The sequence below is a fragment of the Corvus hawaiiensis genome, chromosome 11 (assembly GCF_020740725.1).
Source record: "Corvus hawaiiensis isolate bCorHaw1 chromosome 11, bCorHaw1.pri.cur, whole genome shotgun sequence".
In the NCBI taxonomy this organism is placed as follows: domain Eukaryota; kingdom Metazoa; phylum Chordata; class Aves; order Passeriformes; family Corvidae; genus Corvus; species Corvus hawaiiensis.
In genome coordinates this window covers 3,269,776-3,339,791 of record NC_063223.1, presented here as the reverse complement: position 1 = coordinate 3,339,791, position 70,016 = coordinate 3,269,776, and the positions used below count along the sequence as shown (strand labels likewise).

Below are 70,016 nucleotides of genomic sequence, written 5' to 3'. Positions count from 1 at the left end.
ATATGTGTACATCTAATTAAGGACAATCTCAGTTCCCCCCCAGTGCAGGAAGGCGGGTGCCGCTCTGAAGAGGCTGCTGCCCGTGCTCTGGCAGAGGCAGGAGCATCCCGACGGCAGCGGTGCAGCGCGGATTAGCAGCAGTTAACAACTGATTCATTGAGGCTCTTCAAGCCATCATTAGCCCCAGTGGATTCATGCTTTAGAGTGACTGCCACGGTTACGCGATACCATCTCTGTTATTCCAAACTTAATGGAGCCGCATAAACAAAGCAATTTTAGAACAGTCCCTTCTTCCTTTTTTTTTTTTTTTTTTTTTTTTTTCTTTCCCCTCCCTTAAAGATCACTGTTTGGATAAAACAGAGGGTGGCAATAATTCTCCAGGCTGGCCGTAGCACCTCCAAGAGCAGCCGGGTGCTGCAGAGCCGGCCCGAGGAGCAGCTCCGGTGGCTCCAGCTGCGATCCCGACGGATCCTCCAGCCCGGCCTCAGCACCCCCTGTCCGGGCAGCTCCGTCCAGCCCCATCCCACCACGCCCTTCCCGAAAGGGCTCTGGACCAGTTGCTGCGCTTCCTGCCCGAGATCTGGCCTCATTCCCACCCGTGCAGAAGAAAGTTCTCCTGTTCCTCTCACCACCATAACCTGTGGTGCTGACAGCACACGGGGTAAGACATTTTTGCTACCTGGGCCGGACTTGGCACATCCCTGTTCCGCGTCTCTGCGGGACCCAGGAGCATCGGCCGGGAACCGGAGAGAGCACGAGGGGGTTTGAGATGCGGGGTAAGGGGGACCCGGGCGGCACCTGCACACAGCTGCCCAACCCCCGTAACAAGGGCAGCTGAACCCCAAAGTTAGAGGAGGAGGAAGGCACAGGCTGCCCAGCTCCTCCCCGACCTGCCCCGTGGCACTTCCCGCCCCGGGACTGGCCGGGGCTGTGTCACAGCTGTGACGCTCCTGACAGCAGGAGATTATTCCTGCACGGAGCTGCCCGGCGATTTGGGATATCTTGCATTATGCACACACACACTTCCTGCATCTAAATTCAGTGATAAAATCCTGCTCCTAACGGGACACAATCCAAAGCCATAAAATTGTGCTGCACAACTATTAAAGCAGTCATAAATAATAATTATTTCACAAAGGCAAATGTCTCTGTAGAGCTGGCAAAAGAAAGCAATTTTTTTCTTTATTAATTATTTCACTTAAAAAGTAAAATAAATTGACCAGCTACCGAGCTTGTCAAAAGCTAAATGGGAACTGTCACACAAACAAATGTTCTGCTAATGTCGGAAAAGGAATTTCCTTTATAAGAGGAAAGATTATCCAGCACTGCTTCTGGATAAGGCTGTGGCAAGAGTTTGCCTCAAACTTACAGAGGAAAAAAAGCAACAGGAAGAAGAGATCTCTGGCTATTTTACCTGGCACGTAATGAGGAAAAAGCCAGAAAATGAGAACTGCGGTGAGGTGCCTGTCACCATCCCAAGGAGCAGGGGGTCCCATCAGCCTGGGGGCTGAAGCCAGGGCTCAGCCGGGTGTGCTGAGCTGCCTGCGAGGGCTGTGCCTGGAACACCGGCTCCAGGGCTCCTCACCTGTGCCACACGAAGGCGTCCTGGCTCACCCCCGTACCCAGAGGGAGTGGCAGGAGTTCTGCTCCTCTGGGAAAGGACGGCCGAGGGCTGGAAGCGAGGGTAAATCGCAAGCAGAGGCTGCTCACAGCTGCAGGAAGGTTTGGCTGCAGCAGCTCAAGCCATCCCCAGGTGAGCAGAGGGCTGAACTCGAACACCCCCACACCCCAGCCAGCACCTGCTGCCGATCCAGCTCATCCCAGGGGCATTCCAGCAAAGCCCTGGGACAGCCCCCAGCTGAGTGGGCCGGTGCCCAGGGCTGTGCCCGCAGCAGGGACCAGCAGCTCACCCATATTCCAACAAAACACCAGTGACCAAGGAAGCCCCGAGGCAGGACTGTGCCTGCAGAGACCAAACGGATGCCTCAGGCCCCCATCCAGACAGAGGATTGGGTTCGCTGTCCCTTCCCAGCCCTGCTTTCCCGGAGCCCGGTTCCTGTGCTGGAGTGGAGCAACACTGACCCCCTGTGTAGGTGGCAAAGCCTTGCAGGGCCCCAGCTCCCTCCGGGGCCCGGCAGAGCCCTGGACCGGTCACCACAAGCCCTGGAGGTCAGAAGGCGACCAGGGACATCAGCTCTCATCCTGCGGCATCTGCACACGGAGCAGTGCTGGCAGATGGGCAGACAGAGAGCCCCAGCCCAGACTGGGCTGAGCAGCCAGGCAGGAAAAAGGCTCCAGGAGCTTTCCAAAGCCCCAGGCTCTTTGTCTGGAAGCTGGCGAGGAGCTGTAGCTGCAGAGCTCAGAACTGCACACACACCTGTAAGGCAGGGGACTGCGGAGGTGAGGGGCAGGGCCCTGACTCTGTTGGCCTTTCCCTTAAAGTTTCAAGCTTATTTTCATTCTGCTCATGGGGCATGGGCTGTTTGTTTCCTTAGGTATCACTCTAAAAATAACCACTGGGAACAATCAGTTCTCCTGATGTCCAAACTCCTTGATGTTATTCAGCCCATGAAAGTGACCTTCATATTGCAGCAGATTTAAAAAATTCCATCTAGGCAAGAAAAGAGCACACAGATGAGCCAGAAAATGCCAGCCTGGCCACAACACCCGATCTGACAGCACAGGGAGAGACTCGGGGTGTCATCCACCTACTGATTTATTGGAGTTTTCTTCTGAGAGCATGGGCAGCAAAATTAATCGCTCCATTATTTCTTCCTATGAAAACAAAAACCCACATGCTTAATTGGAAATGTCACATCCCTCGTGCAGGAGAGGCTGTTCTTGAGCAGTAGGAGCACAGGTTCCCAAGGGATGGTGAGCAAGAAGCTCTGCAGGAACTTCCTAGTGAAAAGGAAATCAGTAAGATGGCTTCAGCATCTCAGTCATGTCCAGACCAAACAGGAGCATCATCTTCAAGTAGTGGGGACAGTGTCTCAGGCCGTTTGAGAATTAGTTCACAGACAATGGGAATCTGGTCTGGGTTGGAAGGCATTAAGCCCACTGGGATCACTGGGCTTTGCAATGTGTAACACCTTCAGGTCACAGACCTGGCACAGCCCTGTGCCAGCCCTTTCCTCCCCTTCCACAAACACCGACTGCACCGGCCCGTGCACTGATACTTGGTGAGAGAGAGTTCGGTTCTGGAAACAGTTATTTTTAGCATATCACTTGGAAACACAGTTTAAGAATAGCTTTAAGAAGTACAACCGCACAAAAATAGTAGAGACTCGTCAGCGTGGCATCCGTGTGGCAGTGCCAGGGGCTCGCTGCTGCCGCTCTTGTTTTGCTGGAGACACTCTTGGAAAGCGCTTCTTTTCTATTTTTGTGCTCTGAAATGTGTGAACAGTTAAAAACTGACGAGAACGACGCTAAAGAGCTCGAAACCGTGAGTGTTTAGGAGTGTTCACACCCTTAAGTGCATGTGAATAGCGCGATACAAAGAAAAGCAAAGCTGTAAAAAAAGGACCTGTTGGATCCTGATAACAGTGTTGCCGAATTTTTCCCTTTCACTGGAAAAAGCCACCAAAACCGCCCAATCCGACAGCAAAGGAAAATCTCGATTCTGTGGAATAGGATAATTTGCTATGCTTAACAGCATTAAACAGTGGGATTTGGGGATTAGCACAGGCGGTCAGAAGCTGCTGCGGCTGTCTGCGAGCAAAGCAAGAGCTGCTCCTGCTCAAACCGAGTGCCTGCCCCATCGTAACCAACAGGGGCAATTTCTCGTGTATCCTTTACCCAGGCAGTCGGGTCCCTCTGGCATTGCAGCCAGGAGCTGGATTTGGGCGAGCTCGGACCGCTCTCCCGCGGGTCACCCTGTGACAGGATGAACCTGTCCATTATGACACCCGACACCTGAAATCCATTCTGGTTTGGAATAAAAATACAGGATTTGTGATCAAATAGCTAAAATAAGACTCTGGGGTTTCCAGGTCGACATCGTTCCAGCCGTGTTGGCTGGATGAGCATTCCAGTGTTTGCTGACCCCACGGCCATCAGAGCAGGCAGCTCTCCCAGGCAGGAGCCACACATAGCCAGCAGGACAAGGTGCTGTCACCCTCTCCCTGACCCTTCTGCCTCTGAGATGAGCCCTTTCCTTCACCAGATGTCACCTCCCCACTGGCTCTAACACCCACCCCTGCGAACAGCTGAAAAACACCTTTTCATCTGAACACAGCACTAAAAACACACCTGACGTGACCATTCTGGATGCTTAAAACCCACACTGAGCTGACTACAGATGGACAGTTCAATAAAATAATATTTACAGATACAGGAGAAGCACTTTCAGCATGAAACTGGCTGATACTAGCCCTTATCAACACCTCAGCGCCCCCTCACATGACAGACCTTCAGGCACGTCCTGGCAATCTGCTCCAGCCGTCAGCACTAAAATCTGCCCAGTGACATGGTTGTTTTATCTTTCCATCTCAGTGCATCCCCATCCCATCCAAAGGGACACGGGCCTGGCCACCAGCCTGTCCAGACCTGCAGGAGAGCCCAGCTGCACTCCTGACTTCTCTGAGGTGCCTTTACCATGCAATCACAGACTGGGAATAATTTCTCTCTAATGTCTAATCTAAATTTCTCCTCTTTCAGTTTGAACCCCTTACTTCTTGTCCTATCACAACACTTCCTGATGACTTATCCCAGGAGTACAAATAGTTGAGGTTTGGTCCTTTGGGTGGGTACAAATAATTTTTAATGGCACTTGCCCATATAAAATGCACAGTCCAGACTATTTCAAGCAGTAAAAGCAGCTCTTTGCCAAAACCAAGTGCTAATCCTTTATCTGGAGCCATTAAAATACAATTATTAGTCCAAGCAGAACAGCAGTGCTTCAAGCCAGGGCCAGAGTTATCTTTTGTTATCATTAAGCCACGAAGGAAAGAAGCAATAAGCATAAAAGTGCACCAATAACTGCTTGTTCTAATGAGTAAAAATAACTCTGGCAGAACAGGCACATGTAGCAGAAACTTTCCCCAGAAATACAGAGCTGCAAATAACAGTGCAGTGAGTTTAAAACAAATGTGTGCTCTGGCATTTGCAGCTGGAATATCAGGATATTGCCAAGCTCTGGTGCCACAGAGAGTCAGGTGCTGGTGGGAGAGATGGGTTCAGCAGGAGAAACCCCAGGAGACACTCCCAAAGCACAAACTGCCCCTGGTGTGCCAGGAGCAGCACGAGTGGCACCCGGCAGGGCAGGTAAGAGATAAGGGGATCCCTGCCAGGGCTCCTGCAGCCCTGAGGGACCCACCCGAGGGGGCACAGGAGCCCAGCAGGACACTCTGCCCTGGGCAGCTCTGATCCCACACACAGCCAGATGCACTTTTCCCAAAGGATAAATTCTTGCCTATTAAAGTCTTTCCTGATGAATCTCACGTTCTCCATCACTGGTCGGGGCCAGAGCAGCCACTGCTCGGGGTCAGTGCCTGGGGCTGGACACCCCCTGCCAGCGCTGGAACTTGTGTTGGCTCCTACGATTTCAGATCCATAAAACTTCTTTACATCTTGCCGCAGGGAGAGGGGACAAAAGGAGATATTTACAAACAGTGTCTGCAGGATATTTGAGCTCTGAAAGGATCATCCCCACCCGAGTCAGGCACGTGCTCTCCTCCGCTTCAGCACAAACACCTGCAGAAGGGACAGCAGCCTGGAGCTCTTGCAGTGCCGGGAATTGCTTTCTCCCCTTTTACTGACTGCACACGCACACATCCAGCCCTCTGTCCTAAGGGGCAGGTGCAGCGCATTCCCTGGGGCCACTGTCAGCTTTGCACCGTTCCATCCCCTCCTGCTGAGCCCAAAGCTCCCTGGGCAGGCAGAAGGCTCCGCTGCCTGCTCTTGGGAAAAACCACCCGTGCCAGGCCAGAGGAAACCACAGCAAACTTCGGCTGCTTCCTTTAGGGGACAAATCCACCAGATTCAACTTTCCCCGAGGAAAACGGGAGCCAGGCAAAGGAGGAGGCTGCTCTCGGGGCCGAGGTGGTGGTTCAGGAGGAGGAGGAGGAGGAGGAGGAGGATGCTCTTTGTCGGGCAGCCCTCACTAGATGGTGCTGTGAGACAGCAGAGCAGCACCGGCAGCATCTCCCTCCGCTGCCTATTTCAGTAGCGCCACAATCCCGCGCGTCCTGCTCCTGCAGTCCTCCGTACTCTATTGATCCAAATCCAAATTCCAGATAAATAATTCCAGTTTGATAAAACATTCAAGGCTGGCATATTGATTGCGACATCTATTTTTCACTCAAAGCTCCTAGGAGCAAATCTCCAGTCACCTCTATGAATCATTCCTTTCACCTCCTTTAAAGATTCTATAAAAAAGCTTTTTAAAAATACAGACAGTTTCACAGGAGAAAGTTTAAACTCCCAGCCCTTACTCTGCACACGTGAAAAGAGATTTTCTAGACTCCAGCTCCAGCCACCACTGCATTTACACTGTCTAAAACAAAGCCAGAAGTGCTTACATCTGTCTTTACTCCACCTCTGTGTTCTACACCAAGTAGAAAATGCCCGATCATTTGTTTAAGGAGGGATACAACACTGCAGGAAGCACCGGTCCTTTGGGATATTAAGTTCATTCAGGACATTTTAAAGGAAGAGGAGCCATATCCACGTAACAGCCACAAGGAAGGTGAAATTGCTCCAGACCCTGAGCATTTGTGGTGCCACAGCCCAGCTCCAAAAGGTGCCAAGCATCATCCCTTCTCCCTCCTCTGGTCAGGATTTGAGGGCTCAGAGCTCTGGAAATCACACCAGCAATGCAGATTGACAAAAAAAGTGGCATTTGGCCCCAAGCCCCTCCAATATTTGCTTTTACTATAAAAGGAGCCTTGGCCTGTTGATGGACACAGACTCAATTTGGTTCCATGGAGACTGGGAAAGCTGAGGGTTGTGTTTTCAAACACCCTGTTCTGCTTTTGACAGCTCAAATTCCTTTTAAGCCTCACCTCAGGCCCCACGAGCTGTCCCATCTCCAGACCTGAGCGATGCTATTTTAGGCACTGAGCAGTCTCAGTGACAGCCACTGCTCATCCCAGCAGCCACATCCCAGGAGCACCTGGAAGAGCCCAGCAGTAACCCCAGCTCTCTGGTCTTCTGCACATCCCAAGACATTCTTCCTGAGGGAATAAAGCCATATTGTGGCAACCCAGGCCTGGAGAGGAAACCCGAGGTCCTGTTGAGCTGTGGATGCCCCATCCCTGGAAGTGCTCAGGACTGGGTGGGATTTTGAGCAATGTGTTCCACTGGAAGGTGTCCCTGCCCATGGCAGGGCATTGGAACTTGATGATCCTTAGGGTCTCTTCCAACCCAAACCATTCTGTGATTTCCATCACCTTCTCATGCTGTGATCATACCACCAACCCCAGAGGCCCAGGTGAGCACCTTTACCCTCCTCTTCTCCTGGATTTTCCAAGGTAAATTCTTTGCCATAAGTTTCTGCAGGCAAAACCCAGCAGAACAAACCAGGACCTATTGCAGCAGCTGCCAGCTCCACCTCCAGCAGGTGTTGGGCTCAAAGGCTCAGAGGGTCACTGCTGTTTTCATTTTACAGCCATTTAACAGACAGCAAACAATGACAATACGGTCTCCAAAGCAAGGGCAGTAAGAGGTTGAATCCAAAGCAGCACAGAGCAGCCTGGGAGCTCTGCCTTGGCTCCAGCTGCTGGAACTGCAGACTGGAGCCAAACCGCAAAACATGTAAGGTGGATTCCCAAAGCAGAGACCTGAAACTGCCCAGAGCTCCAGGGCTGAGACCTTCCCCAGCAGCAGGGTGGTCACAAATAGCCTTGTTTTAGTCAAAGAGATGGGATGGCAGGGTGGAAGCACACAGAGTAAAAACGCAGGGAGCAAAGGACTCTCAGCAGACACCTGGCCCTGGGGCACAGCCCCCCCTCAAGCTGCCCATGAGCTACAGCAAACCTGGAACTCCTAACAGATGTGCAAACAAAGCCATCCCTTCTCCCTGCATGCATCCTCAAAGCACTCACACACTATCACTGGGGAAAATTGAGTGGAAAATGTCAGTCTGGGGTTTTTGATTGCTCAGGTTCAGCAGGGGAAGGGCATTTGCAGCCAAGAACGTGGCAAACCAGGCACGAGCACACAAAATATTCACGTGTATTTATATTTCTCTGGGAAAAGAATGTTGGAAAATGTTGCCCTTCTGCTTATAACCACCATGTCCCGAGGACAAATAATTTTGGCTTTTTCCAGGAAAGAGCTCCAAATCAACAATCACAGTAGGGCTTCAGGCTACTCCTCCTCACCGGGGACAGGGTTGGTTGAACATACGTTCCCCCCTGCTGGCACTTCCTCAGGAGGGGCAGGTCAGGGAGGATGTGACCCTGCACACCCCTGGGTCCCTCAGCTCTCCACCTGCACTGCTGAGATGAACTGTTGAACCCCAGCTCACGGAGCTGGCTTTTGCCAGAGCAGGGGCACATCAGCATCTCCCCCCAGGACAGGTGAGCCCAGGCACAGAGCCCAGCTCAGCCTCCAGGCTCTCCCCTGCTCCCTCACTCCACTCTTTGCTTTTTTTCAGGGAGGTGCAGTTTGCCCTCTCCATATCTAAGCAGTAGGGCTTAAACGATGGAAGAGGTCAGTCTTCAAAGTGATGAAGCTTTCTTGCCAAATGCTTTTTCTCAGTATAAAACCAGGGGAAAGAATAACATTTGTTCAAGCACATGGCTCTTGCAGTGTCTATTTTTCTGGACTCTGGCACTGCTTGGCCTGAAGGCTGAGCAGGTTCTTCATGAAATACCAACGAGTCTTGGGCCATGACTTTAGAGAGCACCAGAAATAGTGTGTGGAAGGAGAAAAGCAGCATTGTTTTCCTTCCACGTATGGAATCCAGTTCCAGAGGGGGATTTACACACACAAACATAATCTTTTTGAATTCTGACATAGCTGGGATCTTGTTGACCTTCGTCTATTTTTTCCTCCCATCTATTATATCATTAACAATTAATTTTCTTACTCCTTTTTTGGCCATCTTTTTCCTCAACTTCAGTGTGGCTCAGCCACAGTTTCTCCACCAGCCCCCACAGCCACTCCTTCCTCTCCCGGTGCAGTCGGGGCCATCAGGGCACTGCTGACACCCCAGGTCTCCAGCCCCAGAACAAGGTGGACACATCTCCATGTCCCTGCAGGCCACAGCTTGTCTTGGACATCCCCAAGAAGCCACAGCTCTTCTGCTGTGGGACGCACTCGGGTCCTGCTTAGGCCACCCCAAGCAGTGCGGTGAAGGCTCTTACACCACCCTTTGCCTTCCCTGGCACCTCACAGGGGGTCGGCCCTGTCGTGGCTCAGGCAGGGGTTTGGTGGCAATTTCCAGCTGCCCCAGTCCTCGGCAGGGCTGTGCTCCCATGCTGGGCTGCTGCAGTGCCACCTCCACTTGTGCAGTGTTCCAACATGTGTGTCCATCCCACAATGTCCTTCAGATCTGAGATCAGTCTGCAGAGCTCCTCTGTGGTGCCTGAAGGCCATGTAGATCCAAGTCTGGACTGGACAGCCCAGAAATCTCCTGTCCATAGATACCTGCCCACGGGATGAGGCTCACCTTCCTCACGAGGTGTATCACTGCCACGACACAGACTGGCTTGGCAGTGCTGAAGGCAGAGGCCTTTCAAAAAGCTTTAATTTGTGCACCAAGACTGTCCAGCTACATCTGAGCTGCTGCCACACTGTGGCTGGAACAAGGGCCCACTGTCACAGCCCCTCCTGATTTATATGGCACAGTCAGGGGAAGTTATGAATATTAATTCCTTTAGTTCTGTCGTAAATAGTCCCAGTCGGCAACACCCATAAAAATACAAATAGTTCAGTGTTAACTCCTGGAAAGCCCCAGCACAGACCTGGAACAGGCTCACAGATCCCAGCATGGCCAAGCCCCACAGGGGTCACAGAGCAGCTTTACCCACAGCGGAAGGACCAGCACCTCACAAGGTTTGGCTCTTGGGTACTCAAAGGTGGACCAAAACCTGTTGTTTTTTCCAGCCCTCAACAGCTTGCCTTGCACTTAAAACATTTCTTCTCCTAGAGCACAGCTTGCCATACAGAGCAGTTCTATCCATCCCAGAGACCCCGGGAAGCTCTGAGCCAAAATTACACCTCAGGCACAGATGCGAGTCACAGAAGGAGCTGTGCCAGGCCTGGGCACAGACGCTCCGTGACCTGACCCCAGAGAGGCACCGATGCAAGGAGAGCACTCCCAGGAGAGCCGTGCCCAGACAGGCATCTCCCCTGGAAGCAGTGGGATGAGGGGGAAGCACAGTGGGGACGGGATTGTCACTGTCACTGCACCTAGGCAAGCTCCATGTGCACCCTCCTGTGCCTGACACCCTCTGCTGCAGGTGTTCATCGTAGGAACATGGGCAGCTGGAGCTGAAATCCCCAAAGGCTGTCTTCAAGATAAAGGCAATGGAACAAAATAAAGAGTATTTATTCTAGTTCTCCCTTTTATCCTAAGCAGAGCAATCAATAATTTTATGCACTAAATAAATGTTTATTTTAAATGGAATTTCCCTTCTCCGTCTAACGAGCCAATATGCACCTTCCACTACTCAGATCTTCTTAGACACTGCTGAAATCACCTGGTTCCTACAACATTACAAATGGGTTTGTGTGCCCTGTTTGCATTAAAACACCACAAATTAGGTACCGGGTACTGGCTATGCTCCAGGAGACATGAGAGCATCCACATTCCTACAGAGTTACAGTGCTTCCTCCATAGACTGGATTTATATCCACATCCAAACTAAATAAATCATGAACCACAGCCCCTAAACCAGCTCACTTATCACACCAAGTGTGAATAATGAAATGTCATAATATTTGCCCAAGACACGTGGTTTGTTTTGCTTTCAATAAATAAGGTCTAGAAGGGGAAAAACAAATAAAAGCAGAGGTAACATTTCCTTTTGGTGTTGGTCATTGTTGGGAGTGAGAATGGCCTCTGGGCTGCTGGAGCCAAGGCAGAAAGGGGGAAAGAGCCCAGCTTGACCCATAAGACACCACCCTCTGCTCAGCATCCCTAGGCTGGGGCAGCTCCCCAGGGAATGCTGCAAACCCAGGACAAGTCTTGGCCGGGGCAGCCAGGCACAGACCTGGCTCAGGGCAGCTGGAGAGGCACCGCTCACACCAGCCAGCCAGGGGCCACAGTTCTGGGACAGCCCTGCAATGATGGGCAGGGACACGTCCTGAAGCAGCATCCCACTGCCTCTGACAGCCCAGGGGAAGAGGAAACTGCCAGTGGGGTTTGGGCAGCCTGCTGGGGCTTCTATTCTTCACCAGAGCAGTTTTTCCAGTCGCACATCATCACATGCACTGCTACATGAGACTTTCCTCTGATGGAGAGGGAGACAGGAAGCTCTTTCCATGTTGCTATATTTGCCCTCTCCAGCCCTGGTTCCAGCAGCTGTCATCATGCTAAGCTGGGATATTAGGTGCTCACAAACTTGTCAGCTTTTGCTTCTGGCTCAAAGTAACCCCCCCTGCCACGTTAGGGCTAATGCTGTCCTCAGGGACCCCCGAGCCCAGCCAGCCCACCCATCAGTGCCACAGAAACACAGCCTGGCCATCTGCCTTAGCTCCACAGTTGCCACTTTGGAAAGGGAAGGTATTCAGCAGCCACACTGGAGCCTGAGTCCAGCCCAGTATTCAGCTTCTAGACAGGCACTGCCAGAGAGAAGAGAACCACAATAGGTCAGAACAAGAGCAGGATGGGGAAGAGCAGCTGAAACCTCCACATGTAAAGCTCACAGTGCTAGAAATAGCATCTAGATTCTGTGCTGAGTTCTTATGAGACTCATCCTGCTCCAGGGCTTGAAAGGATTTTATTTGCAGGCATTAGGAGCCTCCTGGCTGTGCCACAGCCAAGTAATGTCAAACCCCTCTGCACGTCTCAGCCACAGGGCAGCCCCCACCGGGGCAGCTCCCACCGGGGCAGCCCCTTCCCCTCCTCCTGAGCACTCAGGCACCGCTGCCTCACACACCCCTCACCCAGGGCTGGCTCACACAAAGCCCAGCTCTGCTTCCACAGAGAAATTGGACACTGCCATGGGGGAATCTGGTCCTGAAGAGGAGATTTGGAGCTGGGGTTAGACCAGGCCAGGAGAGCAGCCAGCCCCACCCTGAGGGTGCTCGTCACAGAGCACACACAGACACGCTCACTCTCTTCTTACCTTAAACCTGTGCTACAAAGCCCCTATTTGGGCTCGTTTTCTTGCCAGTGAGACAGTTTGAACCACCTGGTTTCCCACTGCATTCACTGTAGCTGGCTAAGAACCCTTCCCTGAGCCATGACTGGGTTCCTGCCTGCTGGCAGTGCCCCTGGTGCCTGGCTGCTCATCCTCCATGCTGAACAGGAAAGCATCACTCTCTTGCTGCCTGCTCTGGATTCCAGAGAGAAACACCACCGGGACAAATGACAGCCCAAGGCAGGTTGGGACCCCTGCTCTAACCAGCAGCACAACTGGTTAACTCTGATTATCTCAGAATACCCCACTGGTTATGTCACAAGTGATAAATCAAGACAAGACTGTCTCTTGATAAGGAAAAGCCAAGTGAGGCTATTTTAAAATGAAAATCCGAAGGAATTCAGAGTGCTGGTGTGAGAGAGAAGAGCTGAGATTAGGAGGCGACATAAACACGAGCTGAAAGAGGCCACTCCAGAGCTGTCCTGTGCCTTCAGCAGGGGAGCAGCAACATCCCGTGAGTTACCCAGAGTAGTTTTCAATCACAGCAGCCTTGGCACTATCCACAGCAGCGCTCTGAAGCCCCTGGCTTGGCTGGGGCTGGTGAGACCCCACTGCTGGACACACCTCCAGCCCTGCTCAGCCTCAGCACCATCAGCCAGGGTGCTCCTCCAGCACCAACACTCCTCCATCCCCCATACCCAGCAGGGACAGTCTCTGGTTCAACGTCTGAAACCCAGCTTTGTCCACAGCTGTAAGGACCTGCTGGAGAGGGAATGGGCTCAACCAGTGCCTGATGGGCTGCATAACAGGAGAAGCAGTGGCAGATGGGGCCTGAGACACCCAGAGCACTGGTGTCATTAAACAGCACTTGGGTGTCTTAATGGGGTTTCATCTCCTCCCAGCTCACCCTGAGGGACCCACAGTCCAGACCCAAGGGTGCTGACAGCAGCTGATGCACCCCTGGCATCCCTATGACTCAGAAGAAAGATGTCCAGAGCAAAAAGAAGCTCATAGCTCAAATTAAGGAAAAGGAAGAACTGTTGATCACAGACCATGGGATGAAATGCAGCCTCACGTGGTGTCACAGCTGAGCTCTCCCAGCCTGATCTACACTGAGGGGCTCCATGGCAAATGAAGAACTCATTAAAAAGGAAAGAACTTACAAAGAACAAATAAAGAAGTATTTCCACAAGGACAGCCCAGACTGCTCCATGTGGCCCCACACTTGCCCCCCTTGGGCTCATGACTGCAGAGAGGCAGCACACACCAGCCCCCAGCAGAGCACCCACAGCATCCCCCAGCTCCTCTCCCAGCACTTACAGCAGAGACCAGGATGCAGAGGGATTGGTGGTTGTGTATCACAAGGACATGAATCTGATATTCATAGACTTTCTCTCTCTTTTAAAGGGCAAGACTCCTGGTATAGAAACAAACTAAGACAACAACTTGAATGATAAATTACTGTTCTTCTGTACTTCCTCTCTGAAATTTAATTTTAATTGATATTAAACATGACAGAGCTTCTGCTCAAACTTGTATTTGCCAGCCACAATTTCCGCTGCCTCTGCAGAGGTAACACCAGCACATCCCTGCCCTGAGCATCCTCTGTTGTTGGTCCTGGAGGACTGAGGGGTCACCGAAGCATAAGAGCCCCATGCAGGAGCCAGGACACCAATGCCCAAGGCAGGACTTTCACCGAAGGGCTCTGACACAAACAGCTCCAGTAAGACTGGAGTCCTCTGTGATGCTAACAGAGAGCAGAACCAGGCAGGAAAAGGGCAAAGTGCTGGCTAGGATTGAGGGGAGTCATGGCCTGAAATCCCTGTGAGAGAGGTGGGAGAACAGGAAAAGAGAGGGGGAATTTGAGGGAGATGAAGAAGATCCATCCCACTCACTTGGAAGCACACAATCCTCAGGTGTTCTCAAGTTCACCAGCAAAATTGCATTAAACACCCTCACCTGGGGCTTTTGCTCCTCCCCTGCATTTGATCCAACTTGTTTGCTGCAATAATAAATTATTTCTGAGCAAACCCCTCAGCAAAAGCCACAGAACTAGAGGTGCTGCCCAGCACAAACTTCCCATGACACGATGTCACCACCCACCTTCGTGCCAAGGCTCTCTAAAGCCAGCACAGGACACAGGCACTCGGTTGCAGATCCATTGGCCAGGTTGGCAGATTTGTACCCAAAACAACAGCAATTGCTCCCCAGCACCACCAAGGCCAGCCGTGGGTTCTCCTGGCACTGAGGGCAGGCTGCAGCCTCTGACTGCACAGGGAGATACCCAAGGAACCCCAGGCAGGACCACCCCACACCACTGCAGCGAGAGGTAACAGATCATTAAAACCAAGCTTTAGCCTATAGCAGGTTATCACAGGAGCTGAAAGATGCTCATGCAAAGAAGGCAGGGAGGCAGATTTGTGCTGTTTTAAAATAAAAGATGAAAGGAGAGCTCTGCTCCCAGCACTGCAGACAGAGCTGCTCCCTCACCCTCACTCCCATCCAGCAGCACATGGCACTCACCTGGAACACTCCCTCATTTGCTGCCCCTTCAGAAAAGCTGAACTGAGTGAAGGATTAAATCCCCCGAGGTCAGGATCTATGCACAGAGCCATTGCTCCTGCTTTGGCCTAATTCACCAGCATCGCTTCACCTGGCTGTCCTCTCTCCCCCACAGCACACCACATCCTCTCCCAGGACTCCATAGAAACACTCCCAATTTCTCCTTCTTTGCTATTCCTTCACTGCAATTCTGGTCTGTTCATTTTGACAGTAGCTTTGATCTATGTGAGCTTTATTTCTGCTTTATTCTTCTCTGCTCAAGAGAAATAAATACATTTTGCTGACTGGGTCCAAGCAGCAGGTTATTTATCTGACTTCTAGAAGGCTTCCAGGTCCACAGTCTGAGTCCTACAACCTGCTCAGGTCTTGACAGTCTGTTCCCAAAAGCAATGCTCCCGCTGAGAGCATGTACAAGGCTGGTCAGGGCAGGGGCAATGGTGACTGCTTGTTTCTGCAGAGGGAAATGTGTCACCCGGTGTCTTAACAAATGTTCTCACAATGAAAGGTTTGGATTTCAGTGAAAAAAACCTTCCATGGCATCCCTTTTGGGGCAGATCTGTCCAGCAGAGCACATGGGGGGACGGGAGCAGCACTGAGCAGGTGTCCCCTGCTCCTGCCTCCGTTGTGTATGTGACTCCACTTTTACACGGTGTCCCATTCACAGCCTGAAAGTACTCGGAAATACATTTATTTATAGCACCTACAGTGCAACAGAATATCCCCCTCCCTCTCCTTGCTGCTGGAGACATCGGCTACCTGCACGCTGCCCTGCGTGGGTGCGCATTCCCCTCCTCCCACTCCCGGCCCGCCGGAGCCGCCTGCCCGGTGGGGACAGCACGGAGCAGCCCGGCCCGGCCTAAAGACAGGGAGTGACTCATGCCCCCAGAAATGCCTCACGGAGGAGGGGCAGGGGTGAGTGCCCCGACACCCCTCCGCCGCCCTCTGCCCGGCCCGGGGCCGCCGGGGAGAGCCCCGGCCCTGGGGAGCGCAGGGCACCGGCACCCGCGGCCCCGGCGGAGCATCCAGGTGGGAGCGGCCCAGGAGAATCGGGGAGCAAATGCCCGAGGCCGCAGTCCCCAGCGGGCAGGGACAGCCCCGCAGAGCAGCTGCGCCTCCTAAATTGGGGGCTGGCTCCCGGCCAGGGCAGCCGCAGCTCTGAGCTCACACCAGAGCCGGCTCCTCGGCCCCGACGCCGGGAAACAGCTGATTTTGCTAAAACACCCTGCACAATTCGTGCTCAGCCACTGAGCAGCAGGGCTACAGAGCTCTGCTAGAGGATCCAGCTGTGACCAAGCAGGTCTGGCCTTGGAGCTGCTGCCCAAAATCTTGGGGTGTGGAAGGGTTTTACCTCCAACACCAGTCTGTGCTGTGTTAGGGACCTTCCAGCTTCTGTGGAGTAGCAGAGGGAGATGCAGGGATGTGGAATGGGTGCCATCAAAGAGTTTTCCAGTGTCCTTTTGCCCAGAAGAGGGACATTGATGGGCACTCCTCTCCAGAACAACCTGCCAGATTTACACTCACAGCCCCACGCTCATGACCCTTTCCAGAGTTTGTCCCCTCTCCACAGGTGCCCCGCATGCCTTTGCAGGATCCTGCGGGTTCACAGACTTTCACACCCCAGCGCTGCCCTTTCTCTCCCTGTAGAGGGAGTCAAGGAGGTCTCTGACAAGCTGCATTCACTTCAGTTTCAGCCGTGGATGTGTCACACCCAGGGCATCACCACATCAGCTTCCACCGGAGCTGAAATCCCGAGGAAAAAACAAAAGTCTCCAGACTGAGGCACCAACCTGACTCCAGAAAAAATAGTGAAAAAAAGGAGTTGGAGGAGGCTGGCAGCCTTAGACCCACAGTCAGGCTCAGCCAGACCTTTGCCATCACAAGTTTTCAGGAAACGTGAACATGTCCAAGACCTGCAACACCTCAGCCCAATGAAGGAACTCAATCCCATTTCTGCTCTGTATTCTATCAGCCCCAGGGGCTGAAAGCTCCAGGCACGGAGCCACGAGGGTTTGATAAAAGCAGCACTGTCCAGGCACTGATGTTTTTGGAAGGCAGCAGAGCCTTTTGCCTTAAAATACCTCCCCTGCCATGCCAGCCGTGCTCATGGGCTCCACAGTGGCCCTTCCACGTTCAGCACTTGTGTGGGCACCTCCAGCCTGCTCAGGGAGCTGCCCATCCCTCCCTCTCCACCCATCCTGGGGGGGACACATAGCCTTCTCTCTCTACCCCTATTTTTTGAAGTGCTTTTTTCACAAAACCTTTACTTTTGAACAAATCTTCAGATCATGAAAGCCAAGAGCTCACAGGAGACATTGAGGAGGATTAGCAAAATACAGCCTAAGTTAAATAAATCTTCATTAATGTACTAAGTATCCCTGGAAGAGAAATTCCAGCCACTCTGGTTCTGTGGGTTGGTCTTGGATTTCCTCAAGTTTCTGTGGATGAAAAAGCTGGAACCTAAGGAATCCAGGCTGGCACCACAAGCCTTCTCCTGGGCTCTGAAGGGACCCTGAGGAGCACTGGCCATCCCAGGACAATATGGATTCTCTGGGTGATATTTATAGACATGGTTCCTGTCTCCCCAATCACTCAGATTCATAAACACCAATTTCTTTCAGGCTTTTGAGGAATTTTGCCCCAATTTGGGCATTGTTTCCCCCACACAAGGGTAAAATCCCCCCAGCACAACTGGGGTGGGGGGGCTGCACACCCACCCCACGCCACCCCTGCCCTGGCTCAAAGGCCACCAGCCACCCACACACATGCCATGCCCCTGAGGTGACAGCACAGGGGCTGGCCCCAGAAAAGCCCCTTTAAGGGACACTTCAGGGTGGCCTCGGCAGTCAGGACATTAATTTTAGCCTGGAGCAGTGCCAGGAGAGCAGGGCAGCTGCTGCAGGCGGGGCCAGTGCCTCCCCCTTGCCCTCCCCGGGTCCCCCCAGCACAGCCACAGTCCCCGCTCCACTCCGGGGCCGGCAGAGCAGCCATGGCAGAGGAGCACAGCGAGCTGGAGGAGAGGATCATCATCAAGGACCAGCACACCAAGGAGATCGACCTGGTCAACAGAGACCCCAAGCACATCAACGAGGACGTCGTGAAGGTAGGGCTGTCCCACACTGCGCTGTAGAAGTGCCACTGGAACCAGGATTTGGTGTCAGACCTTGGTCTGTGTTTGGCTCGACTCAGCCGGTGCTGTTGATCTTTGTCCATGTGCCCCAAGAGGTGCCATCTCCAGGGCTGTGGGGAGGTGACAGCCCTGCTGGCTGGGCACCCAGACACTGGTGGGGTGGCATGCCTGGCTCCAGTTAATGCCATATTTCCCATTCCTTGAATGGGCTCTCCAGTTTCATAACGGCTTGAAAATTTATGGAGATGCCTTCCTTTGTACCAGCAAGTGGGCAGCCAAAAATAACACAGAGATTAAATATCACTGATTTAAAGGGATATTGGGGAAAGGCTGCTGGCCTTCAAGACACAACAGCCTCCGTACCGGATTGTTTGATGTACATTGTCATATTTGTGGAAGACTGTTCCCCCAGGGCAGCCCAGAGGTGCAGCAGCTCCCAGCTCCCTCCCTGTTTCTGACCAAGAGGAATTCCCATTCTAACTCCGGGGCTTCCTCTAGACTCCCTTAGAATTGCAAACAAAATTTGTCTCTGTTAGCCAGAGGTAATTCCAGCCCAAAGGGGAACCACAGGAGGTGGAAGGGTTTTGCTAAAACTGTGTTTGTCACACCAGAAGGGACAGCGTGCACAGCACTGCTCACACAGGCTCTGCAAAGGGCCGTGACCTTGGCAGCACTTGGATTTGGGCATTAAAACATCATTACAGCTACAACCAAATGGCCAAATTAAACTCCCTTGGCTGAGCTGTGACAGTATCGCTGGGCTCCTTTCTGGCATGGTGAGACCTGTCTGCCCAACACCTCGGCATCCCAAGCACATTCCCAGCACCATGTCCAGCATCTGTGCCACTCCCTGCCAGTGCATCCCACAGCCTTGGCCTGAGGCTTGGACAGGTGCCAGGCCAGGGGAGCAGCCCTCTGCCATGGCAGCAGGGACCAGGAGAGCCCTCAGCCCACTCACCCCAGGGCCAGGCAGCGCTTTGGGGCACACACCTGCTCCCCAGCTTGGGAATGCCACCAGCTACTCCTGGAGGACAATGCCAGTGCTGTCCTAGCCACCCACAGGCCTCTCACCAGCCCCTTTTCCCCAGCACACCCCTGCCTTTTCCCACTCCAGAGTCGCCAAAGCCTGAAGAGACCTTCCAAGCTCCCCACTCCCACGGCCACGCTGCTGCTCCACCAGCACTGGAAGGCTTCAGAGCTCGGGCTCCTCAGCATTCCTCCACCTTAAAATAGCCCAGCCGATCGAGCTGGGGCCGGAGGGCAGAGCCAGCCCCGGGACAGAGCACAGCTCCCCCTCCTCCTCCCAGGGACAGCCAGAGGCACGCTCCAAAGCCCCGGGGCATCCAGGAGTGCTCTGGAACACGGGGAGCAGAGAGCCAGCCAGCAGGGGAGCAGGGAACGACAGTGCTGTATTTGATGAAGGGCTCACCTGGCCACGGATAAACATCCTGAGCATCACAAAGCAACAGCCAGAACTCGGGATCACGTTGCAGGGGTGGCACTGGCCACAGAGGCTTTGCAGAGCTTCACAAACCTCCTCCAAACACAGCAACAGAGCAGTGCACGGCTGCACTGGGTGACCTTAAGAGAGCTTTTCCAACCTAAATGGTCCCACGATTCTATAAAGGAGCAGTACCTGCACATGCTGGTCCCTGAGCCTCTCCAGGCATTGCCCAGGAGCCAGAATCAGTCTGAGTCTAAAGCTCCACTGCTCCTCCAGATCCACTCCCACTGTGATGGCAGCAAAACAAGCAAAGAGGCAGAGCCTCTGCTTTTATATCCTGCTGCTCCCTGCATTAATTGATCCCTGATGAGCTCATCAGGCAGTTGGGCAGTAAGCTGGGCTAGTCCCCAGCACACCTGGACTTTCCAGGGGCTGCTGATGGAACCTCAGGACCAGCTCTCAGGGCTGCTGGCTCCTCACTCATGTCAATGCTTCTCCCAGCACCTCCTGCTCACTCCAGGAAATTAAAGATGACGCAGGGTGATTTTGTGAGCCAAGTGCTTCCAAAAGCAGAATGGATATTGTAATTTAACATGAATGTACAGACATGTCAGCTGCCCAAGGGGAGGCCAGGCTGGATTTTAAGGCAAATAGCTCAGCTTATCTATTCTCTAGAAGTGAGTTACACCCAAGGGGATCTCTGCATGGAGTTTTGGGGAGTGTGTGCCACTCAGAGACACCCCCTGTGCCTGCACAAACAGCATAGGCAGGGCTGAGCCCCAGCTCCCTTTCCCAGGAGGAACATGGACAGACAGCACTGAGCACCTCATTCTACGGGTATAAATAAATAATCCATAAATCCAGAGGGCTGCTGGATCTTTATTAGCACAAACACCTTCCCACTGAGTGGGCAGCCACGTCCCTGAATGCTAAAAAAAGAGCAGGAATGGGCTCTGGCCGCCTCTGCAGCCAACACTCCCACGCACAGCTCCTGTTCCAAGGGCTCCCGCCTGGCCCTCACACCTCACCCCAGATCAGGGGATGGGGTGGGCACTGTGATCCCCCGGTGCTGGAGTCTCAGCTGTGGGTTGAGCCCACCACTGTGCTGCCCACAGGCTGTGGCCAGGCAGTGCTGGGAGCCCTGAGGATCTCCCATCTCCGCAGGGGCTTGTCCCTGCTGGGGGTGCAAGGATCCATGGATCCACCCCCAGCACAGTCCCCACTCTCCCCAGCCCCGTCCGTTTGGCATCTGCTCCCACCTTGTGCAGCCCCTCCTCCTTGCATTGGGGCCTTTGCTGACCCCCAACCTCCCCTATGTCCATCTGCTCTCCTCCCAGGTGGATTTTGAGGATGTGATAGCTGAGCCTGTGGGAACATACAGCTTCGACGGCGTCTGGAAAACCAGCTACACCACCTTCACCGTCAGCAAGTACTGGTGCTACCGGCTGCTCTCTGCCGTCCTGGGCATCCCCCTGGCCGTCGTCTGGGGCTTCCTCTTTGCCCTCATCTCCTTCTGCCACATCTGGGCAGTGGTGCCCTGCATCAAGAGCTACCTGATAGAGATCCAGTGTGTCAGCCGGATCTACTCCCTCTGCATCCACACCTTCTGTGACCCCCTCTTTGAGGCACTCTCCAAGATCTGCAGCAACATCCGAGTTGCTCTCCGGAAGGAGATTTAGGTCCTGACAGCTGCCCCAGCAGCCCTTGCACAACCCCCTCTATGCAGGCTCCCTGCCCTCGGGCAGGTGGACACTGCACACACGGACACCCCTGCCTGGTGAGGGACCTGCACATGGACACCCCTGATAAGGGAACTGGGCATCACAGCAGGACCCCACAGCAGAGCTGGCTCTCAGGGATGCTCTCTGCAGATGGAGGCAGGCCCCGAGGCTGCTCCTTACTCCATCCCAAAGCCAGAAGCCCATCATGGCTCAGGGAGCAGCCCAGACAGACCCTCTGCCCTCCAGGACCCCTGGGAGTTCCTGTGGGAGAGACGGCAGCACCTCCTGGACCACAGCCCTGGGCCACAGCCTGCAGGTGCAGGGCAAGCAGTGAGGCTGCAGAGCTGCTGCTGGCCACCAACTAAACCCTGCCTGCTCCTCCATCCCTTCAGGCTGGGAAGGCACTGACAGAAATTCCCTCACAGGAGTTGCTATTTGTGGCAAACAACTGCTGTTGTGGGAGCTTCTGCATTAAACTGCTGCACAAAACTTTTAGGGATAGAATAGCTAAACCAAACTTTTTTCATGTGTACTTGCATTTCAGCCAAGCTGTGAGAGCCAGACCAGGCCATGCATGACGTGTTGTGTCTGCTCTGAGAGTGTGAGCTGATCCTGGGCCACCGCCAGCTGCAAACCCGCTCGTGGCACTTTGATGCTCAGTTATGCACTTAATTGTGGAGCATCGCTCAGTGCCATGGGCAGGACACAGGGCAGGACAGCGCGGGTGGGACCCAGCCCTGTGCATGGCCCTGAGCGCTGGGGCTGCAGGAGGGCAGGGGGGACACAGAGCCTGGGGAACCTCGCTTGAGCTGGGCTCTAAGCAAAGCTTGGGTTCGTTCTGCAGGGACAATCCTCACTACACAATTGCTCAGTCGCTGCCGAGTTTGCTCCAGCCACAGCAGCGTGTGCATCCCACACGGGCAGCGCTGTCCCTCCACTGCGTCCTGGGATGGAGCGAGGAGGCTGCGGGAGGGGCAGGACCGCACCGACCCTCGGGCTCTGCCCGGCAGGGGGGACTCACACCCAGCCAGGCCCTCCCTCAGCATCCCGGGGTCGCCCTGATGGGTGGGGAGAGCAGAGGAAGAAGCCTCTGCCGGGACCCTGCTGCTCTGGCTCCAGGGAAAGAGGAGTGAGGGGCGAGAGGGCCGATTCAGAGCTATTTCCTCCCCTGTATTGTCAATTAATTTGCCGGTCCCTCTTCCACGGAGCTGCACTTTCACTTTGAGGCCCTTGAATACTCTTTTGGCTCCAGCCTTAAGTGCTTTGCTGAACCAGGGTCCAGGAGGTCTCGTTGTTCAGAGGCTGTTCTCAATTGTGTCCATGTGCGCCTTTCCCTTGGCTTCCAGCAAAGACTTGGAGCCAAAGGTTCCTCTAGTGCCATGCCAAGGACGAGAGGGAGCCAGGTTTTCTACTGGAGCTCTTCCAAGGGCTTGGGATTGCATACTGCTGTTACTCCATAGCAATGTGGTACCCAAGCTCCTGCAACATCAGGGCCCAAGAAGGATGGAGTGATTAAAAAGAAAAATATATTTAGGTATTTATAGGGGGAAAAAAGTCTCAAAAAACACTTCACCATGAGCATTTTTTGTGGGAATAAAAATAATTAAAATCAATTGTATAATGGGCTTATTACTACTTCTAAATTTTTTGTTGTTGTTGTTCTAGTAGTTCACTGCCTGAACCCAAAAAACCCTGAAATGCTGATGTCCCCACCACATTGCTCTCTGGGCTCCCAATACTTGGGGCACACCTGTCAGCACCTCTGTTTCACTTTTGACCCTCCTGAAAAGCCTTTTGGCAATGCATTCCCCTGGGACACTCCTGCTCTCCCTGTCCCTGCTCTGCCGCAGCCGGGAACAGTGCAGGAGCTCAGCCGTGGCACCACTTGGCTGCAGCACCTCCAGGCATGGGGCATGGCCCTGCCTGAGCCCCAGACCACCACCAGAAACTGCAGCCAGGGCTGGAGGGCAATTCCCCGTGTCTCCCAAAGCTCCCTCTCTTCTCCAGGCATCCGTCCCAGTAACATCTATTGCCATGTTCTCTCCTCCCCGGCAGGTGGAGGATGCACCAGGCCCTCAGACTCTCGAGAAAAGGAGACCCCTCCTTCCTCGTTTTGTGCGGGAGTGAGTGACCCTCAAGGAGAAGGAGGTGAACGTGGGAGGAAGATGCTCTATAGTGTCCTGAGGATTTCAACCAGTCAGCAAATGTGCTGAGAGCTCACTTGGAGCTCCCACAAAAAAAAAAAATCAAAGGAATGTCAGGGTAGGAAAGGTGCAAATAGACCTGCTGGTGACAGTGAAAAAATAAAGGACACATTTAAATGTATTTTTCATGTTCATTCCCAACACGAAAGGCCAAATTACATCACCGTATGAGAGCCCCAGCTGTGCCCCCTCCAGTGCCCATGTCACAGGCAGCTCTGTGCCGCCGGGTGCGGATCCCAGCGCTGGGCAGCGCTACACCGGCAGCGGCACCGCGGTGAGCGCAGCTGGGTGTGTGCGGTGCTCCAGCCCTGCTGCCCACCGGCCCCCTTCGTTCGCTCAGCCCAGCGCTCCACCCACGCCTCCCTCCCACCTTCCACCAGACACAGTCAGAAAACTTTATTTACAGGTTTTGTCAGCAATTAAAATCCATGCCGTGAGCATGCCCTGTGCGCTAGAGAGCAAGCGAAAGGCACTGGAACCTTCACGGGAGCCTTCACGGGATCTGCGCTGACCCCAGAGCCAGGCCTGGTGTCGGGGATGTGACGGGACTGTCCCTGTCAGAGCCCACGGAGCCCAGCCCGGATCCCGCACACCCGCCCGTGTGGAAGCTGCTGAGCACGCTCGGCCAGGGCGTTCCTGCCCGGATCCCGGCCCCAGCCGTGCCCGCTCCAGGCTCCTGCCGACCGTCTGCACGGCCTCGCTGGGGATGAGGTCCAGAGCTGGGGTGGGGACACTGGGGCGACAGCGCTGTGCCCTGCAAGGCTGGTCCCTGTTGCCCGCCAGGATGCCCTTCTCTGAGCCTAGGCAGGGGGAACAGGGCTGGCACGGTGCAGGGCTGGCACGGTGCAGGGCTGCGGGGCTGCGGGGATGCGGGGCTGCGGGGCTGCGGGGCTGCGGGGATGCGGGGATGCGGGGATGCGGGGATGCGGGGATGGGGCTGCCTCTGCTCCAATGGCTGCAAGTGAAGCGAGAGCGCCTGTGCTGAGAGCGCGGTGCCAGGAGCCGGCATCCTGCAGGACCGTGCTGCAGGTGCAGGTGGGACAGTGCCCAGCGCTGTGCCGGGGATGACACCCATCACCCTGTGCTGCAGCAGCCCCTTCCATCCCATATGGTGCGTCACACCTGCCCCAGCAGCACCCGGTCGCTCGGGACAAGACCTGTCCCTCCTGGTGGCATCCCTAAGCCACTGATGTTAGCGTTTGGGGCTCAGGAGCGAGTTCCTGGTGTCTAATCCCAGCCTGAAACTTGGACACAGAATTCCTGCCCCACTCCCGTCTCAGTTAAATAAGGCCCTCTGTACATGCTGACAGGCATATATACACCTATTTATAGACCCCCTCCTTGTCCGGGCACAGCTTGCCACAGGGAAGCACTGGAGGCAGCACAGCAGAGGCACAACGTCCTGGCTGGTGATGGCCTCACGTCGTGGACGGCTGCATGAAGCTCCTCTGGCTCGTGCTCCTGCAGCTGAGGACGAAGGAGGAGGAGTTGCTCTTCTTGCCCAGGTCACACGCTGGCCGCGACTTCAGGTAGCGCGTGGAGCAGCAGAGGAAGCGGCGCACGAGGTCGTGGAAGAGGTGCCCGGTGTAGAGCATGTAGATCCAGGGGTTGCAGCAGCTGTTGAGGCTGGCCAGGAGCATGGCAATGATGAACGGGGAGGCTGCGAGACAGAGGCACGGCAGTGTCAGGGCACGGCCACGCCGCGGTGGCCTCTGCCGAGAGCCCCAGCCCTGGCGGCACCGCGGCACCTCCTCCCCGCCAGGGATGTGCCCCCCGCCCGCAGGAACACCATGGGCAATGAGAGCTGCTGCGGGGCGGGGGGCGAGCCTCCGTTCCAGCACCTTAGGTTTAGGTTTTTTCCCCGCATGAGCTGCATTTCCCTGCTCCTGCTGCCTGCCCGGCGTTACCCTGGAGTGCCTGGCCAGGAGGCAGAGCTGCCCCCAGCAGCACCTGCACAGTCAGCCTAGTCTAAGGTGCCCAAACCCGGGAAAGGGACCGCGGCCCTTGGAGTTGCCGTGGCAAAGAGCAGGACTGGGAGCAAGCAGAGTCGGTGGTTGATTTGAGGCAGACTCTCAGCTTCCAGCTCCTCGGGCTGTGGGACAGCCATAGTCCCCAGGCCACGGGGCGTCCCCTGCTCCTGGGCTGTCCCCACTGCCAGCCCAGCAGCCCAATGCTCTCCCAGCACCTTTCTCCAGTCATTTTTCTTTCCCTCAAATTAATTTTTCCCACACAGCGCTCTGCCAGGAAAGACAACAGCCATTCCCACACCGTAAATGAAGTCCGGGAGCCTGGCATCCCCCGGTGTTGGGGGGGATGGTGGCAGTGCGGTGCCAAGACATCGAGTCTCTGGCTGCTGCTCTCTGTCCCCAGAGCAGAAAGTACCCACTGTCCCACCCGGGAGGTTGGATCAGCGCCTTCTGGTGACAACGGGATGGTGGGACGGGCATCTGCCATGGCACCGAGACAAGGGGGGACATCCCCTCCATGAAGTGGCTGCTGGTGGAGATGGAGCCTTTATCCTGCTCCCTGTGTTCCAGCTCATCTCCTCAGCCCCTCTGCTGCCCGAGGACGCGCCAGCAGCGAGGATGAACATGGCTGGTTTGGCTGTTCTGGTCCCTTCGTGCCTCTGCAAAAATCCACTGGCAGTTTTTAAACCAGTGAAGAAGTGTGACTATAAATGTTAGCTTCCAAATTCACCTTCAGCCAATGGATGCGTAATTCCTGCTCTTGTGATGTCTGCTCCAACTACTTTTAATTTCAAGCATATGCTAAAAAATTATTCCATGGGGAATGGTTACAAATCCCAGGCACAAGACCTGAAATACATCACAGCGTTTCTATCCACTTAAAAACATCCAGCCAGGGCTGACTCAGCTCTTCCCTCTCTGCGGGAGGCAAATTGAATTTCAGGGAGCTTACCGCAGGGCAGGTCCGGAGGGTGGGCTGCTCCCCTCCCTGGCTGGAGCACCAGAGACCCCCGAGGGGTGCTGCAACCAGCAAGCTCTGTCCCTCAAGGATGTCCCCTCCCCCCGGCACTCCCCGCTCCTGGGGATGTCCGGAGCGGTGGGCAGGGGTGGAGGCTGTGCCCCAGCAGGGCTGTGGGGGCTCTGCTGCAAACACCCAGTACAGGAGCGGGATGGGATGAGGGGCTCCCCCATTCTCACACACTGACTGGGGCCATCGCTCACAGCCCACGTGTCAGGGCTCCTGCCCCAAGGTGAAGGGACCGATATAACATCATGGTGCTTCGCAGCCCTGCTCGTGTCCTCACAGGCGCCTTGAGCCGACCGACTCCGAGCTCGGAACCCCGCATGTGCTCCCTGTGAAGTGCGGGCAGCAGGAGCCTCTTTCCAACCCGCGGGCAGTGCAGGGTCCCCGGTGCTCAAACCAGCACCTGGATCATAACCTGCAGCTCGGACCCACCTTACAGAGGCTTTGGGGTGTGTGGCCGCCTAGGGGGGGATGGATCTCTGCTGCCAGGCCGGGGAGGCAGCATCAGGCGGACAGCCCTGCCCTTCCGGGGCTGCCCCACGAGCCCGGCACTGCAGCTGGGCTGCGAGGAGCTCACATTTAGGCACCTTCATGTGCCCCATCAGCCACGGGGAAGGGACACGGAGGGGCTGCAGGGCAGGGGCTGGCGGGGCTGGGGGAGTGGGGCCGTGCAGCTGCCTGGGACCGGCCCCGTCCTGCTGCCCACCCCGCTCTGCTCAGGGCAGGGCTGCAGCCTCTGCGCCGCCCTGGCCTCGGCTTATGGGCCTTGTTCTATGGAAGCGAGGAGAGCAAATGAAGTGGATCAGTGGGAACAGGGCGAGCCCTCCCTGGTTCTCCCCTCGCTAGCGAGGGAAGGAGGGCGCTGCCTTGTTCTCTTTACAGCCTCATCTTTCACCCTGCACATGCCGAGCGCATCCTGCTGAGGTGGGAGCCCAGCTCCGAGCGGTGTCAGGGTTTCACCCAGCACAGACCAAGCTCTGTGCATCGCTCTGCTCATGCCCGAGTCCTGCGGCTCGCCATGCTCCGGGATGTGGCACACGGGATCAGGGGCAGGGCCCCTGTTCAGCCCCCTCAGACTTCACCAGGGCTCAGTCAGGTACCGAGAGACCTGCCCTCACCAGGGACACTCTGTAAGACATCCTATGTGGAGAAAGCAACACACTTTCTAAGGAGGTGACTGCTCCCTCACCTGCCTTTGGGATCTGCTGATCACCCCCAGTGCAGCTCATTGGGGTGCAGTCGTGCCCCCATTGCTGCTGGCACCCAGGGACCCCTGCCCTCCCTCTCCTCTGCCCTTTCCGTGGCTATGCCCACACAGCTGTGAGGTGAGGAACAGCCACAGTCCCTTCCCAACACGGGGTACACCTCTCCTGCACCCCACCACGCTGCCTGGCCACAGTGTCCAAGCCTCAGTAACGGGAAGGGGTCCGGGATCAGGGCAAGGCTGTGGGAACGCTGCAAGCAAAGCCTGTGTCCTCTGCAGAGAAGTCTGGCTGTGCTGCTCCCCCCTCGTGCCTCTGGGCAGCCAGCAAGGAGGAGGAGAGCCTGGGAAGAAGGGCTGGGGTCTCCCAACACTTGTACCCACCCCCTGGCTTTTCCTCCCCATGCCATGAAAGCCTCCAGCAAGTGCCCTGGCAGAGCTCCCACCCTGTGCCGCAGCTACGGGCTGCAAGGAGACAGGAACGTGGTGGGGACAGGAGTGAGGAGTGTGGAACGGCTCGGAGGGCTGGAGAGCCCCCTGATACCTTAAAGTGAAGAGGGGAGAAAAAAGAAAAAGGGAAAAGGAAAAAGGAAAAAGGGAAAAGTGCTGCAAGGCCGATGGCACCGTGTGAGAAAGAGAAAGGTTCCCCATGCAGCCAGAAGGATTGGGACAGACAAATCCTGTCTACCCCCGCTCCACCAAGGGTCAGCAAAGCAGCAGAGGTTTGGGTGCTGGGAAGGGAGGGGCAGCTCTCAAGACTGCAGGATTAAAACACAGCATGAGTGAGGGCTGCTGCTTCACCCCAGAGCCCATCTAGGAACTAGAAGTTTTGATCAGCCTAAATCAGGTGGAAAACCCCTGGAGCACAAGCCATATTCCACTTCTCCTGAAATAAATGGAGCAGAGAGAAGCAGGAGAGGCAAAGCACACCTGCCTGGCTCCAGCTCTGTCCAGCCCATGGGAACAGATGCATATGGGCTGCAGGACACGGGGTTTTCCACAGCTGTGTAGCTGGGATAGGGCTCGGGAAGGGCAGAGTGGCCAGGCTGAGCAGCCGTGCCCTGTGAGCTGCCCCTGAGCCACAGTGGCCCTGAATTTGCCAGGACTGTGGTAGCCGTTGACCTGGGAAAGCTGCGGCTCAGCTGCCTGTGGGGGGTTTATCCGTGTTCAGGACTTTCTCCCATCTCCCTCCCACCTGCCCAAAACCAGCTCGGAGCAGTTTCTGCCGTGGGTGTCCCCGGGGCACTGAGCAGAGCCGTCCAAGCACACCAGGGCGAGGGAGGGGAGGCTGTACCTTCCTGCGGCGCGTTGATGTCCCACACTGACCACATCTGCACGAAGAAGAAGGGAGTCCAGCACACTATGAACGCCAGCACGATGATAAAGGTCATTTTGACTGTCCGGATCTTGGCTTTAGAGATGAGCCTGGTGCTGCTGACCCTGGCAAACACCATCCCTCTGTGGGAGCCTGAGCCCAGACCCACGCTGGGCCCGTGAGCCGTCTTCAGCTTCACGTTCTGCCAGATTTTGAAGCTGATTAAGCCGTAGCAGATGCTCAGCATGAACACAGGGATGATATAGACCATGAGGGTGATCCAGGTAACATAGGCTTTCGGTCCCCAGGGCTGGATGAAATCTGCCCAACAGTCATAAACCCCGTTCCCCACATCCCTTAGAGAAAATATGTGGATCTGAGGGATGCTGACCAGCAGGCACAGCAGCCAGGTGAGGAGGACAGAGACCCGGTCAGCTCTCCTGTGCAGGGACCTCAGTGGCTGACAGATGGCCAAGCACCGGTCCAGGGACATCAGCAGGAGCATGTAGGTGGAAGCGAACATTCCCACTACCTGCAAGTACTTGATCAAGCGGCAGAGGAAATCTGGCCCATAGAACCTGAATGTGATGTCCCAAATGAGCTGGGGCAGCACCTGGAAGATGGCCACGACCAGGTCAGCGATGCTCAGGTGCTTCATGAAGAAGTACATGCGGGAGTGCTTGTGGCGGGTGGTGTGGATGGCCAGTAGCACGCACAGGTTGCCGGTCAGAGCGAGGAACAGGATGAGGCACAGGACTGTCACCTCCACCTTGGCCATGTCCTCGTTCCTCTTCAGGGGGTCGGCGGTACTGTTCCTGCCGGCGCTCAGGTTCCCCAGCCGGAGGCTGCCGTTCCCCAGGGAGCTGTTGATGGTCCAGGTGCTGCTCCCCGCCAGGTACAGCTTCTCCATGGCCAGCGCCGGCCCGCATCGAGCCTGGGGCAGGGTGAGGGCAGAGAGCGGGCAGAGCCTCTACCGATGCGTTCCTGTGCGGTAGCCGGGTGTCCCCGCCGCTCTCTCTCCGTGTCTCCTCGATTCTCAATATTCCACCGCTCTCCGTGTCCCCCCGTGCTGTGTCCCCCGCCGGTCCCCTCCCGGCGCTTCCGTCCCCGCCGTGCCGCCCTCTCTGCCCTCCGGTCCCTGTCCCCGTGCCCCGGGTGGCGGCTCCCCGCGGCTGCTCCCTGTCCCCTCGCCGGTCACTCGGCGTCTCCGCCGGCTGCTGCCCCGCGACGAGCCCCGGCGCAGGGGCCGGGCGAGCGGCGGGGGCGGCGGGCAGAGGCGGGTCCCGGACCGGCCCCTCGGGGCCCGCCCGCGGCCGCTGGCCCCGCACCCGGACCCGCCTCAGCATCTTCCCCTCGCCCTCCCCGGAGCGCGGCCGTTCCCGCACCCGACCAGCGGCACCGGCTCCCCCGCAGCCCCTCTCCTCTCGGGCAGCCCCGGCTCCCCCGCAGCCCCTCTCCTCTCGGGCAGCCCCGGCTCCCCCGCAGCCCCTCTCCTCTCGGGCAGCCCCGGCTCTCCGGAGCGGTGCCGCGAGGGGGAGCGGCGGAGCGAGGCCGCGGGGGTGGGCGGGGGCCGCCAGCGCACCCGATAGACCAAAGCCCCCCGGCATCGCGTCTCTGGGCAGACAACGGAGGGCGGGAGCACGCACCGGGCTCACCTCCCCAGCACAGCCCTGCCCTGCCGGAGCTGCCTTCGCAGGACGCCCAGGGAAGGGTCCCCCGTAGCTGTCAGCCCGGCCTCGTCCAAAGGAGCAGGCTCAGGCGTTGGGCACTTGGCAGCTAACACACACAACTAAGAGCTTCCCTTTTCCTTCAAGGGGAACATTTCAAAGTACTATTTCTATGAAATAAGGAGTGGTAGGAATGTGTGACACCATTTGTCACCAACTCATCAGCACAGCTCAAGGGTCCTCCCCATTTTCAGGCTCCCTACAGGGGATGTGGAACCTGAAAGTGCAGGTGGGATGTTCAGAAGAGCATGGAACCCTCCCCGTTCATCCCTCAGTCCAGTGGTGCTGAAGCCCCCCAGCATCACCACCCTCTGCTCCCCACTTCAAGTCGTATCTCAAATCCTCCTCAGCCCAGCCTTAGACCCTGAACAAACATCCCTGCAGCTATTTTTAAAGATTTTTGGGAAGCTTTAGCTCCATGCAAGATGTAGAAATATTAAATACTTTGGCAAGTTCTTCCCTCCAGGGTTCACGTTCTTCCTCCTTCAGGCAACAGAACCGCTGTGGGAATGGCTGCAGATCGCAGCTCACCATGTGCAATGCTTTTTTTGTATTGTTCTGCTGTTTTTGGGAGAGCTCTGAGGGAGGACGTGACTGTGGGTGAAATCCTGGCTCCAGTGAAGGCAAGGAAAGGTTTGCCCTTGGCTTCTGCACAGCTCCTTGAGCAACTTGCAGGGACTTGAGGGATGTCCTTGGGGCCCAGGTGGGGCAGCAGCACCATGAGACACCGTCAGAGGAGGGGCAGAGCAGCCACTGCTCCTCTCTGGCCTTGGATGAGGTGTCACTCAGGACTGCACAGAGCCCAGCTCCCTTCCAGAACAGACCTGAACCGCTAGGAAAGAGCCCCGTGCCCCTTGTGCAGCCCCTACACGTGGCAGTGAGCACCTCCAGGAGTGGTGAGCAACTGTGAAGTGCATTTGCTGTCAGCAAGGAATCACAGGTGCGTGGCTGGGGAAGAGCTCTCCCAGGATTGATGCCGTTTGTCCCATGCCAATGCCACACCGCTCCCAGGGCCACAGCCTCTGCCATGCTCTGCCTTGACTTGGAGCACAGGAGCAGCTCAGTGAGGATCACATGCCTGGGGCCTGAAATTTGGGCATTGGGCTCAGGATAACATTCAGCTCCCAGTGCCCTTCCCTGAGTGATCCTGTCGGGGCCGGGCATTGCCCCCCAACAGCCAGAGATGCTCGTGGCCCCTCGCAGCTCCTCTGTCCTTATTCAGGCAAAGCTGCAGCTGCCGCACAACTAAAACCCAAACACATGTGATTTCGAAGCAAAGAATCCTGTGAGAATCAAAGCGTTTTCTGAGTCATCCCCTGCTTCTTCCAGCTTTAAACATTCAGGGATGCCATAGAGCTGGAAACATTTTTATTTTAAAAATACATGCTTTGGGATAATCAAAAGCACAAACACTAAATAAAGCTAAATTTAATTGCATTTGGGTTTACTGCTGGAGCTGAAATAGCTGTTTTTCCAATAGCTATCTGGAATCCCAACTTTATAGTCCCCAGGACAGAAGAGGTCTGGCACGACATCAAGCCCAGGCCACAGCTTTGCAGATGGAGCTGCAGCCGCCCATGAGCTCGTGCATGGCTGCAGCCCACAGCAGGCACTGCAGGCTGGAGAGCCAGGATGTGGTACCAGCTGCTCTTGCATGGGAATTTCTCTTTATCCTAGAATTTTTTCCTAGTCCTCACCTCTTGCACTCAGCCTGCAGGAAGCCTAACTTTAGTAAGTCTACTAAAACCACAGAGACAAGCAGTGCCAGGGACACACCTTCCTGGAAAAGGCATATTTGTGCTTCAATACAGAGCTGATGAATGCTCTGGGCTTTAAATCAGTCTTGAGAATGTACTAAGGGCACAGTAAATTACAAATTTTCCATGTCTTTCTTTAACGTGCATGAGTCAATTCTCAAGTCTGAGACCGAATTCCTCCATGGCTCACCAGTTGGTGTGCTGATTTCCAGAAAAACACAGAGTCAATACTGTAAAATGTTCTGTACCAAAGGAAACAAGGCTTTGGAGACAAAACATGAAAATAATAGCAATGCACAGAATTATTTGGTCCCAAAACCATATTCAAAATTCATTGTGTTACTGAGTTCACTGATCAGGGGTTAAATAAGCCAGTGCAGACGGCATGTCCAGATGCAGGTAACAGTTACATTCCTGGGTAGTGCTGTGTCATCCACCACATCACCTGCCTGCACCATGCTCTGGCCATGGTATTTCTTTTTGTTAGCTGAAAAACAAAAAAAACAACCAAAAACCTAGTGCTGAGGTTGACCACAATAAAAAAAAACTGGAAAAAAAACCTGCAGCCCATGGTAAGTCCCAGAATTCCTGCCCCGGCACACAAGCTGGCTGTCTGGGCTCTGCACAGAGCTGTGCCATGGCTGGGGAAGGCTTTGGAAACTGAGTCATCAGAACATTACTGGGAGGGGAAAGGGAGCCAGAGAAGCTGACTTGTGTACACAGACAAATGGAGAAGGGAGATCAGCTTGGACGCTGCGGTCTTGAGTTCTGTAAAGCATTCACAGCAGAAAAAGAATTCCTATGAGTTCATGCATATATCAAGATAATTTCTTCTCTTTCCCCTGGTTTATCTGGGAACACACTAAACTTACTCAGTGTTAGAGAACCTTTGACATCATGTCCCTGAAAGGTTCATGGGATTCAAACCATTTCCTTTGAATCCCCAACTCACTGAAATCCATCAGCCTCTGCTCCCATGGCCTCCAGCCACACCAGCACCAGAGCCTGAGTCAGGCTTGTCCAGCTTTGGGAGGTAAACCCTGGAAAAAGAGCCTGAATTTCCTGGCATTAAGCCAGTACACTTTCCATACCCTCTATCACTGGCACTCCAAATGAAACCCCCAGCGCCTCTGAAGACACATCCCAGAGCACACTGGGATGCCACCTCCTGCCCCGGGGTGAGCCCTGGGATACAGCAGCAGTGCTCTGATCAAATCAACAAGCTTAAACCTATTTAAACTAGAGCAGGCTATGGATCCTGCTGATCCAATAATCCAGGCTGATCCTATAGCCCAGAGAGTCCCATTCAGGCTGGGGCAGAGCCTCACAGGGTAGATGGCTGGTTTCTGTAGGGAATTCCCCCTGCTTCCATCTGCCCATCGTACACAGGCCACACTGCCCTGCACATCCTGTCCCAGCAAAGAGGGACAGAGGCTCTCCCCAGGCACCTCCCCAAGGAGCCAGGTCTGTACAAGGTTCCCAAGGACACTGTGCTAAAATGTTCCTTGCTTCATCCCATTGTGGCCTCAAAGCCCATAAAACCAATGGAGCCTGCACAGACCCTGGGAGTAGCAAGTTGGTATAATAAAGTTGAAATATGTATCCATAGTCCATAGGTTTTTAACAAAGAAGGTTCATGTTCAAGCTGTTGGGAGACTACATAATAATTTTATTACTTTTGGGGGGGATTACTACATTTGTGTGTAACTTCAAGCTGTTCATTGCAGTACCCTGAAATCTCACTCGCCATCTAGAAGGAAAAGCAAAGCAGAGCTGGTGAGACCCAGGAGCCCTGGGGCTGTACCTGTGGCACAGGGATTCACACCTGCAGCAGTGACAGGTGCTATGGGACCTGCACACCCCAGTGACATGTTGAGTGTCATCTGCTGGGATCTGGGATATTAACTCAACATTTCCATAGTCAGAGGTATGGATCACCTGGGTAATGCCAGGCACCCCATGCACAGCACTGCCTGCAACCCCTGTACACACACTGATGCTTCTGTCCAGTGATGTGAGGCACTTTTCTATTTGAAAAAGATAGAAATAACAAGATCTATTTGAGATTTTGTTAGCTAAAGACAGAAGAGCCAGAACAAAGGTCTGCTTGTTTTGATTACAATTATTTGCATATGTATACAAAGGAAAGTGAATCAAGTTTGCTGCTCATCACAACAACAAAATCTTGGCCAAGTGATATGAAGGAGGCTGCAGTCCTCAGGATAATTCAGTATATATGTGTAAGTATATAAGGAGATGTGTGTCTGGGAATGCCCACATAGGTGAGGGTGCTTCCACACAGCCCCCATTTCTCTCCCACCGAGTACCTGCTATGAAATCCCCCGTCCAGGTTCAGGAATGCCTCTGTGGGACCAAATAATTAACCAGAGCAGTGAGCTTTCACCACGAAAATGAAGCCCAACTACATTTATACAAACTTTTCTGCCTCACTAATTACTTCCCATTTGCAGTAATGTGTTTACCTTCTCCTTCCTGAAGCTGGTAATTCATCCTCCTCTTTATTTAATTCCAGGTGGTTGATTTGGAGCCAACTCACCAATTTGTCCAGATCATTTTGACTTCAGGCTCTCTGGCTCCTCCAATGCCAGGTGGGACAGACCCATGATTTTTCTTTCCTCTGGACAGCATATCCTGGTGTTGGGCTTGCCCAGCAGGTAACTGTGATTCACCTTCAATTCCTCCGCTTGTGTAACGTGTTCCAGTTCCAGAGTATCTGTTCTTCTATCAAAACAGACTCTCCTTTTTTATTTTTAACTCCTGCCAGCAAACACAGGAGAAGTGTCCTTGAGAGACCCTGACACCTGCCTGTCCCCCGCCGCCGCAGGTCCCTCCCCGGGGTGCTCAGCCCAACCCCCCCTGTGTCCTGAGCTCCAAGGAACCCCTCCAGTCCCTGCCAGAGCCCGGCCGGAGCACTGGCTGTCCTGCTGTTTGTGACACACAACGTCCAACCAAAGGCAGGAGGAATCAGCCCATCAGTGCAGTTCTCCTGCAAAATCAGAACTTCTGGGAAAACACCAGGAAACACCACAGCACAGCCATCCCTGGGGCACATGGCCTGCTCCCAGATGAGTGAGACACAGTGAGAGGCAAGTGAATCCCTTATTATTTCCTCTGAAACATTAAGAGCAGTATCAGAACAGCCCATTGCCCTTGTCAGCATGTAAAGCCGTGCAAATGATCCATTTGCCTTTCCCCCACATCAGCTGGTGCTGGGGCATCCCACCCCGGAATGGGATCTTTTCCAGGGATGTCTGCCCTGGTTGCTCACGGGGGCAGGGAGATGGGAGAGCTCCCAGCTCTGGGTATCAGTCTGGGGCAATTCCCTTTGCTTTCAAAGGCATTCCTGCCTGACAGAAACAACCCAATAGAAACTCCCTGACATCTGCAAAGCCAAACAAAACCAGGTGACATCCCCCCCCCCCCCCCCCACCTCCCCAAACTCCTGTTTAACCCCCAGCTACTCATTTCAGAGGAGTCACGGAGCGGGAGCCAGCAGGGAGCCCCATGGCCGGCAGGGTGACTCTGCTCCTGCCTCTCCCCCATTCCCAGGATCGCTGCCTTTCTCATGGCTCCACTGCCGGGCTGGGGGAACAGGACATTTTTACTTTTTGATTATTTTGTTTCCAGTTTTGCCCTTCTGCCCCAGCCTGAGGGACTGCTCCGTGACTGAATTAATTTCCTCCTGAATGGACTCCCTGCCCAAAGCAGCCCTTCCCAGAGTTTTCCAGTGGCAGCCCAGCACCACCCTGGCTGCCAGTATCAGTCCTCCAGGGAGCTTCTGCCCTACTCCCAGTCCTCCAGGGACCGCAGTCATCAGGAATCTGCCCCGGATTCACGCTGGGAATTGCTGCAGAGAGGCTGGACCCACAGCAGGGTGGGATGGAGGGTCCCAGGATCCCACATCCCTGGCAGCAGGGTGAGACAGAGGGTCCCTGGGACCCCACACCTCTCCTGCACTGCCAAGCCCAGCACAAGGCATCAGCTGTGGGTGATGTGACAAACACTGGTCACAATCAGCCCAATGAAAAGGTGTAAGAGGATGCAGCACCTTCACAATTACTCACCCAAAGACCACAGTGGTGCGTTTCCCCCTCTGTGGGGCCCTGGGCCAGTGGCAGCTGGGCCACCCTCAGCCCCAGCAGGACCTGTCCCAGCACCGCCCTGTGCGTCACCACCGTCAGTGCTGCCCTGGCTTCTCTGGCCGTGACTTCTGCCCCCAGCCTGCCTATTCACAGTCCCCAACTGCTCCCGCTTGCCCCTTGACTCTGTGACGGAGGAGCAGAGCTGCCCAGGGGAGCAGGGGACAGGACAGCGTGGGGAGGACATTGTGTTTCCTTCCCTGTTGTTTTTTCCCTTACGTTATGCGATTCCTGTGAATCTTGGGTTGGTGAGATGTGTAGCAAGCGTCATTTATGGCACCCAGGGGATCAGCAGCTACTCCTGGCAAAGGCTGGACCTGGCAGCACCCTGGCACTTGCCTGGGGCTGGAGCTGGCCCTGGCACTGGGTCTGGCAGGAGAGACTGGATCCTGCCCAGGCACCCACTCTGTCCAGGCAGGAATGAGGCATCAGACCATCAAATCCGCATTTTTTCCTAAGCCTCCACATTGCCCAGTGTGTCTGCTCCATGCAGCCTCCCCCAGCACCTCGACCACCATGTCACACGTCCACACACCCCACTCACGTTTGTCACCTCTACAAATACCATCGCCCTCCTCCAGCACTGACCCACAGCTCCATCTCAGGCAAAGGTCACCAGTTTGGACTTTAAGTGGTGATGACAACAATACCTTTTATAAAAAAAATGAACCTCCACAGGTTGTCAGCGAAGCAGTTTGATTCATGCCCGTATTTAACGTGCCAGCTGTTCTCTCCCTTCTACCACACCACAGAACTGTCACAGCCCCCATGGCAGTGAGGCTCTTTAGCTCATTTCCAAGGGAAATGTCAGCACCTGCAGCCACACCAGTGCCCCACCAGCGACAGTGCAGTGCCTTCCCTCACTGCAACAGCAGCTGCTTTGCCAGCGCCTGGGGAAAGCCCTTGGATACTAATTTACAATATTATTACCATTCACTGGCTGACTGCAACCAATTTCAATGTCTTATGTGAGCTGCTGTGACAAAAAGGCAGCCCTAAAGCAGACATCAGTAATTACTGTCTTTCAAAACAATCAAACCAACACAGATGCCTGCTTTGCCTCTGCATCTCCCCACCTCATGTACTTATGACAGTTTATATGTGCCACAATTTAGCCAGTTCCACACACAAATATTCCTGGGAACCATGGCCTGAGGAGGATTATTTCTGAATCTCAGCTACAGTCCGAAGTCAAGACACAACCACCCTCAATCTTACCCAGATTTTGTGCCTTCTTTGCCAAGCTCCCACTGACAGGGTCTGACCAAAACTTCAGGCTCAGCAAAAGCACCTGAAGTATTTTTCATATTTTGCTTACAAGCTTTATTTTTAAAAGCCTTCCCTGGTGTTCAGGTTTCTTTCATTTCCTTCACTTTCTTGCACTGCTTTATTGCATTACAAAATTCCACCACCTCCTAGGGAAGATCAGATTTTTCAATGTAACTATTTGTTTGAAAGCTAGAATACTTCATGTCCAACGACTTTCCAACTTCTTTCCAGTTTCAGGACTTTAAACTAAAATAATGACATGTAATACTGAGTACGTTTACACAGACACGTATAAAAAAGCCTATTTGTGTAGGACAGAATCTCCCTGCATTCCTCAGTCCCTCCCTCCCCTGGCTGTGCCAGGGAACTGGGGCACCAGTACCTGCCTGCCCCCAAACAAGACACTGTCCTGCAGCTGCTTCCAGGAGGGCAGATGAGGCTTCCACAGGATGCAAGCAGGAACAGTAGCAACACAGGGACCTGGCGTGCTGCGCTGGCGAGGGAACTCACGGCACAGGAGCCAGGCCAGGCTCCTGCAGGGCTCCGGCACTCTGTGCCCAACCTCAACCGCCAGTGGCCCACAGGGCTGTGGGCAAACCCACTAGCCTGGTCATTAATGCAGCTGGAATGGCAGTGATGTGAAAATACAGCATTTTACTCAGTACCCAGATACTCTGAGAATGGGAAAAGGCCAAGAGGGGTTTCCCAGCGCTGAGCTCGGGCGTTCTGCAGCACTAGCTCCTCTTCCGCTTGCCCTGGGGAATCGCTCGATCGTTCTCGGGCATTCGCGGCCGACGCAACTTCCTCTTGTTCCCTGTCAGAGCCACGGAGCTGCTGCTGGGGGAAAGAAAGAAAAGAAGGGTAATAGGGGGTTTGCAAGTGCCCTAAACACAGCACACACTGGTGCTGTATGGATGCACTGTGAGCAGTACATGGATGCTGCACATGTACGTGCTACAGGTGATGGGGAATCATGGAGCGGTTTGGGTTGGAAGGGACCTTAACAATCATCTCATTCCACCCCCTGTCATGTGCAGGGACACCTTCCACTATATCCCAGGTTGCTCCGAGCCCCATCCAGCCTGACCCTGAACACTTCCAAGGATGGTGAGAGAAATATTTCTGTCTTCTCATTTGAAGGTGACAGCACCATGAATCATCCCATAGACCCTGAGCCTGCAGGAACAGGGTCATCACAATGCCTCTCCTTCTGTCCCCAGAGACCAGTTTGGAACCCAAGGAACAGCAGCATCCTCCCAAATTCCTTGTCCGTAACTGAGGACAATCCCTGGCACTGACAAAACCATGAGGATGCTCTATCAGAAAAGGCAGTTTGAGTCACCGTCCGCAGGGGCACAGCCACCTGGAAGCAGGACGAGAGGTTGGTCCACGTTACCCCCAAAGGACAGTGCTTGGGGCTCGCAGCCTTGCCAGGCACTCTCCTCATTTATGGACAAAGTATTTTCCACTGAAAACTCAACAAGTGTTTTTAGTCACAGAGTTAAAGAAAAAATTCTTAAACTAGCCATATGTAAATGAAGCGGCTGATTTCCATCATTCAGCCTTGGAGATTTAAATTCCACATAGTGTTGACATGAAAGATGCTGCTAATCCGTCAACAGCTTTTACTAATTAAACATTCCTTATAAGTGCACTCTGTTTTATGCCATCTGCTAGGCTGAATCCATCCTGCAGGGACTATTCGTCTTAAACTGGGAATTCACAACTGAAAATAACAATGGAAAACTCGGAGATGCCCAAGTCCACATCTGCTGGTGATGCCTTTTCCTGGTCTTAAAATCAAGAGTCATACATGGTCAGAAGGGGAAAAGGGATTTGACCTTGGTATTTATTTTAAGGATCTTTAGGTGTACACGTCATATGCATCGAGATGCACCCCACCGAGTCTCTGTGTCTGCCTCCCCCCCCCCCCCCAGCATTGGGTATATCATTATAGGTGTTACTAATTAGCAGATCTATCAAAGATTCCCCAATGAGAGGCTCGAGTGAGCCCCCCTCCCCAAGGAACCTTCCCCTGGATGGTTCTATCTTGGTTTACAGAATGTGTTCTGGAGAGGACCTTGGGGTCTGGGGCACATTGATCCCTAACTACAAAGCTTCTGAAATGTTTAATCTCTTAGCTTGACAAACAAGTCCAAGAATGCAGGCAAAAAGCACTGAGAATACAGAAGTTGTAAAAAGGTATAACAGGGGTATAAAAAAAAAAGGCAAAAATCTTCATGGCATCACTGGCTACCACCAGATACACACTAAAGATACTGGCAGGAACAACTCATGTTTCAGAGCTACACCATGGTGGAAATGGATCTCCTGCATCCATGGGACCCTCAGCCACACCCAGGGAGATCTGTGTGAATCCCAATGGGTCACAAAAACATGACTCAGAGATTTGCAGACATTAAGCTTTTAACAACCAGGAAGTGCTCTTCTCATTTCAAACAGAAGTAAATCAGAACAGATACTCAATTCCAGCATGTTCAACTTGTCAGCCTCACCTACAGCTCTGTCAACAATGGAATTTTCAAATGCAACACAAGATCAGATTTAATTTTCCATAAAAAAACAGTTTCCTCTTTTATTTTTTTAATTAGAATATATACTTTATATATACACTTTAGAACAATACTCAGTTGGGCACCTGTGGATTCTTGGAGCACACAAGTATCATTTTTCAAGGATCCACGTTCACTGACCAAACTGTGCTTCCCAGAATTGTGGGGATTCTCCAAGAATCTGACTCTCCAAAGGCATTTGCTTCTCCAGGATTCCACCAACTGCAAACTACAGACCTAAACCCATCCCAAGGACTTCAGTTCTTGGATATTCTACTCACCTGTCAGAGGATGCCGAACACGTCTCAGACCCTTCCCCATCTGCCAGAATGTCCGAATTGGTGCTGAAGGGGAAAATAAAATGGATGGAAATTATTTTAGCAACACCTACAGCAATGCAGGGCTCAACTTGGCAATGGCAGCAGAACACGTGGATGAGACCAACCCCTCCAGTAGCAACAGCAATGAGAAATAACATCAACCTACAGTACAGTCCAGAAACTTCTATCTCTGTATCACTTCATTTTCAGGTATTCCTGGGGTCTCATTATCATTATTTAACACACAAGACCCTTCTATGTTTATGTCTCTTTGGTAACTACACCACCTCTGTATTCCCAGGCACCAGAAAGTTTCTCTGGAGAGGATCTCCAAGATGCTTTCATGGGTAAAGTGCACCTTCTTTTTTTAAAGTCTCCCTTAAATAAATCAACATGACATACAATTTCTGTAAGACAGCAGGATTTTTTTCACCCTTTGCCATTTTGTCTCCCCTGTGAAGTGAGAGTCCTCAGCTGTTACTGTGGCGGTAACTGCAGAATCAAGAGGAACTCGGGTAGGCAAACAACACCAGGTTAGAGTAACCTCGAACACATGCACACTCAGACATACAGATAAAAAGAAAAAGATACCAAAAATGGATGGGGAAAGTTTTGATGGTCAACATTGTTTTTACTCTCAGAATTAAAAGTCCATCAAAAGCTCATTTTCAGTGCACAAACTGGATGCCCAGGGAATGAGTTATCATCATATTTCCAAACCCTACTCTAATGTTCCAGTTACATTAAAAAAAAAGAACTGGGGAGGACACAGGGCTATTTGTGTGCTTTTAGTCCCCTAAAATACAAAAAGAACAGGTTTGAGGCCTGAACATGATGTACTTCCCTGCCTTGAAAACAGCAGCATTTATCACCCGCCGTGTTTGTCACCGCAAAACAATAAAACTGAAAAAATCTGGCTAACGCTCAAGCCAATAATGCGCATTCAGAATTCACATGTGGAATCCATGGTCTATGCCTACCAAACTTTTTTAAAACCGAGTACAAAACGTCCTGCAGCAAGTTCCACCTTTGGCCTACACACAGAGCTGTGAATGGGCCCTTGATGCCACAGGCATTGGTCCCCAGAGAACCCAATTAACTCCTACGCCCTAATTGCAGTGAGAGACTGAGGAGCTGCAGTAGCTCTACAAACCAGGGTTCTGAACTTCCAGCTGGAGATAAAAGCCCTGTGTTTCAGGATCTCTTCCAACACCCCACTGCTCCACGCCAGCCCCTCACTGAAGCAGCTCTCTGCATCCCGGCTCTCCCAGACATCGCTTTTGGTTAAAAGCCTGAGCAAGGCTAGAGTGGAGCTGAGGTAATTATACACCTTTCAGACACATGCCAGGGGACAAACGTTCAAAAACTTAAAAAAAAAAAAAAATCCTTAAGTATGCCACAGTTGAAAAACAATTATCAAAAAAAAGTCAACTAAACAAAAGCAATTTTGACCACCAACTGAATTCATATTTTAAATTAACTCTTTTTCTTTCCCTGAAGAAAACTCCTCCCTCTTCTTAGCATCAAATGATTAGCCCTTAAACTGAAGATTATGAGTTAAATAAGAGGAATAGCTGCCTCATTCTGAAGGTTTTTTTCCTAGAAAGAAAAAGATCAAAGAGATCACAGAATTTAGAATTGTTTTGTTCATTTCTCCAGTGTTTTCTGCCTTTTCAATGCCCCAGAGGTATCTGCCTACATTGCATCCAGGCACAGCAAAACACTTCTTCAGACTTCAGTCAGACTCCAAATTCAAGACAAATTCCCACAACAGGTTTTCTGTCCTATTCTTAACTAAAGGTCACTAATCTCTCCCACAATTTTACAGATCATTTCCAGATGAGTCAAATTTTACAGCAAAATGATTAAAGTTCTTCACCTGAACTGCTCAAGATGCATCCAGCATCCTGTGGCAGGGTGATCCTGCACTTATTCATGGCTCCACATTGGGAAAAATGCAGCTCCAGTGACTCAGGCAATTCCTCAACTCCATATTCCTGCAGGATTGGTTTCCCTGATCCTTTACAGTCAGTCAACCAAGAGTCAACTCTTCCTTTCTTGACCATCGGTTGGGTTTGACTTCCACCCCCCTCCCCCCTTTTTTCATTTAAGATAAACACACCACCCTAAAACAGAGAGAAAAAAGCTGATGTAAGTGTGAATGACATGTCTTGTTCTAAAACTGAGAGGAGCAAATGGCTCTTTGAATTGGTTTATTTTAAGGCAGACTAAGTTTCTTCTTGGCCTCGCATGAGCAGCCAGCGTCCTTCCATCCGTCCATCCCGCCGTGTGTTGTGCACCAGGCTCTGGCACGTGCTCTGAGCTTTCCCTCAATGCTGGCACAAGAAATGAGCTCCAGCCATCTCGTTTTACCAATGTCATTTGGAGGTGAATGCCCAGTCACCAGGAGTGAGGGAAAATAACTGTTTTCTCCCTCTTGCAATCCTGCTTGCACTTTGTCCCACCCATAACGAACAGGAGGAGCTCACTGCTGGAGCAGCCCAAGCACCACGTTATATCCAAGGTGAGCTGTGCAACACAACATCTTCCCCGGCTTTGCAGAACCTCCTCTTCAGACCACGTGTCCATGGCTTCATCCTCCTGTCTCTGCAGAGGCCTGCCAGCCTTGGCTTTGCCCAGGCCCCCATGGAGGGCTCCTGTCTGCACTAAACCTTACACAGGTTCCACCGTCTTGCTGTTTTCCTTGACTCTTTCCAGGCTTCCTTAGTTTTCCACAGCCTCCTCTGCAGTCCAAGTATACACCTTTGAGGCTGTGCCTTGGGAAAAGGGAAAGATCTGCTGCACCTCTCCGAACTGCTTCCCTCAGGAGTCTGGCAGCAGTGGGATGTGGTGGCTGAAGCACCAAGAGCACTCCCTACCATGACTCCTGTTTTCAGGGCTCGGAGATGTCCAGACCCCACGGCTCCTGACCAGGGGACCAACATCCTCCTGGACACAGGCTGTATGTAAGAGCTGCCACAATGCACATCTGAGGCCACCAGCTGTCCCTACCTGACACAATGTCCCCAGGACTCTTGCCACCAATCCTCACAGCTCCTGCCATTTATTACAGCTCAGAGTTTTGGGAAGAAAAGTATGAATCAACAGCATAGCAGAAAAGTATCATAATCCTTTCACAATGAACCTCTATCTGAGGCCAAAACTCACAGATCAAACACTCCTGTCTAAGACTGTGATGTACATCATCTCTGAGCCAAATCAGTGCAAGATTTATTAAGTAAAAAAGCCCTGAAGAACTAAAAAAAGGCAATTATTGCACTGATCAACACATTTTCATACACTTCTCTCATCTGACAGCGATGGCCAGGGCACAGGACAACGCTGCCTTCAAACTCAGACTGAGGCAACTGCCCAGGAAGAGCTCACACAGCATTTCCAAGCACTCTGCCCTGCCAGCTTAGCCAAACCCATGTCAGCCAGGCAGAGTTCAGAGGATTGTTGCCATCCAGTGCACTCCTATTTCTACCTCTTCTTCTGCTGATGAACTCAAGCCCATATTCGGTAAAGCACAGAAATCCAAGGAAAAGTGACCTGCTAAATGCAGATCTTGGATCCTGATCAGTGGCTCCTAAACTCGCTGCCAAAAAGCCCCACATATTGCAAATGAGGCCCCTTCCTTGGGCATGAACCCCTCCTGGCAGACACTGCAGCCACTCTGGGTATTCCAACAGCATAGGGATTTATACAGGCTGCGGATATAGCACTTTCCCACCAGGATTTCAAACTTCTGACTGTGTTTCAGCATCTCAGACAAGGCCCATGTTGTATTTTGTCTGCTGTTCAAGTCTCACTGTAGTCATCAGGAACCGACATTCGCATCTAACACAGTTTTAAGAAAAAAAATAATTTACTTAGAAAACTGCATATTATCCCCATTATATGGAATACTTATAATGGAATATTTTCTTTATTACATAGCTCATTAACTGGCTTATCACTGTTCCTCCTAATTTCTTTTCTAATTTTCCTATTGTTTAAGTAGTTGCGTAAAATTTGGCTTCAGTCCCAGACAGTCAAAGAATACTACAGGACTATTCTCACGGAGCACAGCAGTCCTGTGGAAGCTTTGTGCAACTGTGACTTCAGAGCTTTGAAAAATTACCCTTTCAAACCCATGGCTGTGTTTTGGTGCTTATCTGTAACACACAGTTTGCTCTCCTGGTGGGATCATCAATCTCTGTAGAGCACAAGCATGTTTGGGGCGCTGCTACATCCTCCACGCCTGGTCTGGATCTTTTCTCCAGCAGGAGTAAAATTCTCATTTTCTCAGTTTAACATCAACCTTTGAATAATATCAGTTCATCAGTGATTAGTGTACAATGAATGAATTTATAATCTTAACCAACTACTCCGCTAGCAAGTACTGATATGAGACTGAAAAGGGACAAACCTTATGAAGGAGAGAACAGAAGAATCACTGATTTCTTTGCAGCATCTTTTGGCAGAACAAACATCTCAACTCTGACTCACAGATTGTTCTGTTATATTCTATATGGTACTAAACATCCTTTGTTTTAATTCATCAAAACAGCCCTCCCTTTAGAAGTGCCCTCACAGGAACACAGTATGCAGATTGGGAATTCCAACTATATTTCCAGTTTTGACATTTCAATGTGAAAAACATTTACTCTTGGCAAAGGATACCCTCTCGTTATCAGAAAAACACAAGCCTCAGAAAACCATTACTTGATACAGTACCACAATACTACTAAAACCATCAACATCTAAATCATTCTTCTTTGATTTGTACTGGATCTGTTTCACTACAATTAACAAAAACCAGCCCCATGGTAACCACACAGTGACAAAATACATCTTTCTTTCAAGCAGTTTAAATGACTACACCTGCTTGTTACAGCCCCTGCCAATGCTGCCATAATTCAGGGCCCTTTTGGATACAGAGATCTGTGGGAGCAGCATGCTGGGAGGATGAGCTGCAGTCCTGGGTGGAACTGCACGGTCCAAAGCTGGTCCATGGCCATGGCAGGACCCAACAGGCCTCCAAGGGCCAAACCAGGACCTGGGCACTGTACTGAGCCCAGCAGCTCTCCTGCCCCTTCAGAGCAGCTACCAGGAGCACAGTCAAGACAAAGAGCACATTTAACACTTTTCAGTAAGTGTCCCTCTACCCCAGCATTTGGAGAGGGGGAGACCCCTGTAACCTTTCTTTATTTCCCAGAAAACACAGGAAAACACTCTGAAGTGCAGTTTAGCAAGGTACAGGTTGGCATGAGGAACACTGTGCTCAGACAAGAGGGACTTTCCATCATCCCCAGGCAGCATCTGTCACTTCAGCTGAGCTTTCCCTGCATTACTGCTGCTGTTCTCATCTCTTTGTGCAGGCCAGACACTGGGGTTGGATGCAAACGAGGAGAAGCTGCAGGCTGCAATGCCCCCAGGCTCCCTGGGCCTCTCCAGCTGCCCCTGCCCTGGGCAGTCAGACCAGAGGGTTACCTAACCTCTGCAGGTCAGTGTGTCCCACAGAGCTGGGGAATCTGCTGGAACACCACACACCTGGAGATGAGACACTCCAACATTGGGTATGACAATGCGTGAGCTCTGCGTGAGTCCAGAGCACTGGGAATGACCAAGAAACGAGCAGGAGAACAGGTCCCTGGTCACAGGAAAGAAAAAACTGTTGTCATCATTTACATTCTGAGAAACTGAGATAAAACTAGTCCAGTAATAATCTTAACAGCTTGTTACACAATGAACAGCAAATAACTGATTTGCTGCCTTTATCAATTTTACAGTACCAGTTCAGGCAGAAAGACAGAGATAGCACAGAGGGGAAGGGCCACAGGAGGGGAAGGGCTTTATTGGTCTATAACGCAAGCCTGAAGCCAAACAGAAATGCAGTGATATTCTGAAAGGGCAACAACCACCCTTCCTGCCTCCACCAGTGCTCTGCCAGCCATTTACTGACAAACTGCTGTTTACTGACAAATATTGACTGTATGCTCCCATTCATTCAAGTAAATGGAAACAGGCAGCAAAGCTTGATCCTGTAAAACAAAGACATTTACTATTTGATGCTCTCTAATCCCCTCAGCTGATCTCCTCAACCCAATGCCTCTCCTAGGCTTTCACTCACAGTTCAACATTTCCCTCTGTGAAAGGGAACCCGCATGACAACTTTTAAAAGCTCTTTGTGAACCAAAATGACTTTAGGAAAATCTGTTTCTGTTAAAATATTTCAATTAGATTGCTCTGTTAATAACCAACAATGAAGCCAAGCACTACTTTACTCTTAGTATTTGCAGAACAAGGAGGAAGAGGCAGGTACTAGTGGTCTAAGGGGTGGGAAATTATGAAATGTCACTCCTAACTCAGCTGGTGACCTTCAGCTACTTCCTCTGATTATCTCCCACTTCTAAAAACACAGGAAACCTTTTTATTCCTGGTAATGCAGACCTGCATTCTCCTCTCATTTCTGTTACCAACAAGGTAGCAAAAGATTAGGTCTCTTGCTTTTAGACACATAGCAAAACCCAATTATTCTGTATTTGTTTTCAATTACTTTTTCACTTTTCATCCAGAAACTGGGGCCACAGTTCCTTACAGCAATACTACTTAAAAGACTGGGGCTGTACCAATTTTGGGACCTCTCTGCATAAAATTTCCAGCATATGGGAAGGTGATGCACCAAATGTATTCCCAGTTCCCCAGACATTCCACTCCCTGCTTCTGTATCAAAAGGAGCATTTACACTATCAATCCTTTAAGAAGGCATTACAAACTATTAAGTGAATTCTACATGTATTTTAGCTCCCTTTCTCAAGCTACTGAACACCCAGGAACACCATGGAGAAGGAATCTGTGAGCACAGCTCAGCACCCCGCCTGTGAAGCAGGAGGCCTGCACTGCTCGATGTTACTGGCACAGCTTTTCCCTGTTTGCTCTCATCTGGCACAAACCAGGCAGAAGTGGCCCCCTCACTAACCTGCTTGTTGACCCAGATGACAGAGAGAACTCAGGAGAGGCCGATCTCTGGATTTCCTTAAAGCAATGAGATTCACTTCTTTGGCCATCATGAACTTCTGACTGGAGTTCCTGAGCTTTTCCAAGGACAACAGCTGTGTGATGCTCTTCCTCAGGTTCTACCAAGAGGAAAGACAGAGATTAGAAGGAATGATAATGCAAAATACTATTGTTTATAATTCTGCAGCCTAGAGATAGATGTTTAAGAAAAAAATAGGTTAAAAATATTTAAATATCAAAATCTCATTCCTACATACTGGTTTTCCAAAACTTTCACAGTTTCAAAGGTTTAATTTCTTTTCATGTATGTTTAAAACAAGAAACCAACCAACAACTCCCTGAGAACCAGAAATGCTTCACTGTTGAGTTTCAAACACAAGGGGAGAAATAAAGGGTGACAATGTTTTACACATGTCATAAGATGGAACTTTATTTCAGAAATTAGCAAGCACTTAATGAGACAGTGTTGTTGGCTGCTTGTGCCACTAATCCACTTCAGCCCCTGCATCAGAAGCTTGAGCTTTAAGCTCTACAGATCAAGTTAACAGGCTTATTTTCAGTTGTGATTTACTTCCTTATGCAGCTAAGACAAGGTCAATGCACTGACATTTCCATTTCAATAGGAAAAATAATTTCTAGACAACACAACAGACAAAAATTGAAAACCATTCTGCTGGTATTGTGTCAAGTGTTTCGTTCAATGAAAAGATGAACAGTTCTCTGAAAAGACACCTTCTGCCCCTCCAAAGAGAAAACAAATATAGGTTAAAATTTTGGTATGAAAAGATAGACTGCCCTTATGCCATACCCACAAATATTTTCAAGTGAGTTACTTAACTTGAAAATTGCTCAGGACATGAAGCCCTCCCCAGATCCATCTCACTGATAACTCAGATTGTGAGAGTCACAGATGTGTCCTGTCTCCATCTCAGGGCCCAAGCCATGTTCCTGCTCAGACCACTCTGACTTTTCTACCCTTCCAGCAATGGTTTGGACAGAAATGGCCAAGCAGAACTTTAATTAGAGTGTGGAGGGGCTTCACAATCTTTGGATTCAGCTCAGCTTGCCCTTTCTCTCCTGCTAACAGGCATAATTAATTATCAGGGGCATATTTTTGTCTGCTGAAAACAACCAGCAGATCCCAGTGAGTCAGTTGTCCAGCTAATGAAACACAACTCTGAAATGAGCAGGGTAAAAATAGCAAAGGCCTGTGCAATAATGCAGCCTAGCACAGCTAATATTTATTGAATCAAATTATTTAGCACCAATATCTATCAAATCCTTACAGCGCTCTCCCCTTAGGCACAGCATAGCCACATGTGCAAAAGTTATAAAGATGGGAAAACAGACATTTTAAGCTTAAAGATGAAAAGGAAGATGATGTAAATCAGGAACAGATGATTAAAATGTCACCACAAACAGTGAGCTTAAATTACATCAACCAATAGGAGAAGGCAATGGGAGAGATGGAGGGGGAAATTAAAATAAATGAACAAGCCAACAAAATCCCAACCAAACCAAAGGTCTGTTTTAATTCTGCACAATTCCACCACTTCCATGAGAACCCAAAGGAAGTGGGTAAGGAATGCAGACAAAGCCTTGGCTCTTCCAGCTGTTACCATCAGGCCATTACCGGCTTCTTCCTTTCCCATACTGTAATTCCCAGTTTAATACAAAGGCAATTGCTGTTAACAAGGAACCCTGAGGAAACAGACTTTAGGCATCTGTTCCTTCCCTTGTAAATCACCTTTTTGCTTTTTCAATTGTTTATAGTCATCCGAGTGCAGATGTTTTGCATCAAACTCAAAACTGAAGTTCCAAGGATTGTTGGAAGCTCAGTGAACAAAGTGTCATGGAAATTGTGCGGGTTTGCCAGAACCAAACGAGGTGCTGCTGCATTCTGAACACGATGCAGGATGATACACCTGATCCGAGTTATTTTCTATCTGATCACTCTTTTGGAAAAACTCTGTGGTTTTACTTCAGCTTCTCAGAGCCTGCAGGGCAGCACACACAGAACAGCTCACATAGGAGACAGACACCCCAAAATCCACAGCAGCCCATCCCTCCCTTCCAGAGCTGGAAATTAAGGCTGTGACCCCACTATCCAATAACACATGGCCTCTGCTTCTATACAGGAGAAGAATATATTAAAATCTTTTGTCCTTAAGATTCCCTAACTTTCACTCTTCACACAGAAAGGATTATGCACTGCATCAAGGTCTGCAGGAAACAATAAGGATAAAATTCACGCTATTATACTTTTTTTTTCATTGCTTTTTTTTCTTGAGAGTTCTGCCAGAAGAGCCAGCTCCAGAGAGAGCCACAGATTAACTCAGCTCAAGAGCACAGGGATTTGTGAGAGCTGGGGCAAACTGCACTGCCATGTTTTCCCAAGCATACAGACAACAGCACGTCCCATTTTGGCCAGTGGGATTCTCGCCAAAGCTCAGTCTCTTAAATAGATTAGAAATCCACAAGTTCTATTACGCTGAGGAATGCTCTTCTAAATCCCATATTCAAAGATAAAATGTTCCCTGCCAAAGCAGCCATGAAGCACAGACCAAAGGAGACCAAAGGATCCCACAGGGAACACGCTGGGAGCACACATGGGTGATGTTTGGTGCTGTGGGGAGGGAGGGTAACGAACAGGCTGGAGGCTGTTCCTTCCTCCTAACAAGTGAGTGACTGCAGCCATGCATTCCCACTTCTCACTGTGCCCAAGCACACAAACACAAAACACAGCAAATCAGAGACAGGCAACATCCTGTGTGAACAGCCTAAAACAAGCCCAAGGATTTTATTGCTTCAGTCTCAGGACAAATAATTCCTGAATCCAATCCCCACAAATACTTTTGTAGCTCCCAGTTACCAACCCCTCTCACAGTAATGATCCTGGAAGGCTGAAAGGCAGCAAGCAGCACCCATCTTCACCTTCATTCCAGAGTGGTCACGTGGCCACCCTCAGCACCTCCAGCAAACCTGAACCAGAACCTGAAACCCCTTTTCAACCAACTGGGATGTGCCCCAGATAAACCACATCCAGACACAACACACAGAAATCAAACTAATATATATTTATTACGGGTCGTGCTTATGTTCCATACTAAAATCAACAGCAGTCAGTCATTTTAGGGTCTGTTTGATCTTTATGCTGGTTGGGTTTTTTTCCCCTTAAAGGTTCTAGAAGAGTGGTCTTAGTGCAGTCCAAGAGGGGACAATACTGAATGTCACTGACCTGTGGCTGCTGGCAGCTCTTTGACAGCAACTTCCTCTTTGTTTTGTTTTGCACCTTCTGCTTTGCTCTCACCTCTTTTCTTCCACCGTTTATTTACTTGATCCACCAAGAACTTGAATTCACTTCTGTGTTTGTTTCCTGAAAGGTAACAGAGCATCACTGACCACACCCACAGGACTAAGGTATGGCACAAACACTGAAAGGACGTGAACAAAAATGGACACAAAACACTGAATTAAAAACGTTTTTGTTACAGCAGATGAAAACCAACCCAGCACTGTGATATGTTCCACATTCTATTAACGATCCAAATCTGTGTCTGTGCTTTTATAGAGCTACCCACAGCACTGGCACAGATGAACACTTCATGCTCTGTGTCATGCCCATTACACTGTTGGGATTTGGACCCTTTAGGTAAGTTAATAATGCAAATACTCTCTGCACTTTCAATCACTTAGTACATTTTAGGCAATCCTCTGGTGCTCAGCCAGAGCAATGGAATTATTTAACCTCGATACTTCAAATGCTTTACTCAGAGGCTGGGAAAATACCCAGTGTCCTCAGCAGGATGCTGTGGATCACCTAACCCTGGCCAGGCAGGGAGGGAACCCACTGACAGGAGGGGGCAGCCGAGGCGGGTCGGGCTCTGCTCCCAGGGAACAGGGACAGGAGGAGAGGAAACAGCCTCAGGCTGTGCCAGGGGAGGCTCAGGGTGGACATCAGCAGGAATTTCCTAGAAAGGACTGTCAAGCACTGTGTCACCTCCCTGAGGAGCCCATTCCAATGACTGACCACCCTTTCAGTGAAGAGATTCTTTGAGTATTCTACAATAAAATAACACCAAGTTCTGCCCTACAGAAGGAAACAGATTTGACACTGACTCCCTTTCCCTGAGTAGCTGAAAACACCACATAAGGCCAAAAATTCTGTTAATAAAAAGCAAGTTCTGCCTCAGATGTCGTGTCTGAGTTGCTGCACTCTCATTACGGAATTCCTTTGGCACTTCAGTTTTTCCAGCATTACTATCTTTTGTTGTTCTGGCTCATGGCAGAACTACAAAGCTTTTCTGAAAAGAAATGTCCTGGCATACAAGCACTGCTCAGCTACACTGTAGATCACTGTGGTGCTGAAATGACACCCCAGGCACATCCCACCAACTGCAGCACCACAACGGAAAGCGGCCCCAGACAGAACGGCAAACATTTAGAACACAAGACAGCAGCAGCAGACCTTCAAAGAACACTGTAAATTAAAAGATTTATAAGCAGAAAAGGAAACTGAATAAATTCATTTTCACAGCTGTATTTCCTTTCCTGTAGATTTTTTAACTTTTTAAATAGAGACCATGAAAAAAAGCAGAGTGGGCCGAGGGTGTCCCCGAGTCCTGCGGAGCAGAAGGAAGTGACAGCGGCTGTGATTGCCAGGCAGAGCTCCCAGCCAGCACATGTCAGCCAGCTCCCATCCTCAGGTTCATCAAGCCAAAGTACTAATTGCTATTTCATAAACAGCAAAAAAATGCCAACGGTGCAATGTGCAATTTGCCAAGCGCCTGGGAAAGTGCAAAGAAGCAGAAAAAAAAAAAAAGTGTTTTCTCCCAGACAGTTTGTCCTGCCTTTCCCCAAAGCTGTTCACAGCCCCCAGTGTGTTTTTTCATATGGAAAAGCAGAACAAAAGTACATATGGGAGGTTTTTATCCAGAATTTACACCAGAGTGCATTCATTCAGCTGGGAATTAGGGTCTGGGGTCCAAATGCTGTAAAATAGAAGGGAAAAAACCACTTTGTTGTGTAATAAAGCTTTTTAAAGTCCATCTGTGGTACAGTGAAATAATGGCATTTGACAAGAGTTCTTTAACCTCAGACTGTTCTTGAATTTTAACATAATAATTCTTTTTTCATGCTTATGATTGCTTCCTTATTGTTTTTATGAGGAAATAATTACCTGACACCAGTTACCATTTACCTCTTTGGTCAGTTTTTTTTATTAATTTTAAAACCGTATGTTCCCATTAAAATACTTCTCTATCTTCCCCTTTTCCCTATCTTTTTAGACTTTTAAGTTTTCAGTTAAGCTGCTTGAGATTATCAAGATCTCCAAGTGAGTAAATCAGTTTTGTAGCCATGCCCTTTTAGCAACCTAAACTCAATAAAACACCTGTCTTTGACAAATTAAGACAGTATTTAATGTATTTTTGTTCTAAATGTGTACAACAGACCAAGAAAGTAAATCCAGGAGCAGGAAGGCCAATCCCCTGGCTGGGGCTCAGGAAGGCCTTTCAGCAGTTCTGCTGCAGAGGGTTCCCAGTGACACCACACGCCTGCACATCCCACAGCCTGGCAGGAGACACCAACACCCTGCTCTGCTGCTTTCACGTCCAGCAAACATGGGAAGACGTTAAGAAAGAACAAAGTGCATAAATAGAGATGCCTTTGGAGGCAATCAGAGCGTGTATTTTAGTTCTATGGAAAATAACATGAATTTAAAAGCAAAATGAGGTGAAATTTGCATATTACTTACGATATTCAGCGTGGATCTCATCTATTTCTTCCTCTGTCTGGTCCTTTGTGAAGGTCAAGCTCTACAGAAATCACACAAGTGTTTTTAATGTAAATAAAAAGATGATAAAGCTGCAGACTTTGAAATTAAAGACTTACAACTGGAAGAAGCAACTATGTGGTTCCCCCCCCTCCCCCAGCTTTCAGCACCTCATCACATTAATTCACATTTACAGAACATATGCACAGTGTCCTGCCCTGCTTCCACCGAGTCACCAGGACCAAGCCAGCCCACGTAACACCCAGCACATGTGGGCCATAAAATATTTCCTAACACTGTGCAACAAACAGGCTTCAAAAGTCACCAAAGTATCAAATGTCATGGGAAAAGAACAGGCGCTATTGCCAATACAGAACATGGAATTTGCTAACTAAATCCTAGAGAATTCTAGGAAGCAAAGTATTTATTACCCACACTGCCATGAAGGGTCAAAATCCTCCAGTATGGCCAAGGGAACATTACTCAAGAATTTTTTGCAGTCAAAAGTTGCTCCTACTTTAACGGTTTGGGCATAAAGCTCAGCAGTGCACCAAGGACACAAATGCATGGTGGGAGAAAAATCAGGTTCATTACAGGATGCTATACCTGAATTCTAATATGCAACCCAGGAGTTCCCACAATAAAGTAATGGGCAGGCACTTTCAGTGCCCACTCTGCAGTTTCTGCTGGCCACCCCTCTGTGAGAACCAAGATCAGTCACTTACGTTTTCACCGGGTTTATTACACTCAAGCTGAACCCGAATCTTCTCATTCTTTTCCAGCTCTTTAACAACCTCTGCAACTGTTTGGAAATACAAGAAAGGGATCGCTGAAGCAGGAGCTGGGTAATAGAGAGCTGTAACAGCACAGACTGAAATCACCATGAATTTAAAACACAAACAGCATTAGCCCTCCCAGAGGGAAAGCTCAGGCTCCAACGCCAGGCAAACGTGCAGTCTTTCCAAATCCTACTGAACCTCCCTCCTGCACACAACAGCGCTTGTGGCACACAGGCACATCATTCAGAGAGACTTTCCATTTCATACTGGATGTTTCAGTGGAAGACACAATAGTTGCATCTACTGTTTATCTTACTTTGTCCCCAAACCACCTTCCAGGGCAACAGAACCATGTGCAGGCTGAAGGCCAAAGCCCCCAGCCCACAGAGGAATTACAACCTACTTCAACAATCAACTTCAACTTCAGACACATCCAAAGCCTAGAAACAACATAACTGTTTCTTAACATTTAACTAGAGCCACGGCTATGCAGAACCCTGCACAGTTTACTCTAACATTTACTTTTACAAATCTGTTCCTGCATTTCATCATCTCCATTGCACTGCCAGGTAGCTGTGGGCAGTTATTAAAACAAACACTTTCACCAGACAGTGAAGCAGTCAGAACAAAAGCTTATTAAGCTGTGAAAGAATAAAACCTGTTCCAAACTGGTTTAAGCACAAGCCAGGAATTTGGCACCTGTGCTTCCTCAGCTCAGCTATTCGTGCTACGTAGTGACCTCAGGCTCCCTGCTACCACCCAAAATGCACGTCTGCATCCTAAGCGCGAGTTTAATAATTCACCCTTTGTGCACAGGTTTTGAACAAAGGAAGAGTTTTGCATTATTTAGGGGAGAGCAGCTGAAGGACATGCCACACACCCCAGAACTCTTCCTTCACCCTGGATGAATGAGGCAGAGACTCAGTGCCACTTCATCACCAGCACTGAGTGCAGACTCACCCTGAGTACCCCCAGCAGGTTAAAGAAGTATTCTGCATTGATCTTGATTTACACAAGATAAATTCTTCCAGCTCCAGTTCTCCCAAACAGTCAAACCAGCGTTACTCCCACCTCAAGAGGTGACAGAAGGGGAAATGCAGACTGATGGTTTGTGATGGCAGCAACTTCCCTGCACTCTCTCACTTACCTGATTTGGGATTTAGGGAATCACACTGAGCATTGTACATATGCACAAACTCCTGGTGTCTCTTAATGAGCTGCTGGCGGGTCCCAGAGGTAGACAGACCATGTTCCTTGAGCTTCTTCCTCAGATCTCGATCCGACAGCAGGTTATAAACAACTTTGGACATCAGCTTCCTTTTGTGAGCAGAACTGCCAAAGGAAAACAAAAGAGACTTTATTTAATTAATACTCTATTAAAATCAAAGTATTTACAATTACTTAAGGGTACTTCACCCACTCAGAGTAACATACACATAAAAGAAACTTGGGTTTTCCACCCCAGTCCTGCTCATGTCTTACTTGATTCAGGTGGAGAAATATTAAAAGCATTAAAACATCAAGCCAAAACTTGAATTAGGAGATTTTTCAGCTTTCTGGGAAAATGTCTTTGAGAAAAATAGTCATGTACCTGAAGGCAGCAGTTCCCAGCTAACAGAAGGGTGGTTTGGTGATACAGAGAGAGACATTAAAGATAAGTAACAGTGCTCTCAGAGAAATAGTATCTAAAGCCAAAATTTGCTGCTTTCCATTGCTGTCTGTCAGAAGAACTCAACATTCCTGGCACAGCTGGGGAAAGCATCTTAATTATAGGAAACTGCCAGAGAGAATTCAAGTCCTAGTACCACTTTTGTCACCTAAAATTAGCAGAACATTTCCTCCTGTCAAATTAGCTCAGGCTTCCCTACACCTCCAGGTGAGATACTCTCAAACTAGGAAAAACAAAGGGGCCAAAACCCATCTACTCCCTCACTCATCTTCTGCAACTGCAATCATTCACAGAGGAACAGCACTTATTTAGACATTTTTCTTTCTGCAGCAAAATAAAGCTCAGCTGCACTACTCTGGATTAGAGAGCAGTTAACAGCTTTCCACTGTGAAAACAAGAGATTTGAAAACTATTCAGCACTTTCGACTTATCATGTTGAAAATTTCAAGGTTAAAAAAAAAGTCTTATGCAAAAATTGTCATTAATTCATTTACTCTCATCCAGCCCTGTAGCATGGCTGGTAAAAAGAAGATGGATTATCACAATACACTGTTCAGGGAAACTTCTTTCAGATTCTTTGGGAAATACAAAAAAATTTCACAGAATAATTAAATCTTTGGAAAGTCCTACAGAAGCTTGGTGTGTATTCCAGTTCACCAGAAGCATGAGCTAAAGTGTGCCAACAGCTTTCCAGCAGCCAGCCCCAGGAAAACAGCTCACAACAGGCTTAAATCCAATGTTGGTTGGGTTTTCCCACGCTTAAGAAACACAGTGTTCTCTGGAAACACACTTACCTGTTGGAATTACCCCTGTGGAGCCTTGAGGGGCCAAATTAGCAGTTCTGCTGAAACTGCTCAGCTGTTAACACAGCCGTGGTGCTCCTTGTTTGAGAATAAACAGAGCTCACACTCCTCAGAGAAGCACTAGGGATGTGCTGCTACTGGAACCACACACCACTGCCACAAACCAGACACTGCCAAGGGCCAGCACCCACCCAAAACCGCCAGTGCCCAAGGGGCAGTGTCTGGTGTGACACCTGCTGAAGGCCTAAGCAGTCTAGAGATTAAATAAGCAGAATTTTAAATCTTGTTAAGGACATGGGCATGACACCAAGGACAGATCTGGCTTGTACTTCTATTTATTAAGAACAGAGAAAGCACTAAAACACTCCAAACTGAAATTAAATGTAACATCAGATTTCATTACTCATTTACCATTTTTTCATCTTGAAAGTCCTTTAGCTTACGGACTGCACACTAAGTGTGACTGGGCAAAACAAGAGCTTTAACATAAAATTACTTTCTAATTCAAGGTTCAGGGGAATTGGAAAAATAAGCATTGCAGTACAAATCCTCCCAGTTCTTCAGTCTGATCAGTCAGAAATAACAACAGCCTAAATTTCTGCTGTAAGTAAAACAAACTGAAGCTCCACTTCTGATGTGAACGTGGCGACCGTGACCAATGCTGGGGCAGGGGCACAAAGCCAAAGGAATGCATTAATCTTATGGAAATCGAGATCTTCAGGAAATTTCAACAACCCCACAGCAGGGAGAGCAAGGCACAATTTTTATTCTTTAACTTGACAGCTATTGAAGAAAATGTCTCTTGGCACACCTGAACCAAGGCAAGCAATTCATTCACCAAATGAAAAATGGGAACCAGTGTTATCTGAAGGGAATTTTAATGCCAGGGAGAAGAAAGGTGACAAGAACAACGCACAGTCAAAGTTCTCCTCCCTGTGCTGAATTTGTTAAAGCATTGGCCACTGTTTTCTTGCCACTAAAAGCCAAAGAGCAACTGTGCTGGCAATCCACAGACTTTCTCAAGAGGGGACAATCCCCACTGTGATTTCGGAGTGCTCTACACAGCAGGGAAGCCAGAAACAAACACAAAGAACTACTATTACACCCCAGCAACAAACAGTTCTTAGTTCAGCAGTGCACAAACCAGCCACGTGCATTTGGAAGTTCTCAGAGCTGTTCCTTACCTTCGGAGGCTGTCCTTCTTCTCCTCTCTGGTCAAGCAGCTATCCAGATGTTTGTTTATATATTGCTCTAGGATAGCAACCTCACAAACAGGACATTCCACTGAAAGCAAGGGAGAAGGAATTTTCTAGTGTGGCTATAACAGCAAAGAGCAAATGTTTTCGTCTGAGAAACTAATTGTTGATTGAAAATGAAAATCCAAAACTCTAGATTTCTTGTTTTACAAGATCTCATGTGTCTGTCCAGAATCTTCCTTTTTAGCTCTTTCCAGAGCAACGAATTCCCTCTCTATGTGATATCAGACTGGCTCTCATCTTGCCTGCAGTCAGAGGGAATAGTATATCTAATAAAATCTAGACTAACACACACACACTACACAGTAACCTCGGGGCTAACAGAAACAGCAGCAGATTTCCCTGGTAATGCTTTCCACTTTTGCAGTATTTTACTCCTAAACAAAGGAGAAAACACTACAGCAGAAGCTTTATTCATGTTGACATTGTGTTCCCAATGTATGGCCCTCCCAGGACTGTCAATGCACAAGGTAACAGCCTCACAGGAATCCCACAATCCAGCCATGCTCCCCGCTCACTTCTGAGCACAGGTAACTGGATTCTGTGCTTGGCCTGAGGCTCACGAACACCACAGGCATGGATACACACAGCTCAATTACTTTTGTACCATATTTTCAAGAAGCACCTATAAGCATTATCTGTAAAGACAGACTTAACATATTCCTCTTTAGCAGCCAGATTATGTCACAAACAAAAGGCTAATTTTGAATGAACAGGATGAGAGTCTGTATCCCCCTCTGTGTCAGCTTGAGGAAGCCAACTTTGATTTAAACAACAAAACAAGAAACAACCTCTGAAAAACACTGAGGTGTTGTGGGGATTGAGCAAGTTCTCTGCTCCACAATTCCCAACTCCCACTATGTCATATTCCAAAGGTTAAAACACCCCAAATGGTTGGGACAGTAACAAAACACACTAATCCTGAGCAGTCTGTGACTGAATTGGAAGTTACATTTGAGTTCTTAGAATAGGAATAAATAACACTAAAACCCCTCACTGCAGGCAAGCAGGTCAAAGTTTCAATTGCTCAAAAATAAATGAGCAGTAAAATTTCATTTGAGTTTCAAATTACCAACACAAGCAGGTCTGATGCATAAAGCCATGACAGGTTTCCCACGGCTCCTTTCCTGGCTGTGGTACCTCTCTGAGCAGGATTCACCCAGCTAATGAATACATATGAACTTCAGAGTGCCAGACAAATAAATCACGAAACAAAAGAACAGATAAATTTGAACTAATAAGAACCAGGGGTTTACTCCTACATAGTGTTTTATTTTAATTTAGGCTTTTGGCTGGGTCCATAGGATGGCTGCCAGCACAATAGAACTAAGAGGATTCTGCCATTTTATTGTGGTTGATTAGTATAAACTGGTACCATCGTGCTTCAAAATAAATTCACCTTAACTCTCTGGAATTACAAAAGAATGAAGCAGATTAATCTTCTGGAGAGTGTGTGAACAGAAATATTAACAGAGCTGCTGCCATGCTCATTTTGAGTTCAGGCTCACCCCACAAATAACAAACATGCTATAAAATAACCTGCATCTGGTTACTCAAGGATGAAGGAGGAATTACTTCATTTTTACTAAGTCTGTTGCACAACTATTGTTTTTTAGTGTTGTTACTCAAAGCAAAGGAATCCGTAAGCGCTGAATTCCATTCCATTCCCTGGCAGCAGCTCAAGCTTCCTCCTGAAGAACACGCTTGGAGCAGAGCTGTCCCACACAAGCAGCGATGTGAAGGGAGTCTGGGCCAGTTAAAGGGGAAGGAGCTGAACGTGCCAACACGGATCAGAACCATGTGGAGAAATGGGATGAGTGCCACGGACTGAGGGTCCTCTAATGTGTACAGCCACCCACACATGGGGGAGAGAGCAGGACATAACCAGCAATTAAACACCTCACCTTTCTTGTCTCCTTTTACCACAGATGTAGAAGGCTTTTCATGACTTTTGGTGCACCCAGGAATCTCTTGTGATCCCACTTTGCTGTCTTTACCACAAACCACTGAAGAAGTGCTGTAAAGGTCATGGTGTTCCTCAGTTTTGAAACTCTTCTGATCAGTCCATGCCAGGCCACCTGCCTTTGTGGAGGTGCAGACTTTATCCTTTCTTAAGAAGCTGTCAATCCCTAGCACTTCTTTTGAATCTGGCTGAGGAACAGGACTCCTGTGGCTCTCGGCAGCTGGACACTGGCTGCAGGCTGGAGTGGATGGAATTAGGGGAGCATCCAACACTAACTGGAACAGCTGCTGTCTAGAAGCACCCAGAAGAAAACACAGTTAGCACACTGGACAGTATTAAGTTTTTCTTGGAGAAAGCAGAATGAAAACAGATGGAGCTTTTCACCGATTCCTTCCTCCCTCTCCCCCCTGCTCACATGCAGCACCCAGGGATTGCCCAGCCCTCAGAACCTAGAGCAGAAGCCAGCCAAGCCTCCCATGCTCTGCAGAACCTAAGCACCATCTTCCTGATTCCAAACTAAATAAATTGCATTTTGCAGACACAGTGACATGCCTCTCAAACACCACCTGGAATGCAGTAGAAATCAAGGAGTTTTCTCCCTTACTTGAAGCTGACAGGAGACCCTTTTCAGGCCAAAGCACCTCAAACAACACCCAAACCCAGCTGTTACAGAGGCTCCTGGAGCAAGGACTCTGCAGCAGGCACTGCCACACTCCATGGCTCAGCCAGCACATGCTCTGTAATCAAATTCCATGGCTTTACACACTGCTGTGACATAGTTCACTGCAGCTGAGGTGACAAAGTCCAGGGAAAGCAGCACAGCTGCAGATCCTCAACTTGCAAAGGTTTTAACTGGAGAACACTTAATAACAGCTGAAATAATTTGGATTCCTGTTCCTTTAAAAGAAGAGGACTGTGAGCAATGTCCCTACAGAATGTGCACTACCATAGAGTGTTACAGCTCTCTCCTGAAGCCCCAAGGCCCAAGAGGACAGATTATCCAAGGAGAACCAAGCTCGCTTCACATGAAGGGTGTTGTTTTTGTACAAAGGGAGCCAGAAGAGAGAAAACTGAACAGACTCTGATTCACATTCTGTAGTAGCAGCTGGCTCAATAAAGTATGACCTGGTCTAAAACAGAGAGAAACTGGAAAAACAGTACAAAACTCCATCCTAACAATAATTTGATAGCAAATGTTGCTCTAATTACATCATTGATCTAAAATAATCCTAGGGAGCTTTTCCTCATATTAAAAAATAGAGGCATAGGAACAGACTTTCTGAAGGGATCTGATCTTGGCACAGAATTAATGGAAAGAACACTAGCAGAAGAACTTGAAAACTTGTTTGCCAACACCCACTTTTTTGGGTGGGAAAATACAGAAAATGCTAGTACTGCAGGCAAAAGAGGAAGGAGCAGTCCCATGCTGGCTTCTCCCAGAATGTGGTATTTTGGGCTCATGAACAGCTGGGTGATGACATCTCATGGTCCCATGCCTCAGCCCCAGGGATGGAAGAGTCAGGGCATGGGGATGCTCCTTGCACAGCCCTGGGCCCTCCAACAACACTTTGTCACCTGCCACCCCCTCCCTCAGCACCAGAGCTAATTACTCAAATTTCTCACTAATCACAGAAATTCTGACAGTTGTTATTGGAGAGATTGGGACAAGTATGTCTAGAGCAGAAGACTCATCCATCACTCAGCGAGCCCAGAGGAAGCATGCAGTGATGGAGGGTCCAGCCTCTGCCATCACCAGCCTGTCCAGCTCACCTGGGAGCTGATCCTACGGCAAACCTCAGTCCTCAGTCAGATTTTCAAAAAGCTCGGCATTTTGTGTACGGTCTCAACATTCCCTGTGATACTCTCACGAATTTAACAGACTGCTATGAGCTCTGAGAGGTCTGAGCTGACAGAATTTTACCTTCCTGGCACAAAGCAGTAACTGCAGCACAGCTGACAACACTCAGTTTATGAGCAGAGCAGCGTCCTTCCCTTTGAAGGCTGAGAGATGAATCAGCCAGGTGCCAGTGAGCCCAGGTCCACCAGAACAGCCAGTACCCAAACCCTCCTGCGAGACCCATCCTCCTCAGCTGCTGAGTGGGGTTACAGCAGGGAGTTAAAAACCATTTGTTTAACCAAAGACAGATGGTTTCTTAACATCCTCTCCTCCAGCACCCTCCCTCTACTGCAATAACAGCATAAGCAGCTCCCCACATTTTTTCCTTCCGATCTGTAATGCCCACAAAAACTAAGTGTCCTTCATCAGGATCCTGGTTCCTATTCTATGGTTCTTTTACTTCTCTCTTGCTAAAGCAGCAATGAAGCAAAGTCGTTGGGAATTTAGGGCTTCCACATAAATAAATTCCAAGGAAGAGCTGGGAGCTGTGAATTTCCCTAGGAAGAACTCACACAGGACATTCCCAACTGCATTAAAGGCAATGTATCTCCTTGAAATTCCTCCTGCATTCCTGCTGGAGGTTCAATCAGTGTATCAGCAATGACAGCACCTGCTCTCTCAAGCACCCAGAGCTGATGTGTTTATTCCTCTGACTCACTACCTGTCGAGTAACCCTGATTAGGAAACAGATACAAACTTGACAGTAAAAACATTTTTCTTCCCTATGTATGAAGAAAAGCAAAGATTCTTTTCAGCAAGAGCTACTACTTTTCTACTTATGCAAGTGTAACTCTAATTTCTATTGTTAAGTTTTCTAGCAAGGTGATGCACAAACTGACAAATTTTATCAAAATAATCTCTTTAGTAGAGGGCAATGAAACAAATTCTTTACACTTCACACAAAACTCTACACATTATTTTTGAAGATACTGGCCTCACTGCAACTGATAGAAGAACTCTTCATTAAGGACAGCTGGTGCAAATACTGCTCCTCATCCTTCTCTCCTGGCCTGGCCAGAGCCATGAATTCTGCCCCAGAGCACAGACAGGCAAGGGAACAGAAAACCACTCATGGGAATGCCCCGCAAGCTCCTGCCCCAATGGGGTCAGGATGTGCCCCTCAGCAGGGCACTGCAAAGCCTGGTCAGAGCTGCTCCTCTCCCTTTCACACACAGTAAAACACCCATGGCCTTAACAAAGCACAGGACACCTCCACTTTCACTGGGAGACAGGAGAGCCCACTCTCTGTACAGGGAGGGAGCTGCATTCCCACACAGCACCCCTGAGCACATCCTGACAGCTCATCCTGCAAACACCTGACGCTGAGCAGAGTATAAATGGGATCAGCACTCGGCTCTGGTTGGAACGATTCCCATTCCCTGCATACGCTGACCTTGGAGCACAGCTTTCACTCTGCTAAGTGCCACCAACATTACCATTTCCTTCCCCTCCAGGCCTGACTTAAGAAATGGGTTTGCACTTTGTGAAATGTTGAGAAGACTTAAGGCCTAATTTTCATAAACATCAAACTACCCGAGGCTCAAAGTCAAGTTAGAACATACTTTGTCTTTCAAACATGCTGAGCTCTTCAACCCCTGGACTTTGGGTTTGGGGACAGCCAAGGGGAAACAAAGCAGATGGAGAAGGAGGGGGGAAACAGAAGATTTGTCCTGTACCAACATCACCAGGGCAGAATACAGCAATGGTGTTACAATTTAATGATACCCACCCCACATAACGCTCCCTGGACAAGCAGTGTCCCCTCAGCTCAGGGCATGTGCAGCCACAGGAGAGAGACCAAGCCCCTGGACACCACCCTGACCATTACCTGCATTCCCCTGAGGAGTCTGTCCCATTACAGCAGCCAGCAGGGAGCCTTTCCCACACAGACCTGGAGCACACCCTGCACTAGTTCCCTCCACCCGGGCCAGACTGGGCTCCACAATCCTACTGATCTAACTCTACATGAGAAATTGATTGAACTCCAAGTCACAAAAGGAAAGGTTATTGAACTACTCTCACTGGTAAGATTTATACTGATCCATTAAAGCAGTCCAAAAAAATTAACATTTAAGATTCAATATCATAAATGGATACAAGTCAGCACTACTTGTTCCCTACAAAATTAGGCATTAACAAAAAAATAGTAATCCATTTATCACTAGGAAGTACCAAAATTCAAGCTGAAACAATGGAACTGTAGGATTTAAATTACTCAAATAAATCAACTGAATCTAGTAGAGGTCATATAGAAGATTACATCTATCTACATTCTATGATCTTCATCAGAGAAAAATTCTCTCATGAAACAAAGCCATCAACTGAACTATGCTTCTTGTCACTTACAAAGCCAAGAGTCTCATTGACTTCCAGCTCCAAGTTAATTTCAGAGAAAAAGATGAAATTGCATTTGTCTCCTATAGAGACAGGAATACCCACAGAATTCCCAGCAAATCACTGAGTTGCTTCTCATCAAAAGAAAACAAATAATACAAGGAGCTTCATGTATCTACTGTGGTGAGAGTTCACCAAGTCATATTTATTCTGTTGTTCCTGTCTTTTAAAAGGATGTGAAGCTCAAAAATGAATTAAAAACAAACAGAAAAGCAGCTAAGAAATCGAGTTGAAAACACAGCACTCCGTCACTTTCCTTACTCAAGGAAACTCATATTTTTAGTCTCTCAATACCTATGTTTTTCCCAGCCAAGGACTTCACCAAGAGGAGTCTCTTGCAAGTTGACCATTATCACTGGACAAAATCCTTCTATTCAGAATTTCCCCTGCACACATAGGAAGGATCTTCGAAGAAAATCTTTATTACCATTATTTCCCCCACAGAATCCTGACATATCTGTTGACTTCCCACACATGGGCAGAGACTGTAACTTCCAGAGCAGCTAACCAGAAGCAGAACCAAAATAAGCTTCTAAAACCTCCACATCACTCTAGTGGACAGTAACCTTCAGCTAGAACACTGCAGGATTTTTCCAAAGTGAAAACATTCATCTTTGACAATGCTTCTGTGACACCACAATATTTTTGCTCAGTTCTCACACTGCTCCTCTCCATGGGCTGAGCCTGGTCCCCCCCCCCCACAGTCACACCTTTCCAGCTGCCAAAACAGAGGCAATAGTCATAAAACCACATAAATACCTTGCAGAATTAAAGCTCTTCACTAGATCATCTAAAATCCGGTTGTTTTTCAGGTCAGATTCTGAGACTGCCTATTAAAAAAAGAAAGAAAAAGCAAAAACAAACCTAAACAAACATTCTAATGCAGTGAAAACAGCAAGTGCCCAGAAAATGTTCAAGTGATCAATAACTTGCTTCTTGGCTCAATGCCTCAACTACCCCCACTGAAGTGCTACAGAAATTAAGATGCTTAAAGGGTAAACACTTTTCCCCAAAAAATATCTCATATTAAAATAACTGCCTGAGAACTTAAGTCTGGGATATTAAGGGTAATAGATAAAAACAAAGCATAAAGCTAAAGCAACAAAGCCCAGTGTGCCCAGGCTCCAACAATGGTTTATTGTAGCACAGGTCTACCAAACCAAGGATCTTCTGAAGGGGGTAAGAACCTTAAGCATCAAAGCATGAAAACTGATGAAGGGAAATGTTAATCTTCTGATTATGGAATGAAAATGTGAATTATGAGATGACTTTATGCATTCAATTCATTCTTTTTAAACAATTTCTGATTTTTATCTCACTGCAACTCCGTTCTTCTTTTTAACAAAGTTTTTTTTTAGTTTCTCATACCAGTACCTCTAAGCTTTAAACAGGTCGTAGTAAAATGTACTCTATTGTAGTCTCCACTTGTTTGATGTTTAAAAACTGGCAAAGATACAAATAAGTACATTTTCTAGTCTTGAAAAGTCTCATCTGTTTCATGCTTTAGAACACAGACCAAAATTACTTCTATTTTGCCAATATTCCTGAAGCGCCACTCAGTTTTTAGGCACTGTTTCTGAGGTTAATAAAGCCCAAACAGCTTAAGGTGAAAAGTTAAAGCCTAGAAAAAACTGTGTTCTGTGTTCTTTAATCAAAAAAAAGGCTTTAAGTGAGATCCTAATAACAACCCACCTGCAGAGCAGCCACAGCCTGCCTCCAGTGCTCTGCACATTCAGCCTCCTGTTCCCAGGGCAGAGCAGAGGGCTCCCCTCCCCAAAAGCCACGCAGCACAGCCACCTTTAGCACTAGGAGGTGTGTGGTCACCTGCAGACACTCTTTGAGACGAAATGAGGCCTCTCACACATGGAAAAGTGCGTGCTTATGTTTCAGCACAGCTGGTTTAAAAGATGGAGTATTTTAACCAATTAATGTTCAGTGGTTTGTGACAGATTGTATACACAGCCCCAAGCCAAAGCCCAGGCCTGATGCTCCATCCACTTCTGCATGCACTGACATTGGAGCACCTCTGAAACACGAGAATTCCAGATGCAAGAGCACCCCACTTTGCCCCTGTGATCAGAATTATTTGGCATAGTCCAAAGGAAAAAGCTCCTGAGATTTGCCAGAAAAATTAAAAAAAAAAAAAAAAAAAAAGGGGGGAAAATACCAAACCAAAAAAACCCCACACTTACCACACAGCATGTTGGACACTGTGTTTTGTAGGATAAAAACTTGCGGATGCAAAGGGAGCAATCTGGAAAAAGGAAACACATAATTTTGAAGCAGACATTCTTCCAAATGCAGTTCCACATCCTTGCTTGTGTATTGCCTTATTGTACAATATGTGCAAGATATTCCACAATACACAAATATTGAAAATATACCATTTTTCCATGGAATTGAGGTTATCATTGTTGCAAAAAAAAAAAAAAAACCTGTGTTCTATATCAACATGTTTCAACATCAAATATCAGCTCTGTCTAAAGCTGATGTTTGGGTCCTTTTATTTCCCAGTGCACGACAAGAAAAGCTTCATCAGCCACCACCACTGCAGCAGTGTTTGCACTGCTCACTCCCTCACCATGTTGGGTTTTTGACATGACTAATGTTGGATCACTTTCATCTTCCTGTACAACCCCAGACAAACTCGCAATCCCTTCTTTTTTCCAGGCTCTTCAGCCCCTTTCCAAAACAATACCAACTTGGTGAAAGAAGAGGCTAAGAAGGAGGGAGACTGCACTGAAATGCTGGGAGACAGCTTAATGTCATCCAATCATCACAGGATGCCTCAACAGACTCGGTGCTGAAACACACCATAAGCTTCATATTGTCACAGTAAACTTCTGCATTCGTTACACTTTGTCAACTTATCTGTGAGCTTTCATAGTCACTTAAGGATTTTAAAAGTCTCATCATTCTCCAGGAAAAGACATTCCCTCACTAGATCATTATGGGTCAGAGCCTCAGCACTGAACACACTCAGCAGCAGCTCCCAAAACAGATCCATATTTCATGGACCCTCTGGGAATGCATCTGAAAAGCAGCAGAAGCATTAATTAATCCCAGAATGGTTTGGGAAGGACCTTAAAGTTCATTTCATTCCACCTCCTGCCATGGACAGGGACACCTTCCACTAGACCAAGTTGCTCCAAGCCCTGTCCAACCTGGTGTTATGCACCGATTAACACTTAAAACTGCAAATCCATCTAAATGCTCAAAAATTACTACATACATAGTAAGAAGTAATACAGGGTGAGAAACCCATACAGAAAAGAAACAAACTTTAACTGTATGACTACAAATGAAGTGGGAGATCCAGGCTGCTAGCATCTGACAGACCCTGTCAATGGGCCAGGCCCATGTGTGCAACGATTGCAGCCACAGCTCCCTCAGGGAGAACAAACCACACAAGCTCTCAGCATTTATGCCTGGGCTCCCCTGCCCACCTTTCAGCTATGCTGGCCTGAGGACCAAATTCATCCTCTCAGACTCAAGAGTAAAAGAAATCCCTGGGCCACATGTCACTCTGCTCATATTAGAGAAGACATTCACCTTCAGATGCTTTTATTGTGTGAAAAAAATACCAACAGCACATCTGGTTCTGTCACTGATGACACAGTCCAAACCACTGTGACAGTTAATACCTACTGTCACATGAGCTACTGAATCCTCCCAGGAACCCAAGGAGGAGCAGAGGAGGAATTTTATGTGGCTACAGGTGAAAACAGATTACAGAGATGCTCAGAAGCCCTGAAATAGATCATTAAGAAAATGAGAATCAGCAAAAAGTTTTGCAAGTAGATGTATTTCATTGTCATCCATTCAAATTACTCATTAAAGGCAAAGGGCTTTTGGCTCCAGTTGTCCAACCTCAGTCATCTGAAATTACAGAGACAAAAGAAAGGAAAATACTTCAAGAAATCTTGATCTACTGTAAAAACCTTGGACCTTCTGCAGTTTGCAGGGGAAAGTAAATGTGTAATCTATTAAAAAAAAAAATAAGGTAGACAGATTCTTTTCAAAGTTAAGGGCCTCTGAACCCCACTGTGCCCCAGGCAGGCTGTACTACCAGCAAGTGTAGAGAATTTCCAGTTTTGTGGCTCCCCACACTGGTTTCAATGGTGACAGCTTTGCCAAGCTAAACTAAACTTAATTGCCAAGCTACAATGTCCCCCTTCACAGAAGGAACTGCTACAGTTTCTGAACCAAACAACTATAAGCATTTATTTTAACGTGAAAAAAGGCAACGAACTTCCTCCCTAATCTGGCTTCAGCAAACTGCTTGGGGCCAGGTTCCAGCAGATATCGCCCAGGGCAGACAGAACAGCATGGAAAATTTGAGCTCATTAATGCTCTCCACATAGAGCTTTGCATTTGTACCACCCTCAAGATGGTAAGAAAGATATTTAAATGAAGAATGCCAGATGCCACATGTTTGTATTGCAGCAGGAACTACAAAAGGGAAGGCTCTGGCTGCTTCCATCTCACAAAGCTCCTCCCAGCTTCCGTCGCCAAGAGAATCACAGAATCCTAGAATGGTTTAGGCGGGAAGGGACCTTAAGGCCCATCCAGTGCCACCCCCTGCCATGAGCAGGGACACCTTCCACTGTCCCAGGGCGCTCCAAGCCCTGTCCAACCTGGCTTTGGACACTTTCAAGGATGGGGCAGCCACAGTTTCTCTGGGCAACCTGTGCCAAGGCCTTACCACCCTGACAGGGAACAATTTCTTCTGCATCTCTAATCTAACCCTGTCCTCTGTCAGTGGGAAGCCATTCCCCCTTGTGCTGGTACTCCAGGCCCTTGTGAATAGTCTCTCTCCATCTTTCCTGCAGGCTCCCGTCAGGCACTGGAAGGCCACAATTAGGTCACCCTCCAAAACCTTCTCTTCGCCACGCTGGACAATTCCAAGTCGCCCGGCCTTTCCTCTCAGTTCACACTCGGGAAGCTCATCCACTTCAGCGGGACGGGGCAAGTCCCGCAAGAGCAACCAATGTCCTCGCAGCCCTCCCGCCGCGGCACTCACAGTTGTGCGAGCACTGCGGGATGATCACGGCGATGCTGAAGTAGTCGAAGCAAATCCCACAGCGCAGCAGCTCATCCACGGCCTGCAACGAGAGCGGGATCAGCCACGGGCACGGCGCCCGGGCGGCACGGGGAGGGGGTGCCCCGGCAGCGGGGCTCGCTGCGCCGAGGGGCCGCTCCAGGGCGGCGGCCGCGCGGGGCGAGGGCGGATGCAGCGGCGGTGCCGGCACCGGCTGCGAACGCCGCCCGCGCTCCAGGGGCGGCGGGGCCGCTCACGGGCCACCCCGGGGACCCCCACCCATCCTCCCGGTCTCCGGCCCCGCCGCGCCGCACGCACCTTCAGCGGGGCCAGGCCGGGCGGCCAGGGCGGCTCGAGCAGCGGCAGCGCCAGGGCCATGTCCCGGCCCCACAACCTCAAGGCCCCACAGCCCCGCTCCGAGCGGGCGGCGGGCCCGGATCCCGCGCGCTCAGCGCCGCGCGCGCCTCCACCCGCGCTTCCGGCGGCGCTTCCGGGAGCGGCCGGGAACGGGGCCGGGAACGGGGATGGGGCCGGGCAACGGGGCTGGGAACGGGCAGCGGGGCTGGGAACGGGCAGCGGGGCTGGGAACGGGCAGCGGGGCTGGGGCGCGGGGTTAGGGAGCGGGCTGGGGCCGCGCCGCCTATCCGGGCCCCGCCGCGCCTCGCGCCCAGCCCCGCCGCTCGTTCCCGGCCCGTGTGCGGTGACCCCGCTGTTCCCCGCTCCCTCCCGGCAGAGCTGCGGGCCCGCGGACAACCCTAGCCCCCGGAAAAGAGCCGCAGCACCGCCATCCGCCCGCTCTCGACACAGACCGCTG

At 50.2% G+C, this 70,016-nt stretch overlaps 4 protein-coding genes across 5 annotated transcripts; 2 read left to right on the top strand and 2 right to left on the bottom strand.

Annotated features, from left to right (window-relative positions):
- Positions 1-17,754: 17,754 nt before the first annotated feature.
- On the top strand, positions 17,755-22,726 carry CAV3 (caveolin 3). The gene is made up of 2 exons (XM_048316178.1): positions 17,755-17,916; positions 20,725-22,726. Exons 1-2 carry the CDS (start codon positions 17,803-17,805, stop codon positions 21,064-21,066), a joined length of 456 nt encoding a protein of 151 aa, XP_048172135.1. The 5' UTR covers positions 17,755-17,802; the 3' UTR covers positions 21,067-22,726.
- A 686-nt stretch (positions 22,727-23,412) lies between these two features.
- On the bottom strand, positions 23,413-30,007 carry OXTR (oxytocin receptor). Its single transcript, XM_048316177.1, has 2 exons — positions 28,799-30,007; positions 23,413-24,972 (listed from the first exon to the last, which is right to left on the bottom strand). The coding sequence occupies exons 1-2, from the start codon at positions 29,727-29,729 to the stop codon at positions 24,731-24,733; spliced, it is 1,173 nt and encodes a 390-aa protein (XP_048172134.1). The 5' UTR covers positions 29,730-30,007; the 3' UTR covers positions 23,413-24,730.
- On the top strand, positions 29,728-30,408 carry LOC125331685 (translation initiation factor IF-2-like). Its single transcript, XM_048315983.1, has 2 exons — positions 29,728-29,763; positions 29,815-30,408. Exons 1-2 carry the CDS (start codon positions 29,728-29,730, stop codon positions 30,406-30,408), a joined length of 630 nt encoding a protein of 209 aa, XP_048171940.1.
- Positions 30,409-31,897: 1,489 nt separating this feature from the next.
- On the bottom strand, positions 31,898-69,660 carry RAD18 (RAD18 E3 ubiquitin protein ligase). 2 transcript variants are annotated; one of them, XM_048315605.1, is made up of 13 exons: positions 69,521-69,660; positions 69,185-69,266; positions 66,354-66,415; positions 64,921-64,991; positions 59,812-60,161; positions 57,836-57,935; positions 55,327-55,511; positions 54,126-54,202; positions 53,383-53,443; positions 50,866-51,003; positions 47,590-47,746; positions 40,587-40,649; positions 31,898-38,569 (listed from the first exon to the last, which is right to left on the bottom strand). In XM_048315605.1, the coding sequence occupies exons 1-13, from the start codon at positions 69,578-69,580 to the stop codon at positions 38,467-38,469; spliced, it is 1,509 nt and encodes a 502-aa protein (XP_048171562.1). In that variant the 5' UTR covers positions 69,581-69,660; the 3' UTR covers positions 31,898-38,466. The 2 variants fall into 2 exon arrangements, with proteins under 2 accessions (XP_048171562.1, XP_048171563.1); XM_048315606.1 differs by having other exon boundaries at positions 31,898-38,566.
- Between the last annotated feature and the right edge of the window lie 356 nt (positions 69,661-70,016).

Coding starts and splice junctions, on each gene's coding strand:
- CAV3 (XM_048316178.1), top strand. CDS start 17,803: ATGGCAGAGGAGCACAGCGAGCTGGAGGAGAGGATCATCATCAAGGAC. Junction 17,917..20,724: donor TCAACGAGGACGTCGTGAAG/GTAGGGCTGTCC, acceptor CTCTCCTCCCAG/GTGGATTTTGAGGATGTGAT.
- LOC125331685 (XM_048315983.1), top strand. CDS start 29,728: ATGGCCAGCGCCGGCCCGCATCGAGCCTGGGGCAGG. Junction 29,764..29,814: donor CGCATCGAGCCTGGGGCAGG/GTGAGGGCAGAG, acceptor CCTGTGCGGTAG/CCGGGTGTCCCCGCCGCTCT.
- OXTR (XM_048316177.1), bottom strand. CDS start 29,729: ATGGAGAAGCTGTACCTGGCGGGGAGCAGCACCTGGACCATCAACAGC. Junction 24,973..28,798: donor CATCAACGCGCCGCAGGAAG/GTACAGCCTCCC, acceptor TCTGTCTCGCAG/CCTCCCCGTTCATCATTGCC.
- RAD18 (XM_048315605.1), bottom strand. CDS start 69,580: ATGGCCCTGGCGCTGCCGCTGCTCGAGCCGCCCTGGCCGCCCGGCCTG. Junction 40,650..47,589: donor TCATCTGGGTCAACAAGCAG/GTTAGTGAGGGG, acceptor TTTCCCCTTCAG/CACCAATTCGGACATTCTGG. Junction 38,570..40,586: donor TGTTCGGCATCCTCTGACAG/GTGAGTAGAATA, acceptor TCTTTCCCCCAG/CAGCAGCTCCGTGGCTCTGA.